This window comes from Enoplosus armatus, chromosome 1 (assembly GCF_043641665.1).
Source record: "Enoplosus armatus isolate fEnoArm2 chromosome 1, fEnoArm2.hap1, whole genome shotgun sequence".
Classification (NCBI taxonomy): domain Eukaryota; kingdom Metazoa; phylum Chordata; class Actinopteri; order Centrarchiformes; family Enoplosidae; genus Enoplosus; species Enoplosus armatus.
Window position 1 is genome coordinate 7,254,513 of NC_092180.1, and position 72,089 is coordinate 7,326,601.

At 39.2% G+C, this 72,089-nt stretch overlaps 2 protein-coding genes across 3 annotated transcripts; both read left to right on the plus strand.

Annotated features, from left to right (window-relative positions):
- Positions 1 to 3,853: 3,853 nt before the first annotated feature.
- On the plus strand, positions 3,854 to 13,500 carry paqr5b (progestin and adipoQ receptor family member Vb). 2 transcript variants are annotated; one of them, XM_070902184.1, is made up of 8 exons: positions 3,854 to 3,944; positions 4,353 to 4,480; positions 8,414 to 8,619; positions 9,101 to 9,227; positions 10,144 to 10,188; positions 11,027 to 11,123; positions 11,373 to 11,517; positions 12,428 to 13,500. In XM_070902184.1, exons 1-8 carry the CDS (start codon positions 3,891 to 3,893, stop codon positions 12,727 to 12,729), a joined length of 1,104 nt encoding a protein of 367 aa, XP_070758285.1. In that variant the 5' UTR covers positions 3,854 to 3,890; the 3' UTR covers positions 12,730 to 13,500. The 2 variants fall into 2 exon arrangements, with proteins under 2 accessions (XP_070758285.1, XP_070758293.1); XM_070902192.1 differs by lacking the exon at positions 10,144 to 10,188.
- Positions 13,501 to 14,221: 721 nt separating this feature from the next.
- On the plus strand, positions 14,222 to 25,725 carry LOC139283260 (kinesin-like protein KIF23). Its single transcript, XM_070903248.1, has 22 exons — positions 14,222 to 14,241; positions 15,195 to 15,261; positions 15,517 to 15,645; positions 16,100 to 16,205; positions 16,522 to 16,658; positions 16,755 to 16,867; positions 16,996 to 17,166; positions 17,962 to 18,074; positions 18,538 to 18,659; positions 18,878 to 18,980; positions 19,117 to 19,196; positions 19,346 to 19,465; positions 19,811 to 19,934; positions 20,084 to 20,245; positions 20,508 to 20,674; positions 20,819 to 20,992; positions 21,267 to 21,486; positions 24,316 to 24,563; positions 24,788 to 24,876; positions 25,114 to 25,174; positions 25,382 to 25,422; positions 25,554 to 25,725. Exons 1-22 carry the CDS (start codon positions 14,228 to 14,230, stop codon positions 25,567 to 25,569), a joined length of 2,577 nt encoding a protein of 858 aa, XP_070759349.1. The 5' UTR covers positions 14,222 to 14,227; the 3' UTR covers positions 25,570 to 25,725.
- Positions 25,726 to 72,089: the final 46,364 nt, after the last annotated feature.

Sequence of the window (72,089 nt, forward strand, 5' to 3'; positions counted from 1 at the left end):
GGAATCTGCATTACATTTATTAACTGTAATAGCTGTTAAATAAATGTAAGTAATAATTACAATATTTCCCTGTGAAATGTAGCGGAGTAGGTATAAAGTACTATGAAGTGGAAACACTCCGCCACCGCTGCATAGACGTGAATTCAATCTTTGAATTTGTTGTCTTTTTTAATCAAAGTTAGAGGTCACGTTTTGACATTTTGACATTTTGTGCTGTAAGCCTTTGGACCATCTAATAGGCCGTTTCACATTGGCACCTTTTAGCCCCATGTTTTCAGGGGATAACCCCTCTAACTTGGGGCTAACCCTGCTCCGGGGCAGGCCCAGCGAGCCCTAGGCTAAAGTCGTGGTTAGCCCACATGTTCCGGGATTGTTCTAGTGTGAAAGCCATCTTGTCCTGGGGCTAACAGCTCCCTTACCCTGGGGCTAAGTACAGCGTGGAAAGCCTATTACAGTCATCTGAAGTAAACAAAAACAAAGTTCAACCTTAAAGAAAGCAACGTTTGCATCCGCAATAATGACTCAATGAATGCTTAATGGGAGAAGTTGTGCTGATGTTACACAAACATTCAGGGCTTGCCACAGGAGGCTCAGTTTGGGTTGCATGGAGGGGGGGGGGGGGGACGCTTTGGCCTGAAGCGAACTTGTTACTGTTTCTCATTAAGAGTCGATAAAAGCAGCAAGCAGCGCTCCAAGACCTTTCTGTCCCTGCAGTGATGCACTTTAATTTCCCTGTGATGTTTCCAAAAAGACGTAGCTTTGTAGTCTCAGGTCACTGAGTGATAAATTAATTAATAAGACAGAAAAATAAAGGCAAAACATAACATCTAATCAAATCTAATCGCCGAGCTTCTTTAAAGAAAATCCTCAATTCAGGCTAAAAAATAAACTGCATGAGCAGAAACCTTTCAGTGGTTTTGCTCCTCATACATCTTCATTATCAACCACAGTACCTGTTCACACCCAAACCTGTGCAGCTTCTGTTTGAGAGCACTGACACCTTGTGGTGAGATGTGGTAGTGCAAGTATCAGTGTAAATATCAGCAGGGACAGGATCAGAAACACTTCACTCGCTCAGACACTGTGGCAGAAATAGATTCAGTCTGTTTGTGTTTCATTTATACAGATGGGTGACCAATTAAAGGAAAAATCTATATAAAGTGTCTTCTTAAAGTGTTGGTCCACGATGACCCATTCTTTGTTAATGATCCTCCAAGTGTGTGAACTCTTCTGGAGGGATGAACACCATTCATCCAAAAGATATCCCCTTCATGTAGCATTTGAGTCACTCAATCTTTTTCATCAAACCTTTCAGTAACGCCATCGTGTCCCATACGGAAGCATCTGCATTCGTTATGTTTCTCCACTCATAAATTCAGAGTTTTCCTTTCATTTGACATCATCTTTATGGCTCATATAGACATTAGACTGATAAATCAAGATCAGTTCACGCCAGCAGTGGAATATAACGACAGTCCTAAAGTACAGTTTTTAGGCACTTCTTGTTTCTACTTCTACTCCACTACTATATATTTCACAGCTTTTATTTTTCTTTTTTACTACTTATGTTGTATATTATGCTTTTACATAAATACATCTACTTCACCTCAACTTAAACATAGAATATGGTGCATTTTTATAGATTTATTCAGTGAAGTTTTTAAGGTGTTCAGCGTATCATTTTTAGATTTTTAAAGAGTAAATTAACACAACTTGGGTTTTCTTGTTTCTGTTGACCTTCAGTGGTTTAACTTGTGCTACAGCTTGTAAGTTTTGGCAAAGACGCGACAGAAACGTTTCTATTTCTGATTCAGCCTCTATAAACCACATGAGATGTGTCTTTATTAGTCTGTGTTGTTTATGATGCTGTTGGTACTCCTGGTGCTTTGTTTATCTGCACAGAGCAGTTGATTCAGGTCGACACAAGCAGCATGTGCCACTGAAATGGAGTGGAAACCACACCCAACCAGGTCCTGGACTGCTCCCGCAGAGCACACTTCTGACCCCACCCAACCACGCCCGTCAGTAATGCTGGATGGGTGTGGTTGGGTGTGATCAGAAGTCCTGAAGCTTTCAACCAGAGAGGGCAGTGAAACCCTGTTTTTCAGCCTGGTGTGAAGTTACTTATTACAGGAAGTGTGGTTAATGTAAATGGTACTGCCAAAATATTAAAACCAAAGAAATGTTCAACTTTAACACAACTATAAAACTACAAAGGTTCTTCCACCACGTTCCCACATATAACTGTTTTCGTCTCTGGACCTTGTTTTCTATCCTCCGGCTCTCTGGGGGTACGACCCTCAGCACTTTGTGTATTCTGTTGCCTCTAAAGTCTTAATGACTTACATATTAACTCACAGATTAACTGCGCTAACTGACTCCGAGCCAAACCAGACTGACTTCCACTCAGACATGCAGCTCCTGTTTGTTTTGGGTTTTTTTGCTCTAAACTCTGGTGGTGTTGCTCTGACTGTGGCTGCAGCTCCTCGGAGAGAGAGGGAGAGGGTGGAATGAGATCCCAAGGTGCTCTGCTGTAGTGTGTTAGTTCATCACACTGAGCTGTTGTGATTGCAGTTTACAACACAACATGGTGGATTACTGAAAGTGCTTTTAATGAACGCAAAGCCTGATGGTTTGGAGATTGGACTTAAATTTAGAGCTGACGTCTTTGGCATAACAAAACGTTTAAAGGAACATCATGATAAAAATGTGTATGTTTTAAACATACTTGGCCTCGAATAATTTGAATGAATTTGCAAACAGACAATTGTTACTGAGGATTAGGCATTTAAAACCAGAATAGTTTTTCATCTGAGATTAACTTGATCTCTAAAGTTTTGTTATAGATTACTGAGCTCAAAACAAAAGACATATAATATATCACACCAACAAACATGTAATTGACTTCTTCCTTTCTTTGTGACACGGGCAAACTGACAAACAAACCACAAATAGCATCTCCCACTCTCCACTTCCTAATTCTGCGGAGGCAATGAGACGTGTTTGCTTTCATTGCTTCAGAGTTTAAACAAGATAACAGGCCCTGGGAGCTCTGACTGGGCTCGGCCCCCTCTGCTGGGTGTGACGGGCCGCCGTCGCTTTGAGGGCAGATCTCGGCCACAACCAGGAGACGAGCAAGAAAGTGGCATGAAAGGAACTCTGTTGACTTTTCAGCCAGACCGATTCACACCCTTCATTCACGATGTCAGCCTTATCTGGACCGGCTGAAACTCTGATAGCACTTGTTCAGTTCAGCGCTGAGCTGAGCTCCTCGTCTGCTGCACTTGCACTTGAGTTTCTGGCAGGAAAATGGCTGAAAATATTAGCTGTTGCAGACCATTTATGCCAGCTGGTTTTTATAACATTGAAGGGAGATTTTGTTTCCTGAAACCTGTCTTACTGGCTAGACTGTCATCTCTTTTGTGAGGGGATTACGCAATTACAAGAAGAAGAGCTTTGTTTTGGAAACAACAGTGTTTTTATGTGAATGTTAAGATGTTGTGATTGAGGATGAATGTAACAGTAGTGGCCATGACTTTGGTCTGATCTTGAAAAACTTGTCTTCCTTTACAAACAAAAAAAAAAAGTGACTTCTTGTGGCCAAGCAGCAGTTGTGTGTGTGTGTTTGTGTGTATACATGCCTTTGTGTGTGTGAGTACACACCTGTGTGCACATGCCCTCCACCTCCAGAGAGACAGCAGGAGGAGGAGGAGGAGTGGCACAGGTACACTGGATATTCTCGCTGGGTTTGAAGAGGGAGGAGATGAAGGCGAGAAACCTTGAGGACAGCATAGCAACACAAACCTTATAAAGAGGCACACCCTGCAGGCGGCCTCAGTTCAGATCCCAGACAGCAGCAGCAGCAGCAGCAGCAGCACCTTGAACTAGTCATGCTCAGCCTCATCAAGTTACCACGAGTCTTCACCATCAATCAAGTGCCCAAAGTAAGTTCATCTTCACTGTATCTTTACTGGACATTTCAGCTTCCACACAGTCAGACTGAGCTGGACTCAATCAGCAGGGTGAGTGCTGGGGAGGAAATTTAAAAAAGAACCCCCGTTATTTTAAAGAAACAAAGTCATACTTTAACTTATTTACACCTTTCATATTTTATTACATGAAACAAACGTTACTGATTAATCAGTCGTACTTGAGGGTGCAGAGACTGGAAAACCTTTTGTTTGTTTGGGAGGGATGCACTCTATTTTTGATTTTTAAGTTTGAGTTTGAAGTTGCTTTTTTTTTGCCAGTTTAATGTAATATAATGTAAAGAAGTCCTCTTAAATCTTAGTAGTCTCCAGAGAAATATAGGTTTCACTAAGTGTCAAACTGACTGAGTATTCCTTCTCAAGGTTTTTCATGAGGACAGCATCATCTCCGGGTACCGACACCCCCGCAGCTCAGCCACTGACTGCATCCTGAGCCTCTTCCAGCTGACCAATGAGACGCTCAACATCTGGACCCACTTTCTGCCCACCTGGTACAGCTGACGAATGTTATTTTTGCTGCAATGCATACACAATTTTAACATGCTGCGTGTTTGGTACATGCGACACACCTGAGGGCATTTACGTTCTGTTGTTTTGGAGGCAAGTGGTCTGATTTGTGCGAGAGGTCACAGCTCAACAACCAAGTTCAGTCTTGTTTCGCTCAGAGAGGAAAAGGACTCCCTCCAGCATAGTTAGTAACTTAAACTAACTCCTCAACTCCTACATCTTATGTGATTTTGGATTTTTTTTTTTCATACCAAATACAAATTTTTCAAATTCTCTGTGAAGCAAAGCAGAGTGCTTCTGCTTTCTTCTAATCAGGGAGCATTCTTTGGCCATCTTCAGGTCAAAAGGAATCTGGCACAGCTGGTTGAACCTGTAAGTCTGACAGTAATCCAGAATTTTCTTACATAATTTCATTGTGTGGTTTTATAGACTGACATTAAATGTTGACGGGGCGCTTCTATTTTAATCGGAGCAGTTTTTCTAGTCTTTGCGGCGCTGGTTTAGCGGCTCAAGAAACTCACAGACCAATTGCATACGAGTTATGCCAGCCAACGTGATGCTGCTCAGCCAATCAAATTTTTGCATTCCAGGCGATAAACATTGCGAATACAGACAGGCGAGAGAGGCGAGTGACAGATGATAAGACGAATGAGCTGGAGGGAGGGAAGACACATTATTTATTGTGAAATTGGTTGAGACTGTTAAGTCAAGATGTGAAACAGTTAACAAAGAAAAAGGGAAACTCAAGCTGCTGCCACACTTTATTTAGTTTTTCTAAAATTAAGCACTTTATTTTAAGATGCACAATTTTTCGAAGGCTATTTTAGTTATTTTCTCTATTTTATTTTTTAAATGCAGCCCTTCTTTTACTCAATGAGAGAAGAACATTATACATATCTACAGTATTATATATCTGTATAGTTCAATGTTAAGTGACAATAAATATTGTCAAAACGTTTTTGAATTGTACTTTCTTTATTTGATTTGACAGGCAGACGTTGATACAACTACGAGGCTACTTCAATATATATATATCACACTAAATTACAACGCAAGTTAGACATTATGATGTTCCGAACCTTTGCGTGAGGAAATTTTCTCTAACTGGACCTCTTTGAATTTTAGTTGAATACCCCCGCTCCAGTCTAAACCTGCTATCATGCAAAGACAGGATTTATTGTACCAATTCTGGGACTTTACTGGCTAAAGACTGTCATTAATTTTTAGATCCAGAGTTACAGTATCTGTCTGCTTAGTATTCGTATTATAAGTCACTGAATACATCCCAGTGTGTATTTACTACCATAGACGCACTCTTCAAGGAGTTAAATAGATGCCAGGAGAGCAGTGGACTTTACACTGTAATGTTTTGGTTACTGTGGACAGTTGGCAGAGGACGAGTGTGTGCCAAATCACTCACAGGACAGCCATCAGTCTCGACTGACTAATAATATGAGAAGGACTACACATACAAGCAGGTTTGTTTTGAAATCATACATCCCAGCAACCATGCGTGTCCCATAGACCTCCTGCTGTCTCACAGTGCCTCCATGTCAACGGCATATTACTTGCAGCTAGCCTCAACAGGACTCTTAGATGAGTCACCTGGTCTTTTCTGTCTTTTAAACTAAAACTAAAACCGCAATGAAGGTTAGGAATCCACTTCTCGCACTCTTTGTCACACATTTCAGCCTCTGATTTCAAGCCATGATCCGCTGATCCATGTTTGAATGTGGCCGTAGTGATTATTAGGCAGTGTTGTGCCTGGGAGAGTCGGACCTGGCGCTGCTAATCCGGTTTAACAACTATTGATAATATCATTCAAACATTTGTTGGCTCAACTGAATTTCTTAGTTTGTCTACTTTAAAACATTTGAGTTATCTAAACAAAAAAGTGATTTTGATGTGATGAAGTGATGTAGTTAGTAGCTTGAAGTTTGATGAAACAGCGTTGACACAATTTGCTGGCCCCAAAATTGAGTAAACACAAGAAGACGTTGCCTTATTTCTTTGCGTTTTCTCAGCTTCTACATTTTTCACAGTGTATATTGAAGAACTTCAGATGCAGCGCCTCTAGGTGCAGATAGAGAGGCTAAAAAGCTGAAAAGGGTTCAAAGATGGATAGGAAAGTGACAGACACACAGAAAGAATGGGGATTATTTCCGTATCTCAGTGCAGTCCGTTCATTCTAACTGGAGCTCCATAAAAGCAACATTTGGCTCCTCAGCTTCCTCCTCAAGTTTAGCGTCTCTTCTCTGTTTGACAAACACTGCAGCACAGCATGGAGGTTAAGGTCTAGTTTAGTGTGTGTGTGTGTGTGTGTGTGTGTGTGTGTGTGTGTTCATGTAAATGAGCCTCTGTATTTAAAGTTACTACAGAGGTTACTGCTCCCACTTGCCACGGTGTGCTTCCTCCCTGCTGAGATGCCAGTTGCTTTGACTGCATGGTCCAGGGAGAAAGAGTGTGTGTGTGTGTGTGTGTGCATGCATGCATGCGTGTGTGTTGAGGATATGCTCAGGGCACATGGGTGTTTGTGTCATGGGGCTCAGCGTAGACCTGCAGGGCAGCCGCTAATGAGCAGATCTCTGCTTATGGCTTTCATATGAGTTGCCACAATTAGTTAACTGCTCAGTGACGGGGAAAAGCACAAATAATGTGAATTTGTTAATGAGGTGCACTGAGACGTGGAAACAGTGGCCGCAAATACACAGATACACAAAGCAAACTATAGCCTCCTGATAAGATTCAGCTTTTTGTGTAGAACTGCTGGTTGTAATGTAACTGACAGTCGCTGACAAATGCGTGATTTATTTCAGTGAAAATGTGCATGATACTTTAATTTAATTTAATTATGAACATCTTGGTTTTGCCTACAGGTACTGATCGGTACAAGGATGACAACATGTGTCTTTTAAATGCCATGAAGACAGCTAATTAAATGTCGGTCTCGGTTATTATAATGTGGGGAATATATTCATATACAAATGTGTATATAAATATATGTATACACATATTTAATAAGATGTAAAAGTCTCTTTAAGTCTGCTAGAGAAGGTAATTGGACATTACACAGGAAGTTGATATATTTCTCTTATTTTGTAGTTTTGCACATTAATAAGCCTCTGAGCTGTTTAAAAGTTACAGTTTGTGTTGGTTAGATTGGCTTTCTTGCTAAGAGTCAGATATAAAGATGGATAGCACTCTCATGTCTGTGCATGAAATATGGAGCTAGAGCTGGGAGGCAGTTAACTTAGCTTAGCATAAAGACTGGAAACAGCTAGCATGGCTCTCTCCACAGGTCAGAAATACGCCTACCAACACCTCTAAAGCTTAGTTATTAACCTGTTGTACCTTGCTTGTTTAATCCTGAAACAAACAGAAGTGTGAAGATGACAAGTTGTCGTTTTATGGGACGTTACGTACTGTAACTTTTCCTCTATCAGCGTTTGGAAGTCTGGAAGGAAAAGTCTGTTTACACTGCACTTACGCTCACATTTGGTGTACAAATATCATACACCAGATTTTCAGCTACTCCTTTATTATCTCATACATGTGCAAATATTCCAGAGGTACTGAGCAGCCGACATTGAAGAGAGACAAACTGATCAGTTGAGGCTGTTCAGTTATGTGCTTGTTTTTACTTTTACTTCTTACAGATGGGTGACAAATTACAAGAAAAGACACACATTTGCTGCTCATTTTTTAATTATGTATGCTGTCAGTTGCTTGACTGTTAATATGATGATGATCAGGCTCCAAAACTAAGTGATTTCAAATTACGCAAGTGTGACTAAAGACTCTTTTTTCTTTTATTAGACGACTCAACTTCGTTCTGCTCTTGTTGTTCAGCTGTGAATGTTATCAAATGTATTGCTGCATCCAATCCAAACGAATCAAGTTGTTGTTTCTCCTGACAGGTACTTCCTATGGAAACTGGTGACAGTGGTGCTGATTCAGACAGCATGGCAGGACTCCTTCACCTGGCCTCTGGTGATCTTCCTGCTCTCATGTTGTATTTATCCGCTGGCGTCGAGCTGTGCTCACACCTTCAGCACCATGTCAGCACGGGCACGCCACATCTGCTTCTTCTTCGACTACGGTGCTCTCAGTTTCTACAGCCTGGGTAAGTGTATGAGGTTCACTGGGACTCAGTGTGAGGAACGGTAGTGAGTGGTTCTGTCTTGTGTGTCTTGTTATGGAAAACTGTGTACGCATCATGATAAATTGAAATAAAATCAAAATATGCTGATAAAATATTTGTTTGTAAACATTTTAGTGGGAACTCAGTTCAGCATCTAGAAATAATTCAAGTAAAAACACAGCAACAGAAATATTCTAACATTCTGCACATCACAACAAGAAGAAGACGTCCCTGAAATAAATTCTGTCTAGTTTTAATGTTCAGTTTTAGGTACTGATTAAATATTTGAATTGTTGTCATTTTTGAGGCGGTGGTGTTGCTTTGGATGGCATTATATTGACAGGTGTTGGGATTATCCTTGTGTATGTAAATAAGGTGGACAAAATACCAGCAATGAGTGCAGATATAAAACATACAGTGTTAAAAGTTTCCAATTTTGCACTGTTGATGTGTCCTGCTGCAGGATCAGCAGTCATCTATTCAGCGTATGTTTTCCCGGACAAGTGGGTGAACAGCTTCTTCCACCAGTGCTACATCCCCATCGCTGTCCTCAACACTGTCATCTGCACCGCCGTGGCCTGCTACTCCAGGTATGCTGACAAAGTTCATTTGGCGTGTTCACAAGCTTCCTGGCAGAATATTAAGTAATTAAAGTTAGCTCCACCTTTACCAGCTGCAACATTCACAGAGCCAAATTTTACTTTTTACTTACCACAGGTATTTCCACAAGTATCTTTGTTAGTTAAATCTGCTGATAATATATGAGAGGCACAAGCTTAACATTAACATGTTAGCATAATAACAAACTAATATGCTAAATGCTACATACTAAATGTTAGCATGTTCATATAGTAAATTTTACCTGCTAAGCATCAGAAATGTATTAAATAAACATGCATGGTAACATGGTAGCATATCAGCATTGAACTCATTTAACTTTATACTGTACTACTGCACAGTTTAAACCCTCTCGAAATGTTCTTTACACCAACTAACTGTCTTAAATAACTGCTCCCCAACTTTTCCCATTTGCCAATGTTAATCACATTGCAGTATAACTTGTAAATAAGGATAATATTATACCTCAAAAGTCTAGTCCTGGTTGTCAATAATGTATTTCTAATTCTGACGATAACATTTTAATGTGACTGATCTCAAATATTTATGATGTGAACTTCAGTAAATGTGTTACATGAGTCCTTCCACACAGCATGATCACTGTGGTTGGCAAGTAAAGCACAATGGGGAGCGTGTTTTCATCAAAATAAATCAGAATTATTAAATGACCCAATTAAATAAAATGAGACATCTCTGGAAATATAAAGTTAGGACCTTCGTCATTGAGAAGAATTGGCTTCAGTACTCTGTATCAGTACAGCACTGTTCCACCTCTTGCATTTTGACAATTATCACATTGTTAGCACTGTTGTCTCTTCATGCACTGGATTCATGTTGGCTTGGTTTAGCTAATTATTGTTCTTTCACTCATCTCTCCCCACTGTTAAGGCTTGGCTTACCATTTCTGCAATATAATCATGACATCGTAAAGAGGTAAACACAATGAACTTACTAAAAATCTGCTCCTCCTATCGCTTCACTATTATATATATATATAAGTTATGTTTATTGTGCCTCAAATGATGGTAGCTATAGAGAGATGCAACGTCATCCTTTCAAAATGTGTGATTGTTTAGTCTTTAAGTCTTCAGACAGACTTCATCCCACAGACATTGTTGACTTGGATTTCAAAATTAGAATTGAGCAACTCAAAGTTTAATGCAATGGGTGTTACCTAATGGTGACTATAGAGACCAACCCTAAACAGTGATTTAGTCTAACTGTAGTTTCAGCTGAACAGGTTAGAGGAGCGGACGAAAAGAAAAGCCGGCACAACGTGTTCTGTGACAACCTGACTCTCTGACTTTAACTCTAAGAAAAAAGGTGGTCGTTAATGGTCGATGGTGTTAAACAATATATAGGTAATAAATCTGTTACATAAATGTATTCATTCATTTCAAGTTCACTGAGTTAAATTTAAAAAGTAAATGCATTTTTTAACAGATTTCTTTACTTTACTACTCAGTCCTCAGCAGAGAAGTGTACCATGCTGGTTAAGGATTATATGACATTTAAAGTGTACCCACATGGATTAATATACACATATGGCTTTGTAATTTCATTTTAATGCCTTTATTATTTTTATATTATGGTATTAAATAAATGATACACTCTCATATAATTATGGCACTGCCAGTGGTGATGCTGTGCAAGAGGTTTCCACACAGCTTCCTCTACATTTATAACACGGTGTAACCATGAGGAATATTGAATGAATAAATCAATAAGTATTGTATGTCATTATTGAAAATAACTTCTTCTTTTATTTCAGATTCCCTGAGTACCAGAGCCCAAAGTTCAGCAAATATCTCCGTGTTGTTGCCTTTGCCTACCCCTACCTGTTTGACAACATTCCTCTTTTCTACAGGGTAGGGCTACGCCTGTGCATTTCACACATCTGTGTCTTGCTGTGTGTGTGTGTCTGTGTGTGTGTGTGTAACAACAACAAGTAAAGGGTTGTTTCATAGAGTACTGAGTTTGGAGCATACTTGACCTTAGAAGTGGAAAAAAATCACTGTATGTTGTGTCACAAATAACATTCAATATATTGGACTCAGAGCCGTTTCTGAACATTTTGCACTATAATCTGTTAAATCTGCTGTGTGTTGTGTTCACAGGTGTTTCTGTGTGTAGGGGAGGGCTGTACAGACAATGATACCAACATCCTCCACTACAAACACATCGCCTTGGCTCTCCTCACAGGCTTCCTGTTTGCCACACATTTACCTGAGCGACTGGCACCTGGCAGCTTCGACTACATAGGTAAGACCAACAAGACCCTACAGAGAAAAATCATCCGAGTGTGCAGACAGGCAATGTTAGCAATTAGCTGGTGAACATTGTGGAACATTTAACAGCTGAGTAGCCAGATATTTCTTTCAAGAGCTGGTTAAGACCAAAACACAAATAAAAGGAGAGTGCTATATAAATGAATGCTGCTTCATATCTGCTGGATGTGTAAATAACCAACTATTTGCTAACAAGTCATATCAACTTAAGAGGTGATGATGTGTCAGTGTTGTTAACAGCTTTTTCCTACTGCCCCCAAAGTGGCCACAATATTAGTCAAAGCAGGATTAAATTACAAATGTATAGTATGTCCACTTCTGTATTATGCTTTGGTTTGCAGTTCACTTTTAATCTTGCATTGTCTCCAGTGTTTTTATTCACTATTCATTGGACCATTTTCTCAATTTTTGCATTTGTAAATACCAGTAACTTTTGTAAAGCACTTAAAGTCAGTTATGTAGCTATAATGGTGAATGACTTTACAGAGAACAAAGTACTTAAATCTAACAAATCAATGGTCAATTATTGAACAAAATGATGTAATACAATATGGAATGTAAGTGCAGAGCAATGCACAAAATTCAGAGCATGTTAGAGAGAGACTCAAAATATCATAGGCTACTGAGCACCAACCTCAGACTTCACAAATAAATTCTCAAACTTTATGAAATACTGGATTCACATTAACACATTAAACGTATTCTCATTTGTGTTAAACATTGTGAAATAATACTAATGCATAATCAGCTTCAAATGTTTTCATTCTGTTGAAATCAGTTGGCAATGTGAATCATTTGCTCAGTGGTGGGGTTTTGAATTTACTCCTCCGCCCTCTACTGTGACATGTCTGAGTTCAAACACGACTCAACTGCTCCCTCTGCAGGTCACAGCCATCAACTCTTCCATGTGTGCGGCATCCTCGGCACCCACTTCCAGATGAAGGCCATCGAACAGGACATGGTGACGCGGCGCCCCTGGCTCCTCGAACACTCCATACCCATCACCTTTGCCAACTCAGTGGGTGCAGCGCTGTTTTGTGTGGTGCTGAATTTGATCATCATCATCCTGTACAGTCTACCTCTCTTCTCTGCCCCAGTCAGCAAAGAGAAGTATCATGTTCCAGAGAAAGCCTCAGCCATGAGTCACCAGACATACAGACATATGAAAAGAGTGCATTATGGGTGATATAAAAACTCTCTGTAAACAGCTACGAGGAGCTGGCATAATGTTTAAGTGAATCATAACTTGCAGTCTGCACTAAACTCATGGTGGTATTTGATATTAGACATCACTGTGATGATGTGTGGGTAAACTGAAAATAAGGGCATAAGCTGCAGAAACATACAATGGAAATTGAACCAAATGTTTGTTACCATAAAATGTAATGAATCTAAATGTTTCTGAGGAAACTTGTTCCTGCAAAAAGCTACAAATGTAGCAGCTTAGCTACATTATGAGGCAGTGCTTTATATGTTTATAGAACTATTTTTGCTCAATTCTCAGGATTCCTTTCATGTGGGGTGTGAAGAGACAGCTGCAAGGAACAAAAACTATGTAAAATTCAAAATGCTAATTTCACTTTCTGTAGTGTTGCATTTAGACCTCCTTCAATCCTTCATATTTATAGTGCTTGTGCTTGTACACGGCCTATTGGATTGTGCTGTCATGTTGAGTAAAAGCAACGCGACTGTACATCGCTGACATAAACATGTCAGGACAATAGAGATGGTTATGTCAAGGGAAGAAAATTGTTTTGCTCTTGAGTTTGAGCTGTTCATGTAAGATATGTAATACAGAGTAAATGTTTTCAGACTTGTTTATTTTCCTCAGATGATTGCTGTTTCGGTCCCTGTAGACTTGTGTGACATGTCACATTGTTCCGTTGATGCAAAACTGAAAGTATTTATGCACAATGTTATTTATTTATTATTATTTCCAAATAAACTATTAACCAAACCTGCTTGCGTGTCATTCTAACTAACTAATTTAAATTCATACAGGATGATACAAGGAACTGCTTATAAATTAATATATGGGACAAGAGAAGAGATTATTTTTAGGCCTTCGCTGCCTTTTTATTTTGCAATTTACCTACAATGTTAGCTAAAAGTATAGGTGAATATCATTAAGAAAATGATTATAGATATATGGTTTGTTTCTGACCAGTTCATTTTTATTTAGAATTTGCTAAAAAATAAAAATTGTAATGTTCTTGAAATCAGCGTAACCGATTTTTCTAAATAATATTTTTATACATAAATTAAATAAAAATTTAAATATCTGAGTAGTAGTGAACACTAGTAAAACTATATTAGTGGACCATGTGTTATTTTATCATAGGTCAGGAATGAATTTTCACTCTCAAATTAAATACAGTTTCTTTGTTCAGACCACATCATGAGGACTACTAATCAGCCTGTGAATCACACAAGTTGTTAATATTTAGTTCAAACATTTCCAAAACATGCTCCACAGGATATATTCAAGGTTAAATTTACATTATTTGCCATAACATGGGGGTTAGGTTCTGGAGGCGGGACTTCCGCTGCTGAACGTCGTGTCTGCACTGTGATTGGTTGAAATATCAGACACTCGGAAAAACGTCTCACAGTGGGAATTTTTCAAATCGAGAAGAGGCGCTCTTGTGTGCAGGCAGTGGAGAGGAGTTGAACAGCACAAAACAATGCAGAGACCAGGGTGAGTATTACTATCTTTTACATTTAGTTTGATAAACGGCTAACACTGTGTTAGCAGTGTGTTAAAACGTAGCAAAATCGTCCAGTTAACTACCGTAACCTGCTAGCTTGTTCGCTAGAAAAAGAATAGTCGGGATAAAAAGGAGGGTTAGCTTCGTAAGTTAGCATAGCTCGCTGTGTAGCCAGCTAACGCAAGTTGACTGGCAACTTGTCAATATTGGTGTTTGAGTTCAGCATTCACTTTAACGAACGCTATCACCGATTCGTGTCATATCTCTGTGAAAACGGCAACAACCTAATCCAACTTCGGTTAGCTTAACATTAACGTGGCAAGGGCAATGTTAAGTTCATTTCTTTGTTGACCATCACCTGTGGATTGCCGTTAGCAAGTGACACCTGAGCTAGCTTAGCTAGTTAGCGTAACGTTAACTGTTAAGAATTTAGGGTTAAGCAACAGGGTAGATTAGGCATATATCACAAAATAACACACTATAAGACGCTGTATACTCTATACATACAAATACTTGTGTATACTCATGTACTTTTGGTCGGGTTTGGTAACGTTAGCTTCCATGGTTTGGCCATGGCCCCTTAGTTCCAATGAAAGGAAATCTAAATATAAAAGTTTGTATAAGACAATCGTGTGCCCCCAGCGTTGTGGAAAGCCCTTTCCTGTCTCTACATGACAGTCCACAAAAAGACATTTTTCTGAGTTTGGTGTGGAAGAGCTTGCACAGAGCCCTGACCTCAACCCCACCCAACACCTTGGGGATGAATTGGGCCTCAGTGTGAGAGCCAGGTAATCCCAGGTGTCCCCATACTTTAGACTATGTAGTGTAAGTTACTAAGTGAATTATCTGGGTTATTAACTAATCATGTGTCTAACAGTTAATGTAATGTAGCATATGCTTTTTTGTGTTTGACATTGATTCAGTATTGCTTTATCACTTGCAGCAAAGGGAAGACTCCTCGGAGGCTTGGCCCAAAAAAGGCATCCAACATAGAGAAAGATCCTGTTGGGGTAAGTGAACACTGCTTAATTTGTTATTCCTCAAACTGAAACAATATCACACCACAGCTGCAGTAAAAGGCCAACTTGTTTCTCTATTTGAGCCCTCAATAGAAAGGAAAGGAAAATTCACCCTAAAACTGAATTACATGATGTCTTTCTCTGCTGTTCAAATTATGGACATACTTCTAATCCAGATATCAAAACTGAGCTGTGCAGAATTGGCCTCGAGCTGATTTGAAAATGTACTTAATGTTCTGTATGTAGGTATACTGCCGTATACGTCCACTTGGAGCAGAAGATGAGGAATGTTGTGTTGAGATGATCAGCAGCTCCACTATTCAGCTACATGCTCCTGATGGCCTTAAAGCCAACCGCAATGGTGAATACAAGGAGGTAAGTGTGTTGCAGCCCTCTCTGCATGGCAAGTTATCTGAGATATACATTTACCATCTATACTTGTTTTTGTTCCCTCCTGACATCTCACTCATGAGCTATTGTCTAAACGAGCGGGTAAACAAAAAAATATCTGACACCACCAGACACTATTGATATATTTCAGTTGACCTCAACAAATGTCTGCTTTGTACTTAGTTAATCCTATCAAATTACCTTGGTTTTATTAAGTCAGTGATTTATTTGGATATCTTAAAAAAACACAAAGCAGTACTGACCAAAAATAGCTTAAATAGGGTTTAGTCATAGTTGTATTCAGTAAACACCTGAGACTTTTTAGACACAAACAGATTTAATACATGATGAAGATGATGATGATGGTAATGCCTCTTATTGTCCATTTTCTGTTGAATGCCATTCACATGTACTGTATGTTCTTTGTTTATTCGTTTAGACACAGTACTCCTTTAAAAAAGTATTTGGTATTAATACCACTCAAATGGAGCTGTTTGAGGATGTTGCCAAGCCACTGGTAGATGACCTTATTCATTGTAAAAATGGTAAGTGAGTTAAAGCTTTTTTGAGGCATGAAATGTATGTTGTGCACTGCGCAGAATCCCCGAGTGCTGAAAGGGTTAGTTGATCAACAGAGAATTGACAGAAATGTCAAACGCTTGCAAATTTCAGGTTGACAAATGTGATGATTGGTTGCTTTTTTACATAATTTTACATTTAAAACCTTTTTCCATTTTGAACTGTTTCATACAAACATATAATCACACATATCTGACCAAGATAATATAGACCATAACTGACATCAGCCTTAATCCTTTCTGTGAAAAGTGCTTATGTATTTGTCATATTCCATGTTCATAGGTCTGCTATTTACATATGGTGTTACTGGAAGTGGTAAGACCTTCACCATGACTGGCTCACCTGGGGAAGGTGGACTCCTCCCCCGCTCTCTAGACATCCTCTTCAACAGCATCAGCCCCTTTCAGGCCAAAAGATTTGTAAGACTATCGTTCATTAATGTTTTGCGTAGTTGTTCTCTTACATGTTTCGAGAGGAGTGGGACATTTACTTGCAATATTTTAATTCGTCATCAGGTGTTTAAGCCAGATGACAAAAATGGGATGGAGATCCAGGGTCAAGTTGATGCTCTCCTGGAGAGACAGAAGCGGGACAGTCAACAGTCAGTGCCCAAAACGCCATCCTCCAGGTAGCTATGTGTATATAATTTTACTTTGCTTTTTACCCTCTATACTATTTATGGTGTTCACAGGGAACTGACTTTAAAGTACATTTTGACTGCTGTAAAATTGCTTTTCTTTCGATTTATTTTTTTAGGCAGAAGGCTGACCCAGAGTTTGCAGATATGATCAGTTCAGAGGAGGCATGTAAATCTGACAACGTGGACGAAGACTGTTGTTACAGCGTTTTTGTGTCCTACATCGAGGTCTACAACAACTATATCTATGATCTCCTTGAAGATGCTCCGTTTGACCCAATCAGACCAAAGTAAGAGATGGGATTTGTATGCTTTTTGAAACACAACGTCATGTTGAAGGGTTGTTTGTACAGGGCTTATTTGTGTTCAGGGTATTTGTGGTGCTATTCATGTATGAGATGACTCCACCAGCTGCCAAACTGCACCCACACACGGCCTACTAATGTGCACTACAAATGTTTTTCTAGTAGTTGCGCAACCCTGCGTGTCTGCATTACAACCACTTTGACTGTGTTGTATTTACTGAATAAGTTAATTGAGACATAGAATTCTTTTGCTGATTGTAATTTTATGTTAACAAGATGCACTCTTAAAAATCCTGTTTTTGTTAGGTGGCTCGGTGGAGGAACGCCTGTACGGAACAATGAGTTCATGTATGTGGCCACTAAAAGTACTTTACACAGTACTCTGTTTCTTCGTAATTGTAACTTGGCTGTAGCTGATATGTTGCGTAGGTCATCAGTGCATTTCCATCCCATTAACCTAAAGCCCTGTAAATAGCATAGGTGTAGCTTACCAGCTTTGTGTCATTTTGGTGGCTGTTGACTTCAAAGATTGGCTCCCTGCTGTGTTACTGTTAGTGTGGAGTCACATAACGTCCCTGAATGGCTCAAGCTTGTGTGCAAACCCAGTTTGCATGTGTCTGTACCCCTGATTGTGTTTTGTATGTATCTCTAAATTGTATTTTATTTTAACGTTGAGACTAACGTAAAGTATTTTAGCTTTTGCTGCTTGTCTTACTAAAGCGACGCATCATTGTGTTACCTTGTTGGTGTATGTTGATTCTTTTCATCAACTCGTTTCAGACCACCTCAATCCAAGATTCTCCGGGAAGATCTGAATCACAACATGTATGTGGCTGGCTGCACAGAAGTTGAGGTCAAATCTACAGAGGAGGCTTTTGAAGTCTTTTGGAAGGGTGAGTGGAAATAATAACTTTCTCTCTTTATAGTTGAATTGTATTATATTTTATGTACTTATGTTTGAATTACAGAGTTTGGCACTGTATGGTTTTAAACATATTTTAAACTGTTTTTTCTTAATTCTTGTGTCTTCTCATGATCTTCTCAAACTATCAAAATAGTTAACAATGATTAGTTTTACTAAACGTCTGTGTTGCATATAAAGAGGCAGCCATGACTTTTCTTTGTAACAATGTCCATGCAGAGCTGATACTGCTGATATGTAGTAGGGCAGTTTGGAGATATAGCTTACAGAGGCCATTAGCAGCATTCATATTCACTTTACCAATTAAATCAGCTGTAAAAATTGGACAAAGCAACAAACCTGTTCTCTTTATAATGACATTTTTTTTTACCTCTATTGTTACTGCTGTTGTTCATGTCACACATTGTATTAATGATGCTCTGCCCTGTCACCAGGACAAAAGAAAAGGAGGATAGCCAACACTCAACTCAACCGTGAATCCAGTCGCTCCCACAGTGTGTTCACAGTGAAGCTGGCCCAGGCACCACTTGATGCTGATGGTGACCACATTCTACAGGTGACATGTAGCTCCAAAGTTGCATATTGGAAACATGTTTTTTGCATGTAAGAATTTGTAATCTGTTTGTTTTTATGATAAATGTTTATTCAAAGAAAGCCAATGAATCAGTTCTGATCAGGCTGTGACAAAAAGCAGGCCAAATAAGTACAGGTCATGTGTCGGAAAGGATTCCAGACAATGTTTGGTGATGCTAATAGTGTCTCATTAAATTGCAGGACAAAAACCAGGTGAATGTGAGCCAGCTGTGTCTGGTTGACTTGGCAGGAAGTGAGCGCACCAGCAGAACCAGAGCAGAGGGAAGCCGTCTCCGCGAAGCAGGTCAGTTCATTCTTTATGGTGGGCTTCTCTCTAAAGTCAACCAGATGCAGTTTCTGTAGATTTTCAATGTATTTAGTCATGATGTTGTCAGACACCAAAGGTCTCCGGTAATGTCTACGTTATATCTCATTTACAGGCAATATTAACCAGTCCTTGATGACACTGCGCACATGTATGGAAGTCCTGCGTGAAAACCAGATGTGTGGAACTAATAAGGTTGATATTTTATTATCTGTTCAACATTATATCACTTTTTTAAAAAATTGTTTCTCTGTTTTATTTCTATGTAGAGTAATATTATTAATCGTAATTCATTGGAAATCTTCCAGTAGGTGCAGTTTTACTAAGTCTTTATTTTCTTCCAGATGGTGCCATACAGGGACTCTAAAGTCACACATCTGTTTAAAAACTACTTTGATGGAGAAGGAAAAGTCAGGATGATTGTGTGTGTCAACCCAAAGGCTGATGATTATGATGAAACTATGGTAAGGCATTGTATTTGGCTTGAATGTGAACTCTTGTCTCTTTAATCTCACTTGCTTTCCCAGAAGAAAATCTAATCTTATCCTTTGCAAGTCTGAACTATCATTGCAACTACTGAGTGGTTTTTCAAACCACTATGAAAATTGGTGATATATACACTGGTTTTGTTCCTTTGCCCAATACTGTACCCCAAATATACAGATTTCCTCCAAGATCACTGTTGATGCTTTAAAACTCAACAAAGTTTTGTTTGGTTTGGAGCGCTGAACTCCGTCATTTCCTTAAAGCCCCCATTTTAGGAAATTAAGGAGTATATTTCTAATAGTATCCCATTGTATGTGCTGCAGCTGGTGATGCGCTTTGCAGAGATGACCCAGGAGGTGGAGGTGGCACGGCCGGTTGACCGGCCAATCTGTGGCCTTGCTGCTGGACGCAGAAACAGAAACCAGGCCTTCAGAGATGAGCTGTCACGTCGCCTAGAAGAGCGAGGAGGTCCCTGTAATGCTGGTAAATCACCCTCAAGTCTGTACTAAAAGCTCATTGTGCTCATGTCATGCTTTTATTCTGTGTTACTAAGTCTACACAAACCTTTCCACCCCTTATCCTTATTCACATGGTAGATGACCCAGGTCTGCTGAATCAGCTCATAGAAAGCTTTCCAGCCCTGCCGTCCTGTGAGCTGGTGGACCCAACTGATGATCAGACTTTACCTCGCCTGATTGAGGTCCTGGAAAGGCGGCATCGTATCCGTCAGATGATGACAGAGCAGTTCAACAAAACTGGTACCGGCTTGTTTTCTACAGCACAAATAAGTGTTTGCTGTATGGAGAGACTATTTTAATGACCTTGAATGAATCTGTAATTTATTCAAACTCTGGCTTATCTTGCTTCAGACAGTTGTTCTGTGGTGGCAGAACTTATTCTAGGTTGTCATTGAATTGTGATAGTGTTTGTTTTTTTTTGGTCACAGAGTGTATTTTAAAAAATAAAACCCTTTCAATCCAAATGGTTAACAGCTTACGTTAATGTGTTTTTCTCCTACAGCCTCTACACTGAAGTCAATGCTTCAGCAGTTTGACAGTCAGCTCAACGCAAAGGAGACATTCCTCCAAGATCAACGAAGCAAACTGAGCGAGAAAGACAAAGTCATCATCAATCAAAGGACGGAGATGGAGCGATTAGAGAAGAAATCCAAAACGCTGGAATACAAGGTGTTGTCTCCTTCATTTACAAAACTTTTTTCTCCTCGTTTCTACATTTTGTTTGCAACATTTTAAACATGCGTATAAAAGTAAGAATATGTTAATTCACTTTTTTTTTTTTTTTATTCTTTCACCACTGGTCCCCCTCTTCAGATCGATATCCTGCAGAAGGCAACGGACATGTACGAGCTAGACAAACGCTCACTTCAGCATGAGCTGGAGACACGGGAGCAAAGGCTGCAGAGGGAGCTGTCAGAGAGGAGGCGCATGGAGCAGCGCATGCAGGGCATGGTGACAGACACCAAACTCAAGTGGGAGAAGGAGTGTGTAAGTGGAATTATTGACAGTAGCCATACTATTTGGTAACATTTGGTTTGTGTATTGACAGCTTGCACATATTTTCAATAGATTACCAACATACATATTCCTGTGTATTATAACAATTATAATATGATAAATGCTGCTGTAAGGTTAATTTGCAAGAATGTTGTGGTTGGTAAAATTGAACTTGCATTTAATTTAGAAATTAGAAATGTGAGCCACAATACCTCAGATAATTTTGTGATATAGGATTAAATGATGAGACTTGTTTTCTGATTAGGAGAGGCGAGTGAACGCCAAGCAGCTGGAGATGCAGAACAAGTTGTGGGTGAAGGATGAAAAGTTGAAGCAGCTCAAGGCCATAGTGACAGAGAGCAACGGTGGTGGTGGCGGCAGCTGTCCCACTGAGCGTCCACAGAAGCCTGACAGACCCTCAAGGGAGCGAGATCGCAACATTGGCCAGAAGAGGTCTGCCTCACCATCACCGCTTCCTGTGAGTTATTTACTCTGTACTACGGCCTGTTCCATCACTGTGCACTTAATCACTGTTGTGACTCTTTATTTAATGTGGAAATTATGCATGCTACTAATTATTGTTGTCATAATCTTAAAGATGAATTCTAAGATTTCTATGCTTACTGTACACAGCAGCTTCTTTTCTATATTTCCCTGTTTGTTTATTTGTGTTAATCTGGAGCCTCTAACATCCACAATGCTTGGCCCCACTCCCTCGTCACTTTCCAGGAACTCAGCCAAACTCCTTCTCACCAAAATCGAGCCAATGTTAGGGCAGTTCAGGACCCTTACCCCACCTCCTCAGCCTATCCTTCAGTAGCCTCCTGCATCTCTGATTGGGAGCAGAGGCTCCCTGTAGACTCAAGCTGCCAGGCTAGGAACACTGGGACTCCCCAGAACAGGAGCCGGACTCCCGCCTCATACCTCAGCACCAGCAGCGTGGGTCGCAGGAGAGGCCAGCGCTGGGCCCCAGGCACTGAGGCCCCTGCTACAGCTCTTGTCTATGGGCTAGACCTAGAGGCAGGCAAAAGGGTTAGTGTATGTTAGAACCAAAAGTCCTTAAGGTTATGTTTAGTTTTTTCTCTGCCAGCCTGTAGTTTAAGCCTTGCCTTGGTCTAGAACTTCACCCGTAATGTTATCAGTAGATGTCTGCTTGTTTAGAAATGCATCAAGTAGAAGTGCTGCTTCATTGTAGGCTGGTGTTTCTCTTATCCAGACTACAAGGGCTTGTGTCCACCAAAGCGTTTTTTCCCAGCTGAAGACGCCAGGCACTCTTCTGAAAACGCCCAGCTGGGAGCGCTTGAGAGTGCTTTGGAGGCGCAGCGTTTTTTCAGCTGAGACTCTTGGGTTGCTATGATATGAAATGTACACAGAAGTATGTGTTGCAAGTAGTCTATCCAATTTCGCAGATAGTTTGTGTTAACAACAAATACTGAATGTAAAAATGTCAGCACAAGGTATAGTACTTGCTCTGGCCCTTACTCTAGATGAAGGGAAGCAACTGAAGCATGTAGGGAGAGGGGACGGACCCGCCGGTCTGTCTGATTTCATGTGACTTTGTGTGCGAGGAAACATCTCAATTGGTCTTTGAGGTATTTGTCCCACCCCTCCTCCACTGTGATTGGATGGCTGGGTAAAAAGTGACAGTGACAAGCGCAGCGTTTCAGCCAAAGTTTAACATTTTTCAACTCTATGAGACCACAAAAAATGCCCAACATTCAGCGCTCAGTGCCTCGTCATGCTCCTGGCGTTTGTAGCAGAGAGTAAATATACGGCGCTCCTATTGGAAACAATTCAAAAAATACGCTGGCCTCAGAAAAAGCTCTTTGGTGGACACAGGCCCTTAGGCAGACGGCTCTGTCATGCTTGTAAATCGTCTTGAATTGCATCTTAAGCCTTATGAGTAGTTATATCATGTTTGTAGTTCTGTCTGTTGCCAACTGCTCTCTAGATTTGCTTTTTCCTTGAACTGTATCATCACACATTGAAGTAGGACCACTTAGAATTACAAAAACTGACTATCACCACTAAAATAAACGCACACAAATACCTGTTTATCAAAAATGCTTTCATGTAGTACAAGCAGCAGGAGTATTGCACATTTAAAAAAAAAACAAAAAAAAAACTGCTGCATGTTTATCAATCAGGTATTCATAAAGGAAAAAGACACTGTCCAATCATGTTTTTGATTGGACAGTTTTAGGACTTGGTAAGTCTGTATGGAGTGATTTGATGTGGCACTCAACACTGATTTTGGGTGCACTCCGTTTGCACAAACATCTTGTGTCCCACTTTAAACAATTGCTATAGTCCATAATACCTGGCCATCTAGCTGTCTTGTTTTGCGGAGTCGTTGCTAGGCATATTTTGCAGTTTTAGAATTATTAAACAGCTGGGCTGGAAAGACATATTGAGTGTACAGATGAACTTCAACCTTTACTTGACTTAATGAACCTGAGTTAGAAATAGTGTGACTGTACACATGGAGACCAGACCATCAAATTAAAGGCTGTTGTTCCCGTCAGAGATACTTGGCTTCTTAAAAAAATGTGCACGTGTGCAACTGTTTGGTCTTTTGGTCAAGGTCTGAACCAGGCCTGTGATTTTGTTGAATTGTAAAATCATAGTGTTACCTAGCCTGGTTCCAGACATCTGAATTGCTGCTAGCATCTCTGATTTTTCTTTCAGCGACGCAAATAATGAATGATTGATGAAGTGAAATTCAGTCTGATTATCAGGCCAACTTCAACCACAATCATGTAGAAACTAAATCTTCCATCCACAGTGGGCCATAGTCTTATGTCTATCTACTTCACTGTATCAGTTGTTAATTTAAAATGAGATGTTAAAAACCCTCCCCTCTCAGATCAGTCACCCCTGCTTTAGAACACATCTGTAACGTGATCTACACACCACATCTGTATTCTGTTTGCATGTAGTCTTAATTGCTTGACCTATTTACCACACTGCCTTTCCGCTGCTTTGCATGTTAATTCTTATTCACTCTACTGGGCTGTTTGCTATGCAGTGTGTGTTTTTAGATACTTGTGAAAATATGTATTGCTGGAAGGCCAGAATGATGTTTGTTTGGGATGTTATTTCAGTCTACATGTGGCCACAATACTTGGAAGTACTTTTCCCCCTGAAATGTAAAAATGAATATAAAAAAAAAAAAATCCTATCCAGTTGGGCACGCCCTGTCCCTCTTGGACTTCCAGTAGTACATTTATTTTCAACAAAGGCGAACACCCTCTAATAATCAACCTTCACTACTGGTGTCACATGTGAATAACCTCCTTATTTATCTTTCTCACACTGGGACGACCAGACGGCCCCTCCAGTTCATCCAACGCACAGGCGCTCACACTCTGCGGGTGGGGAGAAATGGGTAGACCACAAACCACCCTGTAATTTGGACCTAGGCACTGTCATGCAGCCAATCATACCCAATGCAATCAAGGTGTCGACCCCGAACGAGAAAGCTCTGTCTAAATGCCACAAGTATGTGCTTAGACACCAGGAGCTTGCCTCAGACGGGGAGATCGAAACCAAATTGATCAAGGTAAAATTACGTAACTGCTTAATTTGAGACTTTTGATTATTTTATGTTTTGCATGAATTTGTCTAACCACATTCGGTTTGATTTCACATTGGGCTCATGTTTTGAATATTTATGGGACAGTACTATCTTTTTTGCTGCTGATTGTGAGTATGTGTGTCTTCCTGTATTCTCCTTTGGTCATTTGTGGGAGGTGTTTTTTTTTGTTTGTTTTTTTACTTCCTCAGGGCAATGTTTTTAAGACGAGAGGTGGAGGACAAGCTGTGCAGTTTACTGACATTGAGACACTAACACAAGAGTACCCAACAGCACCCAGGTACAGTACTTGCCCAAATATTACAGGTTGTGATGTTTGTATGTGTACAGAGCAATATTTGTTATCAAACCAACCTTGTTAAAAACTCAGTCATATGGTTAAAACTCATCACTAATTCATCTAGCATTCATCTCTTTTATGGCATCTTTCTTGCATTACATCTATTATGAGTCACATTTATAAAATGAAGTTCAAGTTGGGTGAATCCAGTGAACTGACAAAAACCTTTGTTTTCAGTCGCAAGAGGCGGTCAGGGTCTGCAGAAGGACCAGCTCAAATGGAGGACATAGAAAACAGGGTAAGCTCATAATTAAACTAAAGGTGCAACAGAAATAAAAAATACTGTTGATCACTGCTTGATGCTTTCTGGTCATTTTAGTATGCATTAACATTTAATTTATAATATTTTTCTGTCGTCGGGTATCAATAATTTTTTTTAAAGACAATTCTTAATTGCAGTTACCCTAATTTATGTGTCCCTTTTCAACCTTTTCTCTCCCATTAGGCTCCAGTGGCAAGCATAAGTACAAGCCATGTGTATCAAAAGTAAGCAAATGAAAGGGTGTGGGTGTGGTGTGGTGTGTATGTGTGTGTGTACTGTTTGCCATGTTATATATTGCCTTGGATTTAAAATTAGGGTTATTAAGGTTGGTACTTTTTTGTTTTCTTCCTTCCAGACGCAGAAAGCCTTAAGTTGCTGTACATATAAAGGAACTTTTTTTTCTTCTTGAAAACATGAAAGATTTTGCCTGACTAATCGGAACAGTGAAGGAACCGCCACGTGAAACTATGCAGCTTTTTGAGAGTCAGAGCATTTTTCTATTATATCTGAGCTTATTTCAAACTATTAGGGTGCAGTTATAATTTAATCTTATCCAAAATGACATTGATTAAACAATGTAGAATATTGCAATTGTAATCTGCTGGGTTAGTGTGCTTTTTTCCTTTTCTGAATGCTGGAATTATTACTTCTTAAAGATATGGACATATTAAATAGCCCAATATGATACTCTGTGATAAATGTAATGCTTTATTACTTAATCCTTTTACTGCTACCCAAAGATCAGAATATTTTAGCTTTAGAACAATAGAAAATGTGTGTTTTTTTTACTTTAGAGTGTCATTGCTGGCTTTTTTCAGGGGTTAACATATGGCTGATTACAAAAAAATAGAGCACAGAACACGTTTGTTTTAGAATTACAATGTGTTGAACTTCAACTGTAAATATAGAGCTGTTTAGTAGGTTTTGCAGAACTCAGTCTCTGACTAACTGTAAATAGGTATTTTGATGCTTTTTACCTCTGTTTATTGAAACAACTCCTAAGATGTGTAGCACACTACTCTTTTTGGTGGCATTAAATTTATTGGAACACAAAGTCTCGTCATATTGATTTTTTTGATACAGACTCCAAGTCTCCATCTTTAAGGCCTTAAACATATCCAAAGACATTCTTTTTTTCTTTTGCCAAGGTCTGAGGGTTTGTTTCAGTTAATCTTACCTTTGAAGCAGCTGTAATTTAAGTATTGGTATTAGATAGTTCTCCACATATTTGATCATAAAACAAAACAAGTGAAATAAAGTGTGTGCTGTGTCTTTAGTTTATTGAATTATATTTAATGTTTTACTTTGACTAAATGAAAAAGAAATTATTTTTAGAAGCGATTGCATTATAGAATCCCAATTCTGAGGATATTGGACAGCGTGTAGAAATTATTGCATACATGTTATTGTGCTGGAAGTGAATTTAAATTTTTTAACTTAATGGCAAGGGTACTTCCTGTAAATAAGTTGTATAAAGAGAGACTGACCTCCCCAAGCTAGAGGTCAAAAACACATTTCCTCTGACATTTTGTCAAAGCCACAATGACCCACTCAGCCTAAAGTCAAAGGCTCACTTTAGGGCTAAGCACACAGTTTGCCTTGCTGACAAGTCGACACTTTATGCCAGTTTGTGCAACATTTTCTGACCTGTCAACAGGTGAGAAATGTAAAACCAAACTACACACACCAGGTAGAAGCATACACTAGCAAGTCTGTTTTGGGTTTTTTCTCACCACTGAGGATCTCTCTGCTTGCGTTCTGCTTATGTAAAATTCCACCAACATGTTTCAAATGCTTTGACGATGTCAGTGTTGAGGACACATTTTGGAAGACGCTCCTCTGGGAGCAGTGTGACGTCCTCCATCCACTACAAAGCGCTAATTCTGAACAATAAAAGACTATGGTGCAGAGCCAATTCTTTCATCCTTTTCTCCTCTTTGACGGTACTCCGGTGTTTTGTCCGCAAGAAGTAACAGGTGAATGAAATAAACCATGGTACCAATGGATCACTAGGCAGAAACATCACATTCTACAGTTAATTTGTTGTGCTGAAATGAGCAGTACAGTTATTCATGCAGTGAGTTTAACATTAATATTTGAAATCCTCTGTCTGACCATGCACCCATTCAGCAGAGGGGACAGAAAACTTGTAGTTTACAATGTGAACAGCAGGTGGAACTAAATACCTTTTAGAAAGCACATCTTTCTTGAGGAATATGTGCTTCAGATCTGCTTCAAATGCCTAATTTTTGGGCTTGTATCTTCTTGAGGCTAAATCTGATGTTCTATTTATTATTACTTTAAAAAGCTGATCTGCCTTTATAATCCACTTTTCTTTCCACAAATGACTTTCGAGACCTGAAAAGACCCAATGATGCAATGAGTTTGACAGTCGTCCATTTATGGAGGTGGTATGCTGCCTACTCAGTCACTGCTACTGACTTTAGACAGCTCGTGCTTCCCAGAATGCCCCTCTGCCTCATTGGTATCATTTCACAGTGAACGCCTGGACAGCCAGGATGATAAGAACACTGATTTGCTGAACTACTTTTCTGCCTGGATGATGAGCTGTCATTAATGTCTCCCTAAGGTTGAAATTGCTGCATTTTCACTTCACAGCAAATGAAGCTGAAAAGTATGCGTGGTAATGGGCAATGTGCACTTGGCTAATTGACTATGGAGGGCAATTGGGTTACCAGAACTGGTTGATCTAATATGATCTGTTTTTTATGTTTTATTTTTCTATTTAGAGGCCACTGAACATGAAGTCATACACGCTGCCTGCTCACTTAAACATGTGTTTTGAAAGGTGAGAATTTCACGTGGGCTTAAAAAAAAGAAGTATATTTCCTATCTGCACCTGTCATGAGACTTTTAAAGGTTATGAGATTTTACAAGGTGTTCCAGCGATACTGGGTTTTTCTATTTGGTTACATATTGGGGAGGATGTGATATTTCTTAGGTTAAGTAACCAAATGTTTTCAAAATCAGAATCAGCTTTACTGGCCAAGTGTGTTCACGAACCGGTTTCTAGTAACTCTCAATGTCTGCAAACAACCAGGTGAAGTATACCAATATTGTAACAAACAAATTATAACAAAGAGAGCTGGAATAAATATTCAATGGATGATACAGCACAGTAATCAAAAAAACAAAGATATTTTTGGGGCTTTGATATTGACATGATTCATTGTTGGCTCAATTTTTTAACAAACATACCAAATAAAACCAATTAATTCATAAGAATAAAACACTATATTCCAATACCTTCAATACCCAGTAGCTAATAAGCTATAGACAGGTGTCTAATAGATAGACCTATTAATCCTTGGCTCACAATATATGTTAACAGGGCTTTTGACATACCACTGTAAAAACTGCAATTCAAGGAACATTTGTGACAAGGCTAATGTATTACTTCTCGCCAAAAATAGCAAAATATTAGTTGGTCATTTCATTGTGTGGTGATTTCTGTTGTCCACAGGATGTTCATCCTGTCTTGAGGCCATACCAGTTTGAGCACCGGTTGGAAGTGGTAAGAATGTGGGAAACGGCTATCAGCCAATCTCAACCCTGTTGTCTCCAGGCTTGCCTGTGAAAATATTGACCCTTCCTTCCCTGCCTGTTTAACTAGCCAGCCTTTAAGCAGTGTTGGAGCAAATACCACATGACAGCACTGCTTTACTAAATGGCTTCTTTAACTCAAACACTCGCTAATGGCTGCTTAAACACGGCTCCTCTTATCCGCTGTGGACTTTGTGTTTGCCTTTGTACATTATGTTAGATCAGTCACCCCTTTGTGTACTGCTGAGTGTGAAAGTGAGAGATTACAAACGGTGTATTTGATGTTTGAGGCTTTTACTTTCAGGGTAATTTTCTTTCCGGTGTGGCACAAATATGATGTATATACACTTTGCTGGGGGGTGGGTTTTGTTGGCCTGTGTACACACACACACACACACACACACAAAGACATGTTGACGTACAAGTAAACAAAAAAGGTGGAAAAACAAGCATGCTCTTCAGTAAAGGTTGTGGCTAAATATGCATTATGTCATGACAAACAAGATCAAACTTGGTTTATATGGGTGATACTTGGTACGCCTTTTTGGCACATGTAGACTTTCTCACACCAGTGGAAACAACCGTTACCAGTTGACTTTAATAATAGGGTGGAATATCTGCTTGTGGGCCTAACTGTAGGACAGAAAGTCATCAGTTGTGATTTGATAGGACACATTTTTACATTATTGTGCTTGTGATTGAGTAGATGGTGTGACTGGGTTTGTTTTGTGGCTCTGGGAAGTAATTTTCCCCACTGTAAATTCCCATTTCAAGGATTTCTGTCAACAATGTTGTCAATTTTTCTCAACACAGTAACACTGAAATCTCTTGAAGGATAATGTTATGGCCATCAGTTTGTATTATTTTAACTTTTATTTGACCAAAAAAAAAAAAATCTTATCTTAAGGTCTACTCTCTAACTTTGAATGAATTTGACAACTATAGCGAGGAGTTTTGTTTCCAGTTGCAACAATATAATATTGTGAAATTGGCTTTGAATTTGAAATAAGCACCCCTCACTTAGCAGCCCTAAAATTGGACAAAATTAACTTTGTGTAGTAAGCGAAGCATTAATTTGATAAATGTGGAGGTTCCATAACGACGGTAACCATGGTGAGGTAGCCTAGGACTCCCTTCTACCCCCCCCCCTCATTATGACGCAAATGGTTTAGTCCGCACCTGCACTATTTTGATTACGGTCAAGATCACAGTTAACGCGACTAATTTCTTTAAAATGTAATTAAAAAGTAATGCTAGGTTATTAGAAGAAAATACGTTAGGAAGAGTTGTCGTACAAGAGAACTAATGACACATTTCTCTCAGAGAAAAGGTGGGCTTGTTAATGTAACGGTAACGGTAACGTTAACGGTTGACTGCTTCAAAGTAACGTTAGCTACTTTAACGTTGATGCTGATTTCTGTTTGGTGTACAGCTAACGTAAGGTCACTTATTGGTTATATAGCTAGCTAGCTACGTTTCTTGCAGAGTAACGTTACAGTGATTTGATTACATTTAGTTTACACTCTTTTTATTTTAAGAATAAAATGCAACCTAGCAGTCTAACTGGCTGTTCGGATAGTAGTGGAGGGCTCGAGATCTCATCAATTTGTACCCACGTTAACGTGATGAACTGCTGAGGCCATACATGTGAATATAACATTTCATATGTTTATATGAGATTGTTATCTGTTAACGTTGCTTTTAGGCCAAGTGAGCAATGTTTTGCAACACCCGGCTCTCAGAAACAACCACCATCGCCCCCGTCCCTCCACCTGATGATGATGCTCAACAGTCAACAGACAAAGTGAGTAGAGAAATTACTCAGTGTGCTCTTCAAAACTGGGCTATTTTTAACCTATTTTTAATCTTAAAAAGCCAGTCACCTGCAGTTTACTGAAATTACCTTATGAGCTGATTTAGAACTGTGGTATCAGAAGTACTAACTTCATGTTATAGAAGCTTAATGGACACAGACAATCAGAAACCCCTTTTTTTTTCGTGGCCCTAGTGTATGTACCATTTAAGACTAGTAGTTCAATCGTCTTTGGATGTGCCTGCAGTAAATCTAAATCCTTCTCAGGTATAACTGAATTATTTTTAAGATTTTTAAGTATTATGAAAGCTCAAAGACTGCATTTGCAGAGGGCCCAGAAATCAGTCGTCCACCTCTTAAAAAAACTATTCAAAAATAGTTGTCACACTGTATAATTACCAAACAGACTACAGTTGAAGATGGTTTGAGGTTTAAAGATGAATGAAACAATGGCCTTCCTATTTTGATTTTTTATATACAACCATAATGGCATGTTGTTGTATAATGTTATAGCATTTGGCAAATCTTACTACATCTTTAGAGACTGAAGTTCAAATTGTTAAATGTGCACGTAAATTCTACCAGCTTTGAGGCAAGAGCCAATGCCATTGGGGCAAGAAACTTGATCACTAGGTTGTTGTGTGAGTCATTTACACACAGTGTGTCAAACAGCCTGGAGGCATGTGGACAAGGAACACAAATGTCTCTGGTCTCCCGGTGAGTCACATTCAGATTTGTTTAGTTGCTGGGCATGCTTGGTGTGATTGGTGTACTGTATGGATGTATTTAGACCCATAATAGTACTTTACAAATACATGGCCTGCTCATTCATTTCATTGAGAACAGTGCTTTGGCACAGTGGGGGGTGCCGGCACAGAGGGCTCGGGCACAGAATTTGAACCTGGCTCAATTTTCTTGCGATGTTGGCCAATAAAGTATGTGCAAGAGCACATTCCTGGGAGATTACTTTGTAACGTGTACAGCATAATTCTGCTGTTTACTTTGCAATCATAGCAACACAGGATAAAACTGTTGTTGCTGTGATAACTTTCCTTTGTAAAGTGTTTCCTCATGATATTATATTTATGGGTTGTATTTCATCTCCCCACTAGTATCTGTGCAACTTGCTCTCACCAATGCACCAATGTGTTGTTTAATTCAGGGTTATTTTTTATCTGAAATGCTCGCTCAGGGAGTGAAAGATTTTCTTTTGAATCCTGGCATGTCAGTCATTCTGTATTGTGTTTTTGCTTTCTCTCACATGAACACAATGGTGAGGTTAGATTAGGTAGCTGTGGCTGATAGGTACTCTATTGTTTTTTTTGTACTGATAAAGGATATTCAGACCAGGGCATTTTTCTTTTATCTTTGACTTTATAGCTTTATACAGTAGTGTATGTAGATATGATCATCTATAGATGTGGCCAGGGTGTTAGATACCGGTATCAGTTTCCATTGCGTGTGTGTTTAACGAAGGCCATTTTTTTTGCACCATAAATATATTGATTCAACCCCCTAGTCTTTGTAAATTACACTCTCTGCCACCATTGTCTTAGACAATATATGACAGCCCTCTTCCACATCAACACCCCTTCTTTCCCCCTACCTCCTGTGTCTTTTCCCTGGTCAACAAACAGTGTTTGTACAGCCGTTTGTGTATATGTGCGTGCGTGTGTGTATGTATGAGCGTTCAGAGTAAACAATGGTGGTTTGAAGCTGTACTGGGTTCCCCTTTTCCCCATTTTTCAAGTCTCACCTCAGTTGTCCATACCTATTACCTTAGACCTTCCCTTGTTGAGTGAATGTCAACACATTTGTGATAGGAAAGCAAATGTGTAGCAACTGTAAATAATGTAGAGCTTTGCAGAGATGGAATTTAACCAATGGGAGGCATTCGTTGTGGAAGGAAGAAAGGTATTATTTAGGAATGACAGCAAAATGCAGGATTTTTTCCAATTTTCCGATGGTTTAACTGATAGTGTTTATGAGTCGAAAGCAGCAGTACACAATAATTTATGTCTATAAATGCATATACTATGTACACTTGTAACAGTTGTCAGTGTTATCAAAGTAAAACTATTTTAGACAGCTTGATACCTAACAATATATAATACAATACATATAATATGATATATATATATATATATATATTATTCATATTGGAGGTTTCTGTGTGAACAGAGGTTTTTAGTTTCATATCTGTCCCATATGCATGCATGTCCCATACATTAAAAAATGTGTACACTCCTGCTTGTGGCCGAGAATATTTTTGCGTGTGTGGTTGTGACTGTAGCTGAGATGAGGTTTTGTGTGGCCTGTGAAACCCTCCTAATATCTTGCTTTCACAGTTTGAAAGTTAAAGGCAGGGCTTGTCTGCTAGGTAAAGCTTTAACATCCTCCACAGGTGATAGCCACTGTTGAGCCTGTTTACTGGCTTTGCCTGTTGATCTTGCTAAAAGCCTCTCACACCCCCTTAATACACACAGTTTAAACACACACATTAATAACAACTGTAATGCCATTCTTTGTCGAGTGCTTTTACAGGTTCAACATTGACCTTAGTGTTTAATCTTCCTGCACAAACAACCGTCACTAGACATACAAACAAATCTTTTGTCACTGTCAGGGAACTCCCATGTTCTTTTGAGAAGGCGAACACAAGGACAAAGCTGAGACTCTTCTGTGTCCTGATATAATTAAAATATTAGACTCTAAAGCCAATATATGTCATTTTGTGATGGCAATATATATCAACTAAAAACAGATTAAAGTCTTCTCTTTTTAGTCTTTGCTTTCCCTTTTCATTTTAAATTAGTTGTGAGATTGAGGTTGGAAGCTTTGCTGTGAGAAAAGCTGTCTCCCACTTTCTGCCTGAAGACAAGGAGTGACCACGTACATGAGAGATATGAGCAAATAAGAAAGACAAAGGAGAGGTTGTGAGGCAAAGAAAAGCAACGTTGTTTGTTGGAATATGTTGTCAACACCTTTTAATCTCTTCGTGGTGTGTTTTCTAGAGAAACAAGGAAAGCTGACGTCTCTTTGTCACATAGATATATATCTATCCACACCACTTCCACTTCAAAATACCTGCAGATTCTATCCAAGTGTTAGGATCTCAGGGACGCATTCCACTTGAATTGGCCTTTTAAAGTTGCACACACAAAGCTGAAACTAAATTCAAATTAATGAATTAATCATTTCCTGTATCACTAATTAATTGGTCTGTACATACATACATACATCCACACCCTCCCCTGTGTTATCAGCTGCTACCACAAGATGTCACTGTGGTCCGTTCATTCCTGCATTTCCCTTTTCATCCTTCTCCCTCCAAACTGTTGACTCCCTTTCCAATAAGAAACAGATGGGAGACCTTTGCTGCGGGCTACTGCCAAATGGAGCAAATTCTCATTACAACGTCTGCAAGCTCTGTTTATTCTCTCCAAGCTTCACCTCCACCCCTTGCACCACTTTGCCATCTGATGTGTTCAACACTTGCTTCCGATGCAGACGTGTCATTTTGATATGCCTTGTTTTGATGATTACAGGATATTTATCATCTTTAGCACAAAATGGGAAACAGACATCAGACATGATTTTTCTGTTGGGCTGCTTACTGTGACCTGCAACCTTGCCACGCAAACTATGTTGTATCTCCAAAACGCCAGCTTTTCATGAGCCAAGAAAACAACCTTCTTTTCATCTTTATGACAATACATTTCTCAGATAATCCATTGTGTTATTAACTGGTTTGTTTATCTTAAGCTGTGGTTGGGACTGCTACAAGGGGTCGTGAGATGAATGTAGTGGTTTGTAAGATGATTGCCCAGGTAGGAAATAAGAAAAGATTAAATTCTTCTGCACAAAGTTGTTTATTTTTCAGACTTTTCTCTCATCTTTGCTTCTTTCGTTTGAAATACTATAGTTTTACCCTTTCAGACCATAAAAATGATTCGAATGAAACAATCCGAGAGCGGAAAATCTTTCTTCGATTGAACTGCTCACATAAACATGGCAACAAGGGGTCGCAGCATATTGCTTCATATTAATGTGTCAAGAACAAAAAAGGTTGGGAACCACTACTAATTCTTTGGTTAATGTGAAAATCTTTAAATCAGCAGGTTTGGAGATCCATGGTTTTTACTGAACAGTGATGCTACATAGTTGTATGACTCTTAGAGTGGGTTGGGAGCTAATAAGGTAATATATAGTAATAACTACTGGAGCAAACTAATTGTATACATTGCCTTATTTGAAGTAGTAAACCATTTGCTCACAACACTATTTTATCTTTGTGAATGTTGTATGTAGGCCTGCTGTATTGAGGTATGATCTTACAATGGTAGGTTGCTGGTGATACAGTATATGTATACTGTCTGTCATTCCTAACTAAGCTTTTACATCTCGAGTCACATTCAGATATAGTGAGAGAAACAATCTTTGCACTGTAACACTCTCCGCTCACCTTCGTCCTTATTCATGCCGTCTATACCCACAAACTTCTTCTCTCCTGATTACTCTCTATCACAGACAAATCCCCAGCTCTGTTTGAGTCCCCAGTCTGGGAAGCTAGCACTTCGAATGGAATATAAATGACATCATTATGTAATATTCAATCTGTTGCTGCAGCAATATTCTATTCCACAGATAGCCCCCTTCACCACCCACCCCATATGCTCCGGACTCCCTGGTCTCCTGTTCTTTTTCATGGAGAATATTAAAGAGTTATTAAATTAATCTGTGCTCGCTGGCGCATGTTATTGCAGTGCAGAGATTTGTGGGGCGAATGAAGCCGTTAGGCCGCACCCTAAGCTGATTTATTAAGGGTGCCAGGGAATCACCAAATAGACGTGATAACCTGTTTTATTTTGCATAAGTGAACACTTTCCCTCAAATCCGCTTATGCCCCCCCTCCCTTTTTTTATACAAGGTTAGATATTTCTTGTATTTTTCTGTGACCCGAGGCCGTGCAGCATTGTCGTCATAGTCTCTTTGTTAATACTATTATGAGAGCTAATAATTTACAAAGGAGTGAATGGCACTAGTCATGCTTGTGGAAAGTATTTCATATGATGTAATTTTGCTCATGATAGAATTGTACTTTATCTAGTCTATACTTTGACTTTGCTCTCTGACAGAAAATTGTTCTTTTCACTTGTAAAGTCTGTATAGGCAGGGTTGAAAAACAAGGTATCTGAAGCTCTTCTCCTTCTGTCACGGTACATTTCCATGTCAATGTCTCACGGCTCACATCACCAGTACCGCTGGGTGTTTTTAGTAGCAAGATAGGAAGTGTACGCTAGCTATAATAAAATATAAAATAATAGCACAAAAGGCAGCATGTGTTTAGTCACCTTTTAATGAACCTTACACAAGACAATTTGAATTTCACGCAGGTGATTTTGCATTCCCAGTCTTTTTCCTTTTCTAGCTGGAGTATACTAACAGTTACATTGTAAAATAGTCTAAGTGTTATAAAGACAGCTGGGGGATGTGTGATGGAGCTGCCCAACAAGTGCATGTGTTTTGTGCACAGCCAGGCTTCTGTGTGTTCTTTCGCCCTGACAGAATCAGCAGATTTAACACCCGTTGATTCCACCCCAGATTCCTAACCTCATTTATCAGAGTGTATGCCAGCAGTGTAAACATTTAATCCAGCGTGAGATTTTTGGGCTCCTTTGGGTCAACAGTTTAGCTGTTGCTTTTTTTTCCAAGCCTCGAGACAAAGTCTGCTTTCAATTATTTCTGCAAAATTGCTTTACAGGGTCCATGCATGATTAAATATTCATTATGTTAAACTAAGCACTTTCTTTGTATATAAATCCATATTAGATTTGGCTGGCAGGCTGCCTGAAGCCACATGAGAAGGATTTCTGGTGCAAAAAAGCCTTGGACCTCCTTAGCAGCTCCTTTCTCCTGGGTTTGTTTGTTTTTGTTCTGATGTAAATGACGACTTGTTGATATTTTCCTACCATTTTTGTCCTCCTGGCCAGGCACACACAGGCCTTTTCAGTTGGGAGGGGGGATGTTGGAATTTAAAGTGGGCATGGGAAAAATAAACAAGCGTGTCAGTTGGTCTGGCGGCACTGATCAGTCCAAAAAAACTGGACTGCTTCTGAAGAAATGCCGTTTGTGTATGTATCTGTGTCTCCAGCGCAACTTTGTGTGTGTGTGTTTAGAACGAAGGTGTGTGTTTGCGTGTGTGAGGGAAGCCATTCCATTTCAAATATGACTGGTTTCCCTGAAAATATTTACCTAATATTTTTCTCTTTCCAAGCAAAATTGACCTCTTTGATTGCAAAGATTGCTCCAAAGACCTCATGGAAAATAAATTCAGGAGTATTTGAAATTCCTGAGTGGATTCGCCAGGGCTGCCTAGCGTGAGCCCATGTTTATTTGTTTTCCAACTGCAGGAGGGATCAGGGTTGTGTTGACTCAGAAGGTATTTGGTTTGTCTTCTGTTACAGACATCATGAAGGGGCTCTTACTGCAGATGGTCAGAAATAGGACAAACCTGAAGCAGCTGTGTACTCTTGTTTCCTCAGAAAGAAAAAAATATATACTTGTCTCTCTGCCAAGTAATATGTTTTATAATTTGCTACTGTGGTATTGTGTCTTATATGGCTTTTTTATCATTATTTTCACTCAACCAGAGTCCAATAAGTGCAGCCACTTTACTAGCCGTCTTGCCTTTGGCAGTGCAACCTGTCCCGCTTGGCCCTGAGCTGTTGGAGTGCGGCTACTTGTAAGCGGCTGAGGAATGCATATCATTCTTGAATGAATTGGACAGACACTGACCGCAGAAAAGAGAGCCTGGTGTTTTGTAGAATAACATCTGAAGAAATGGAAAATTTAATAGCAGAAGCTTCAGTCCTAACCTCCATGCCTGTGTGCTGGGCCTTGAGAGGCAGTGGTATAGAAAGGTGTAGGACTGTAGCACTACCATGCAGATATTCTGGGTGGCCTAACACACAGAGACCCATAGAGGGTGTGTGTGTGTGTGTGTGTGTGTATGTAGTGCTTGTAATTTAACACTTTCCCTCAGTCTCACACTGAACGAAAAGAAAGCTATAGGAACTAGCATGACAGAATTAGTTCCCCTCCCAGTAAAACACACAAAAAACACACACAGTTTATATTACTAAGATAATGACCAAGGCCATGACTGACTCTTTGTAACATGAGAGAAACACAGGATACACATATAAGACATGAAGTGAGTCAGACTCACCACAGAAACCACATCGTTTCATCCTTGCATTATTTACGTGATGCTTGTGTAGGGCGGTGCTGTAAATGTGTTGCACACTGTTATTACAATACAACCATTCTACTTAAAGTTAAACTGGGGCAATTCAGATTCCATTTTATATTATTACATTACTGTTTAATCATTCTTTTAACTCATACTGAATCCTATTATGAATAAAAGCCTGCATACATTACAATGTGACATTTTAAGTTAATACAGGTGTACTTTATGTAAATAATTCTAGGTGATACAATACAGAGATAAGCAGTCTATATATATTATCAGCTAAGAAATACTGTATCATAAGAGTCAGTAGAAAGGCAGGAAATTTAGTTTTTGTCATAGCTGGTGAATCAACCACTAGTTAATTAACTTTGCACAGTCTGACTTAAATATTATCACCATTATATCAAGTCATTGAGCCTTTAAGTCAGCACAGATCAAGCTCCTCAAAAGTGCTGTGTACATTTTTATAATTTTTTTAAATTTTATTTTAAAGATTTTGGCAGGAAACCTTAAACTAAATAGAACTTTAGTTAAATGAGTCTCGCGTCCAACCCAGAATGTCTCTGTCAATTAGGGGTGTAAGAATACACAAAATTAACGATTTTGAAACAGTGTTCATTAGCCATAATTTTTACTGTAACAATGAAAGCTCTCAAATACTGTCATTTTGTCAGAATTTCTGTTCAGGGCGTGGATACTATTTTGACATTAGGTACGTGACACGGATGACAGAACTGGGATTTGTTGACTGTGGACGTTTGTATCACAGTTTCAGAACCGTTACGCCCCTAATGTCAATGAGACAGCAGAAGAGACACCTTTTTTTAAGAGTGTTGGTGTTGTTACATGTAGAAAGCCTTCTTTTTGACTACTTGATAGAACTTTTTATAGTATTTTCATAGAGTCACACAGTAAAAAAAGTAATTTGTTTAGCCAAAACATGTCAGATTTGACAATGAACATCTTCTCTGCCTCTCCCTGTCACCTTGACATTATCTCTGCTGTCCTTCACTCTTCATGTCCAATAAAACATTGTGATCCCAGTCCAACATGAAACCCCACTCACAGGATATGACTGGCACCTGGACTGAAGAGGGCAAATGGAGAACAATGGAGGAACAAGGGCTTCTCCATTATGAGAATTAATCTAATCGCAGCTCCGAGCTGAAAGCAGGCTTTGTTAATGGGGCCTGTACAGTCAATTATCTTAATTGTTCCATTTACAGAACCTGCTGCATGTTTCAGGAGCAGGCAGTGGAACTTGAGGGATGAGCTCAGACACTCTCCATAATTGTAATTGTCAATAGATTCACTTATGAACGTCAGGGTGGCCATAAGGACGATGAGGGTAATCGCAGGTCGTTGAGGGTGGGGGGGGTTGGTTACTGTGATGATGAGAAGCGGATGGAGGCTCAGTTTTAATGGTTCCGAACTTATGATGAGATGACATGGTTAAAAGCATTTTGCTTAGATTTTACCAATATCATTAGGCCTCACACACTATGTACTATTTTCTTTTCAGCGTTGTGCTAAAGATAGAGCTGGGCGATATGTTGAATATCAGTGATATCATATTGTCATATTCAGGGTTTCAGTGTTTCCGCTGGTCACAGGCTGACACGGCTGCTTTATTAATTGTCTGAGGAAGCAAACACAACACACAGCCTTTCAGTAACTATTGTGCTGCAACCTGAACTTATTTACACACTTTATGGCTGACTTAAGTAACGTACTACCCCTCACACACCGGGAAAGACTCACTTGCATAACAAACCCACTAGACTCCGTCACACATACAGGTTACCCACAAGGCCACCTTCTTTAAAGTGGAAGGCTCGGGCCTCTAAAACACAGGTGCAGGTAGGCTGTGGGTGTGCTAACCAGAGGTGGAAGAAGGATCAGGTCCAAGGAGTAATACTCCACTTTGAAAATACTCCACTACAAGTAAAGTTCTGCGTTCTAAACCTTACTAAGGAAAAGTAAGTATTATAGCAAAATGTACTTCATTTACTTCGTCATTACACTGTAAAATGGACCCTGTCAGTGTTTTGCTGTTGTATAGGATGTTTGTGGATTAATAATACTGATGCATTAATGTGTATTTTGCATATTACCGCAGTAGATTTTAAGGTTGTGCTAATTTTAACTACTTTATATGCTGTTGGGTAGTTTAATCTACAGCAATGTATCATATTCTATAAGATCATCATATTTTTGCACTATTTAGGGTATGTTTGTTTAGAGAAAATGTGGACATCGAGATATATATCGTATATCGTGGCATAGCCTAAAAATATTGAGATATTATTTATTAGCCATATTGCACAGTCCTACCTAAAGGTTCATGCTAAACTGCTAAAACCATGAGGTATACACTTTTTGTTCGTCCTCCTCCTCCAAAGTCCATTGTCCCTCACAGCTCCAAGGATGCTACTGCAACTGGTGTCGAACCAGAGGAATTACATTCATAAATCACAGAGGGGAAGATAGATTATTTTCACCTGCTGCTTTGCTCTGATGCGCTGTCACTTTGAACATCAAAGCCCAATCTCCAGCAACACCCCTGTCCCTGATATCGAAAAGCCTCAGCACTGGGGCTCGCTACGGTTGATGGAGCTTTCAGACAAACCCTGAGTGGGGTGGTCTGTAGTCCCTCCTTGTACTCACAAACGCTGCACTGTGAAATACTCAGAGAGACACTGTCACACTATCACCCCATTGGGACACCCAGTCCCAAGTCAGTCAACTATACCAGGGATAGACTGAAGGAAGACACCCTAAGGGAGGGGATGAAATCTCTTCAGTCAAAGTGTTTCCCCTCTCTCATATGTGCTGTCTCTTTTTCCTCTCTCTGCACATATTCGGTAGTTGCTATGGCTCTGTTTCAATTTAGAATTGCTGGAGAGTGACTAACATGGAGGCCCTGCGGAGAAGGTCAAGCACTGGCAGCCATTAAACTCACTTGTCTGCGATATCAAGTGCTCTGCTTTTTGACCATGTAGTGTTTGATGAGCTGCACCATAATATAATCACTTGTTCTCTGCACCACTTTCTGAGCAGTGCTTCACCATGTTAGAGGTGTCCAAGATTTAAAAAAGCCTGTCACAGCAAGAGAGAAATGGAGCACTGTTTGGTTGAAAGAGAAGATGTTGGTAAAAGGGATGGAGAGGATGAGAGGGGAGATTGAAATCTGATTTTAGACGAGCTGTTGCACAAAAGAGTGAAAGCATTGGGGCTTTTGTTTCATGTATAGGTCTTGTTGGTACATACTTTGCTAATTTAGTTTATTTGGTTATTTTTACAAAGCCTGCCCCCTTAGTTATTATTGCTATGCCTGTCAAACTTTATGTTCCTGCATAGTACATATGCAGTTTAAAACGATAATAGTGACAGTGTCATTTTAATGTTTATAGCTGATTAAGTTGAAAAAGAGAACCCTGTTAAATATGTATTTGATGTCTGTGACATTTTGCACATGTAAAGATTAAAGTTTATAATGTAGTGGTAAGACCAAAAGTTTTGCCTGGTGTACATGCATTGTTTGTTACAGCATAGCAGGACGTTCATTTTCAGTGACCCTTCAAACTCATCAACAAGCTTAAGCACACAACACGATTTGGCTGGAATTCAGTCCAATCCAATAATCACATTACCTCCAAGCAGAACTGAAGACATTTTTATAAATAAGCAATCGCACAGTGGCAAATTTAATTCAGTGCTTCATAATTAACCTTGGGAGGAAAACTCATTTAAGTCTATTAAATCATCAAATGAGCTCAGGTAAAGCTAAACTTGATTATGCTACAAAAAAAAAAAAAAATCCTGTTACAGTCTTTGAGGTGAGGAAATACCATCATTTATGGGAGCCAAAGCAGCTCTCTATTTGAGCCGTTAAATTGTGGCTCACACATCAATGCAATTAAACTCGTCAGAGGAATACTGACTTTCTGGTTGAATTCACAATGTTAATTAGCCGGTTGGGATTTTTTGAAATAAGTTATTGCTCTGCTTTATCTTGTGCTCTGGGTGAGTGATTCTCATAAAGACTAGAGCCTTTCTCTATGCCTTCCTATCATAGGCAACGTGTGGGGTGAACTTGCAAAATAATTGCAAGGAAGTGTGTAACTAATGATTTCCACAAAGCTGCTGCGCATAATGTGTTGCTGTTTAAAATGCAAATTTCTCCTTGTTTATTCAGGGAGCATATTCAAATTCCAACTTATAAACCGTGTGCTATTTCTCAACTTAGATTCAGTTCAACTTGCAAACATTTACCATTTTCCTCTTAGCCCTGCAGATGTGTTATAGATGTTTTTGCCATTTTAGTTTAATTCTGGTAGTGACATTATATCATCATTTCTTTTTGTGAGCTTTTCATCTTTTCCATATATATGCCTTGAGTGATTGCAGTAGCACTTTTAGGTGGTTTGCATTTATGTGGATTGTCTTATTTGAAGTGTTTGCTGAGTTAAATAGTTATAAAGAGGCACAGTTAAAGCTGTTTTCATACACCACACTTTTACTAAGTGGAGAGCTTGCTTAATAATGTCTGCATTTTAAAACACAAGTAAAATGTTCATAGGTATGAATAAAGCAGGCAGGTTTCCTTTAAAAACAGCTGAGGTTGTGGTGGTTGCACCAGCATTGCCCATGACCTTTGGAGCTGCCACCAGTGGCCAGCTGTAATCTATCAACATCTAAACTTCCCCCTGTGCTCGCTCAAACACATGTGGGAGAGCGGCCACTGACATTAAAACTCAATTAGCAAGGCCACTTTCTAAATAATACATTAGCAAAGTGCATTAGCTGCACATCGTCTGGTGCCCAGAGCACAGTTCTTGCACTACATCTCAATATGTCAGGGCTACAACTGTCTGGGAGCTAATGTGTTGAAATGGGGGGACATTGGGATGCAGATGAGCTACAGCAGTTAGAGCATTGCCATTTAATATGGAGGAGGAAATTCTTGCTGGCTGAATATTCAGAATTTTGCTTGTCTATTAGTGGACTTGATACCTGATCTCACCTGCTACAATCTCATTAATATGAGAAAGTGCACATTACATCAATAAAAGATACATTTATTTTTTAAGTGGCTAGTCTTGGATAAACACTGTCTCATGGTGCACAATGCCTCCTTTCAATTCAACTTTTTAGCCATGCTAGCGGTGTGCCTCTACGGATGGCGATGTCGGTCAATCAGCACGATCCAGTCAAAGTTTTCACTTACCCAGGGAAAAAACATGTGAAATGTCTCAGCAACTATTGGATGGATTGACACAAAATTTGGTACAGATATTCATGCCCCCCTCAGGATGTAGTAATGATTGATGATCCCCTGACTTTTCATCTAGCACCATCATCAGGTCACAATTTTAGTTTGTGCAACACTTCATCAGCATGTTAGCTTTGTCATTGTGAGCACGTTAGCATGCTGATTTGAGCATTCAACTCAAAGCACCTCTGTGCTTTAGTACAGCCTCACAGAGCAGCTAGCATGGCTGTAGACTCTTAACTAGTGGATTGTGGCAGGCTAATCTTGGGATAAGACTAGACTGTCTAAAAAGGCTGCATCACAATAACCTCTTTTAACCCATAAGAACCCAGACCCATTTCCCCTCAAAGGAAAATTATGGGGAATACACCACAGACCAAGTGGACCACATTGAAGACATTTCTGATGTGTTTTTTTTATACTACCCCTTAATGTCAAAGATATGTGATGGTACATATACTTTACATTGGGCGTTTATGGTAAATTTTCTTGTTTTATTGTTTTATATTAATTTGTTCGAGAAATATGGTCAAAACAGGTTGACTGTATACAGGACACACTATTAAAGCATTAGAATTGTTAAATGGGTTTTAACTTACCTTTTAGTATCAAAATACAGGCTTTTTGAAATTAGTTGCTTCCTTCACTTGCGTTTACATGTCACACCAACATTTTGAAAAGGTCCCGACCAGTCACAGTCACATGACTGTGACATGACCACCACACCAGGATGTTTCGTATATGTCGCTTAGGGACTTAATGAGTTAAGATCAAGCACAAAGCTGTATAAGGAAGATTCTGGGGCCTTTGAAGTGTGTGTTACACTGGTGTCACCATGGGTTCTTATGGGTTAATGCAGCTTTTTAGTTTTCACTTAAAATAGTTTTTGAATTCTTTAGTATTTCCTCTTTCATCTTTTCTACTGTCAGTGAGACAGGCAGCTGAAGCTAAGAGCAAAACATGGGGAAGGTAAGCTGAGACAATATTTTCCTTGGATTTATGCACAACTCTTCTGTAGCCATAATCCCCACATTACTGAATGTGCTGTGGTTTATTCACTACCATATTGGTAACATTATGAAATAGAAGCTGCTCTAAAATGCATCCGCTTGTGGCGCAGTCATAATACCATTTCCATAACTTTGAATTTGACTGTACAAAATCCCATTCAGGAATGCTACCGCCGAGCAGGGCTACACCATCTGCCACAGCACAAACATAATACAAACAAATACTATAAATAGATTACAGGAGGCCTTATCCTTTATCCACACAAAGGATGCTCTCCGTATTTTTTCAGAGGAGAGAAATGTGCTAATCTGGCTTTGTTTCACTTAGAGGCCTCATTTGTCATCCCATTGCTCTGTCTTTGGGTAATGACTCCCTGGCTCAAAAGCCCACCAACTGTTAAAATAGCTCATTGCAATGCACTGGGTCGCCTGGGTTGTTGTTGTCACCCTTTTCCAACCATATTAAAGCATAAACAGATAAGATGGAAGTAACATTAATTGTCCTTTAGAAATCCCAAATAAAGGCCTTAACTCACACTCCATGGCTTCAGCCCTGGTGGAAAACAGTTGCAATCATGAGCTATAAAAGATAAATACATTTGCAAGTGATTACCGTTAAGCTGGTTCCTCGTCAACACCAACCAGGACATGAAGGTCCCTGCCAAGAACAATGAAAGCTCTGGGTTTTTGCATCCACAAAAAATATTGGAAGGCATTGTTGAGGGATAAACACTCTCAGCCAAAGTGGGTTGGATGTTTTCCTTGTGTTGCTGGCACAGCCTTCAGTTTCTGCAGCTGTCAGTGGTGTGGTTTTGCTAAGGCGCTGTGAATCCCAGGCTGACTTTTTACTGGCTGTGGTTGTCTTTGTGATGACAATGTTGAGACTGATCTCCATCCACCCACACTCATTAAGGTCTAGTATGCATGGTTTTCTATCGCTCTCTCACTCTCTCTATCATCCTTGTTTTAAACTCCCAGTCTCCTTTTACTTTTAGGTTGTGAGGTTTAGGCTATGCTGTTGTGGAGTCCATACACCCCTACAAAATAATTTAGAAGTCATGTCCTGATTTTTACATCTACTGACATTATTAATGCAAATTATCCATCTGCATCACCGCACACAGCAGTAGCTTCTACCGCTTCTGCTTTTATGTCACTCAGAACTCGTAACCATGGCTCCACTAAGGACCCAGAATCATGGGAAAGATTAACACTCTTCAGTCTTGTCCTCTGTTATTTTACAACAGGATTGAGACACATATCCAGGAAAGGGTGCTCTGTGGAAAGAGGCAATACAGTGAGATTACTTACCGTGTTTCTGTTTTTTCCTGATATTGAGAAAATGGCTAAAGGCTTTGTGCTAAATGTTCCAGGGCCTAAAAGTAGCTTTTAGAAATGGGTGCCAGGCTGGCAGCCAGCCACCAGCTTTTGGTTGCAAGGTTGACAGAATGGTTGTTCTTTTATAATCGTTTTTAATTACAGTGATAATGATGTTGTGTAATTATACCACATATTTGATTTAATGAAAAAGTAAACTAATAATGGTTAAACATACAAGACTCAGGCAGACACACACACAGACACACACGCAGTCAAAGGCAACAGTAACAGCTACAAGTGTCTCAGCTTCACTAATTTGTAAAAATAAAACAATGAACGGACAAAATTTGGAATTGCAACATAACATATTAAAAGGGTCCATTAAAAAAAAGCAGCCTGTAGTTTGTCATGTCGGGTAAGAGGATTATGGTAAACAGTGTTGCTGTCGTAGTGTTAACTGTTTTTTTATTTTTTTATCGCATCTGTATGTGTGTGAGTGGGGTGTCGACTGTCTGTTTGGCAGGATTATCTTGAACCCTCCCACTGGTCATTACATTCTACATTATGCCAAAAAGAAGTTGATGTAGCCAACAAGCTACATGCCAATGATCTGCTGCATTGTTACCATAAAAAGCAAATATCAAAGCAAATGACTATTTTATGCTCACAAAAATGCAGGTTAATGACACCTGTATTGTGAGATAGAAGGACACTGAATTGAGTTGGAAGCAACAAAGTTGTCCTGTTAACATGAGCTGCTACACAAGCATAAGTCATCATTTTAGAAAGGCTTTTTTCCCCCCGCCACTCGTGACCAGCATTTTCAGATTCAATCTCTCAGGACTGTGATTGTAACAAGCTCAGTAATGCAATGAGGAAATAAACATTTTTGTTTTCAAGTTAAGCTGGCTTATTGTAGACATGGCCTTAGTCTTCAAGATTTGGTTAACCTGGGTAGGTCTTGCTGAAGGTTAAAAAGTTGAACGATATTAGAAATGCAAATATAAGGCAAATTGTCAGACTCTCTTTTCTTTTACTGCAGGGATGAATATAGACACCACTGCAGCACACTGAATAAAGCAGACACCGCACTGACATTTCAACCATTTTCTTATCCTCAATAAGCATAGCTGTAGCCACTCAAAACAGCTCAACCTAATGTACTCTGTGTTTACATTTCGGAGGTTTTGATGTGGCTATGTCTGTGAAAAAGGCTAATAAATTGTGCCAGCATCTGTGTAATCACAGAATAAGTTACTTATTTATCATTTCAAAAAGGAAAATCATGTTCCCCATTGTTGTTTAGCTAATAAAAGCTAAGCTGATATCTACAAGGTCAGAATACTGGTAAGGCTTTGATCTAACAGTCAGAAGTAATGAGTCAAGTGTTGGTGTGGCATAAACATAAATACAGCAGGGACAGTATCAATAGTTTTTGTTTGCTTTGCCTCTGTGCTGCAGCTTCTGCTTTGATAGGATTTGTTACCAAATGAGCTATGTACAGAAAATATGACCAGCTCAGGGCTAGTTCCCCAATTGCTTCCCCAAACTATGTCATTTTTTTAGTTTTTAGGTAATTCTCCTCTTTTCAAAAAAACAGAGCAGACAAAAGACTTGTGTACTTAGATATTTCATATACCACTGTTTGCTTTCCTCTCCAGTATATTGTTTTGACATCCTATGAAATACCGTCATGTAGCTTATCCTTTGAGGCCGGCCTATCTTACAGCGTGGGGCAGGATCATAAGTCATTTCACCAAGATAACACTGCCACAGCTGATATTAATGTTTAACTCACCTCTTGGAAACCGCTGCAAATAAAGGCCCTCTGCACCTTTGCCCTTATTAACGGTCAGTGTCATTTACTGTAGGATAAGGAGAAAGAGACACAGTAGGTGTATGAACGTGCACATTGCATTTCCTCAAAAAATATGTTTGTGTTTGACCACCCAACCAAACTATAGCTGTGCAAGTACTTATATTGACAAATCTATATAATCTGCTGTTCTAAACTTCTCTTTCCAGGACAAACTTTTACTTTGCAGTATCAAGAGTAGCCTTACTTAATATCACTACTTATTGTGTAAAACATCAAGGTGATTCATTGTTGCTATCTCACAAATGTTGATGAAAAGGACCACACTGAAAATGGCCATTTTAATACATAGTCCAGACAGTATAAGTGAACGTGACTTGACATGTAAGTTGACAGTATTAAAGATTGTTGTTTTGGGTTAAATATTTCTCACTGTGCTTGATTGGGTTTGTGGGGCTTCCACATTGCTAATGGCTCAAGAACAAATGCACTCAATCCTGTTAAAGTTTTTTTTTTCTTTCTGTGGGCTAGGCAGAAGTATAACATCAAGATCTAGCTTATGTTACAACCTAATATAAATAACATAATAAACCAAATATAAGCTATTTTTGCATGTTTCTAGTTGTGCATGGTGCAAATGGACAGGTATGGCATGCATCTATGATCTAAATACGATCCTTTGACCAGACAGGGATCTTAATTTTACATGCTGAAATTGTGACCCCAGCTAAGAGCACTGTTATTTATTTCTATTGAAATGCACTAGACTGTTTCAAGACGCTGGATTCTAAAACATGTGGTTATTAGCGCCTGAGTTGACCTCAGATGGGGAAGATAAGTGTGTGGAGGAGCCCGAGTATAATTGCACCAAAAGCTGGCAGGAGCAGTAGAGTGTGGTGCATTTTCAGTCGCTGGATGAAAATGAGTAGAAATGAGTCATGTATGAGTGGGGCTACTCACAGGCTGCCACAAGAGCTGTCCAAGTGGCTTTTCAAAAGAGACATAATTGCTTTCCTTTTCAACTGAGCTCACACTGGTTACAAGAAAATAGCATACCGATTTTTATTTTTTTGTGTGAGCGTGTTTCAGAGAAGCTCTTTTTGACGAAGCCGCCATTGTCACATTGAATGCGATTTAGTAGAGTTCACACAATAACCCCTATTATTAGCTATTGACAATGACATGATTTTGATGTCAGATGCTATTTTTTATAATACAACATTTACAATTGAAGTAAAAATATATATATTACAAGAGATGATGATGGTGCTTAGCCCAGCAAAAGCTACAGAAATAACTTCCATTGTATTCCAGATACAGAGACTCTTTCAAACATATTTTCTAGTTTAGAACACAAACACTGCAGCTCCTAAGACAGATGTAAGATCTCTTTGACGAGGAGCCATGTTGGACCTTTAGTACTGAGTCATGTAAGGTGCTTTGTTTCAAAGCACTTATCAAACATCTGTTTGTCCCGAAATGAAAGGAACCATTTTCACCTTTGCTACATTAGCTTGGGAGCTACATTAGTCAAACATCACAGGCTTTATGTGAATGCACACATAATTGTGTTTTCTTGCTTGTAGAAGTTCATGTCTGCTGCAGTCATGTTTTCAGATGGGAATGGAAGAGAGGACCGCAACTCTGAGCATAAGCTGCTATCATGATATTGGAATTATGGTCCTCTCATTAATGCCTCCTTTAAGGACAACTATGTCGTATAACAGCTTGTGAAGCTCAATCAGCTCTTATTTACCAAAGACAATCACTGAGAAGAAACAATGTGGTCAGAAGATCAGACAAATGGTAAAGTAGCCAACAGTTTGGCCAGACTAGCTACCACTTTGTTCGGTAAAACTGAAAGTGAGCGCACCTGTGATGTAGAAAATACTCACTTTATTGCACAGGAAAACCGTGAGTGCACACAAAAATGTCTTATGAAATGAATGAAGTACTGTCCTAACTACAGGAAGTACAGTAGGTCAAAGTTGAACCCAGACGTAGGTCTGTAAATTGTGTTGAATGCTTACAAAGTAACTGCAAAACAACGTTGCTGTTTGACTTTGTTTTCTCTTCAAAGCAAGTTTGGTTAACCTGAAAGTTTGTTTTCAATTTGAATGTCTGACTGCTTGTGTTTCTTGCCTCATCGGACCTATTCTTAGCGATGTTGTCGTGTTTTAAGATGTCAGCAATTAACTTGAGGACAACGGTGTCAGAACATCGTATCAGATAGCCAGAGCTATGAAAATTAAACTCAGGTTGCAAAACATATTCAGCAGGTCCTACTAGTACTGTGTACTTACTGGTAACTTTGTGATTTGTTTTTTGAAAGAAATCTACTATCCAGCCTGTTTTACTGATGCAACGTATGCCAACGTAGCGTCTCCACTGTCCATGTTTTCCCTGCATTACCTTTATTTGCTGAAACACTTAACATGTTCTAACAGTGAACAGTGTACTCCGCCCTCCCTAGCACCTCCTAACCCTTCTGTGCCCTTTGTCTTTGTCTTTAGTTTAGTTGCTAAATCTATAAACCATTTAATATGGCCAATGACTTTCACTGTTCTGATAGGCTGTCATGTCCTGCCAAAGCTAATATTTGTGTAACATTTTATTGGTTGAAAATGGTAAGGTGGTGCAGTGGCATTGTCTTGACTCCGCCAACAATGAAATGGTAACTGTCATGCTGTGTGCCAAACTAGAGATAATTGCCTCAGCTAATATGAGGGAGTGATATGGAACAGTGACATTGTTGTGCCGGACCAGGTTGTGTTGTGGCAGAGGTAGTCACAAACAACTTTAAGTTGAGAGAAATGTAATATCTGGAGCAAGTACATACTTGATGACAGTTCCCAAAACATGTCTCCTGTGCAGATAGTTCTCATAGCCTCAATTACCTCACACTTGTTCTACCACTTTTGAATACAGAAAACAGCTAAATCCCTACTGTGTACAACCATGAACATAGAAAACAAATTAAGTGTGGCCTGACGAGGAAAGGTACAAAATTATCAATTACCAATCAGGGACATTATCAAGGCTTCACCTCCAGAGAACTCAGTGGTCATGTTTCCATAAAAACAAATGTTATTTGTTGTAATGTTTATGGCCCGTTGCACTGTAGCTGAGTTCTCAGAATGTGACTGCAAGAAAGAAAAAGATTTTGGTCAGGGATCAAATGTTGCTCAAATACCAGAGATAACACCTTAGTCACCTGCCAAGCAGATTCAAACTGACCTTCAGGCACAAGGTAAATCTGTTTTAACCCAGACCAGCTGTTGCCAACTCAGTGAAAGAGGGCTTTATAATAAAAGGTCCAGGAGAATCTCACTGCCAAAGAGTCAGAAGAAAGCAAGACTGAACTTTGCAAGAGCACACATGAACAAGCCAAAATCCAAGGACAATAAATGGAAAGTTAAGGTTCAGTAATCGTTGCAGTGAAACAATTGCATTGGTTGCTGGCATTACAGACATCAGTGTCTGTTAATCAAATATGTATCATTTTGGAATGAAACTCTTATTATATTTATAATATATGTATATTCAGCAACACATATCCTTACCTAAGTGAAATCCTATACATATTTGTTTGATAAAACCCCTCAAATGTCAGTTTAAATATTCCACTTCAGTAAATGTATTAGTATTTATTGACATACTGTGCTAAACTCTCATGAATAATGAATATCTGTCACCAGGAGATGGCAGTACTAACCATGAAAGATGCTCACTTTGTAGCTGATGTTGTGTACCTGTCCTGCCCCACCCCCACCGCTGTTACGCTCACATCTATATTAAAAACACACAGTGCCATATTCCTTTGATCTGTCTGTATATAAGATACATTTCTCAGTCACTCTTTCTTTATCCATCTCAGCTTTCATTATATAGTGTGTGGAGGATATTGAAAGGTTTCTTTGTTATAGAGCATGCAGGCTGCAGGAACACACCGTGTTGGCTGTCCACTTAAGCACTAGACACTGATTAACCTGTTTGTAAACTTTTATGACCTGCTCTAGTGATGATGATGACAGACCCATGGCCAGTGAACTCCACCTGCTGGCTATCAAAGACTGTAAACACTTAACTTGAACTAACACAAATTCAGGCTAATGTTTCACAAAGTCAAAGGAATTGCTCTTAGATCAGGTTGTTCCACAAAACCTCATATTCCCGTGAGAAGGAGTGCTCAACTCGATTATTGATTTTCTTTTGAATTGAACTGCTTTCCTCACAGACAATGGCATTTGCAGTCGTCTTTACATTTGTAGACTAGCTCTGTGAAAAAACTTGTATATCTGATAGTTACTAATTATTTCGTCTTTGTTTTTAAGCCTTCACAACATTTGTTTTGCTCATGACGAACAAGAAACAAAACAAATGTCAGATACTATATCCACACATAACATTAGTCAATCCACACACCTCCACATACACAAAAGGCTGGAAAACAAAGGAAAACCACCAACACAAAAAACACTGACTCACTAAATGTTTAACTAGTGTGAAAAGATGACATCAGTCCACACCCTCAGTCTTCCCCTTTCTATCTGGGCTGCAACCTGAGGGGTACTGGCCTTATTGCCCAGACATTGTTCCCTCACTGTTGTTCTAATGCTAGTCAAACATTATTTTGAATGGCCAAACTCAATAGTGGCAGTGTTCAGCCTGGCAGTGTAAATATTAGCAGAGCACACAGAGAAGCAGGAGTTGCTATGTGTGTATCTGTGTGCTAAGTGTCGTCTCTCTGTCAGCTATGTCTACACAGTACACAGCAGCAACAATAAAGTTGGTGGAGACAAAAAGAAAGGGGAAGAAAAAACAAAGAGAAAGGAATTCAGGCTCATTCTGGCCTCATGCGCTTCCTTGTTTGACAAAGAAAGACATACCATTTTTCTATTATTAGGGTTTTTTTCTGCTGCAAGTCAGTGTTAGGCACAAATTCTTGCCATTATCTCTGTTATGTCTATTTTGCCTTACACTTCTGGTGACAAATCAATGCAGCTGTTGAGCATTTTAATCTTCCCAGTGCACCCTATGCTAATAAGCTTAACACAAGAAAAGCTAAGGTCTTTGCTTTGTTGAGAAAAGTCAACTTATTCTGCCAACACTCTGTTCCTAGAAGTCACATGGTAACCTACATAAACAAGACCAGGGCTGTCGCTTTGTAGACAAAAGCTCTCATGGCAGCTTCTGCTTAACTGTTGAAGATTTTGTGCAACAAGTTCACTGACCATCAGTTCATCAGCAAAGTCAAGGACTCTCCGATGAAAGATTCTGCATACGGTACTGTATGTTCTCTGGTGATTTGCCATGACAAACTTAGGAATGGCTTTGTTTACTCATCCCTGAGGAGATGTTTGTTTAGTGGCAAGTCAAACATCAGGTGTTAAAGGAAATGGTCTACTTTGAATCATGATTGTCAGTATCCACCGTCATTGCCCCTTCATACAGATAATGCTTTAGAAATCAGTTAATACAGATTTGGTGATTGAGCTCATTTATACAGTATAGTGGCAACTTGTTATAGTGTAATTATTACTTAGCTTATGTTTGAAACTGCTAATGATTATAAAAAAGTAACCAGAAACCTTGCACACTGTTAGTCACTTGCACTTACTTTATTTAGTTACAGCGTTTTGGCCCGTAGAACTTCATATTTTGATACAGACAAGTTGGATCCATAAACCTTAATTAAGACTGTATCAATATAAAAGGCAATATTGGCTTATCACAGTATTGGTATCGGCATTCATGTCAACTGATAAATAAGAAATTCCAGTACAGAAATTACAAATACATATTTGAGGTAGTTTCGAAAGAGCGTCGCCATTACATAGTTTGTCCACTGCAAAGCTCTGGTTCAACTTTGAAATATCCCCCTCGAAACATATCTTGGTAACAATTCTTTAAAAACTCATTTGCGGGATCCTTATGAAAACGTTTGATTATGATATGTGTTTATAGGAAAAAAAAATTATATTGACCGATGTAATGTTAATTTTTAAACTCTCAAATATCAGTATTGGCATTGGCCTCACAAATCCAGTATCAATTGAGCTTTTGCAAGACCTGTCTAATTTATGAAAAAGTAAAATGAGTCATGGTTATGATTGTTGGCATAACTTAATTTTTAAAATTCCTTAGTCAGGGTTCATTTTCTATTTGCCAATGCTTACTCATACTCAGTAGGTGGATCATTAAAGATTGGATTGGCACAAAAAGCAATAATTAGTTTTTCTCCATGCTCTCTGTGGTGAGGACTAAGATGAATATGTTTCCTGAAGAGATATGAGTCAAATGGACACCGGTTACCTTGCCATAATAACCTACAACTCTTATACACCTGCTTCCATCCATATTACAGGAAGAATCACAGCGTCGCAGAACTTTGCTGTTCACTGTCAGCTGGAAGAAATAGAAAGAGCAGCTGTGAAAATGTTTGCAGTTTTATCTCAGGAGACATGGGCGTGAAGTACAAGCGTCTTCAGCTGGTTGAGAAGCATTCTCTTGAAATACTGTTTGTTCTGGGCACAGACACAAAACACCAATGTAAGTGATGGGCTAGGCAAGCAAATAAACAAACAGGCTAATATTGACTATAGTTTTATATTTGTTGATATGTGCCATATGTGCCTACTGTTCATGCCAAACAAGATTTAGACTTAGTTTTTGTGCATATAGTTTTTTCAATCCAAAATTTTATTACTTACCAAAGCCTGAATTGTGCCAATGTTATTGGTGATTAATTTAATAAATGATCCTGAAATGTTCTCCTCAAGAATGTTTTTTTAGTGTTTTACTGAGCAAGTAGGAGTAGGTAAGTAGGAGTTAATGCTGCTTTTTATATTCATATACAGGCATCAGGTAGTCAGCTTGTGGAGCTGCTACAGCCAATAAGAGTTTAACAACCAATGTTTGTTGGGCCACTCTAAGTCAAACCTTACCTGACACAGGTATTTTGCATTTATTTTACCCTCAGGCTGCTGCAGAAATGCCTATCTGGTCTTGCTCTTGGCCATAGGTCTTCACCTGTCAATGTCCCATTGCTTCAATTCTAGCCTCAGGCTTCCTACTGTAAACCTGTGCTGACACGCTGTATTTCTCATACATTTAGCAATTCCAGCAGGTCCGTTTCAAGAAACTGAAACATTGGAAGATTGTACCAGTGGTCTGTATAGTAGTCTGTCTGCCTCCCTCCTTTTGTATGTGTGAGCTGGGGTGTGCATCCGTCACTCTGCGTGTTGTATGTGTATGTGTATGTGGTCTGCATCTCCAAAGAGAGAATGCCAGACATTGAGGCATGGCCCTGGGCTCATTCTCATGCAGGCCCATGGTGTGGGGCTGAGGCTAGGAGATAATTGCTTCTCTGAGGAGTGGATGGCCTTGGAGCTTTCTTCATCTACCGGTGCCAGCCACCAAGCTGTCCATCATATGGGCCTGATGACTAACATTCTGTGAGGAGAAACAAAGGCTATTAGCCATGTATGTGCACAGCTGCTGCACAAGCATACAGGATTAACTTAAACATAACTTGCTTGCATACAAAGTGAGACACCGGCACCGACGCCATCAACATTATCCTTGTGTTTTTCTTCACTTCCCTTCCTATTATCAACCTCCCTTCCCTCCTCCTCTTCCTGTGCTTTCTAATCTCACTTCACACCTGCTGTCTCTGACATACATGTTTCCCCTGAGAGAAGAGAGTGAAGCTTGAGTGAAGGGCTAAGGCTTGGTGTGGGAGGTGGAGAGGGGGAGACAGATTGAGCCTATTTTATACCAGACCTCCCTGTGGCTCTGGTTTGGGCTTCAAAGATTGGGTGTATCCACCCACAGGGCAACATTGTGCAGGATAAAGCCAAAAGGGGGTGTGATAATCAAAGTGGACATCACACTGCTGTGAATTATTCACAATCCTAAATGTGTTTAAATGAATAGAGACAAATGCCAGAAGAAAGGCATTGGGAAGCAGTTGGATGCATAGTTGGTTGTTCATTATTGAATGATTTTCAGAAAACGGCTTTTTACTCAATCAAACATAGTTACTACTGTCGTCATGTTTTAACCTGAGATCACTTTGAATCTTCAGTTGTAAAATAGCTTTGTATTCAAATTACATATTCAACGAAGGGTAAACATCTGTAAAGTGTCAAAGCCTCCTACTCCTGGTTGATTGGCATGACTTCAACACTGGTGTGTATTTCAGGTCCCTTCACAGGGTGTGGAGCTCTAATGAGGGGGAAATTTGTGCTTACTAAGCATGGCCAGATTTATGAGCCAGCAAGGCTCTCCAGCTCTGCACTGACAACAGATATAAATATAAGGACTCTTCAGGGGGACTGTATCACATGGGGAACTGGGACCCTCCCAACATGGTTGTGTGTGAGGGGGCGGTTTCACAGGGAGTGAGCACAAATGATGCATTTTACAAATCATGGTCGGTTCATTTCGATATAATTTTATTGTTGGTTTATATGGACTACGTGTTGACATGGGAACTGTTATTGTCACGTTTCAGCTTGTTCTTGCTCCTCAGCAGTAAGGACCGTGCTCTAAAGTCATGCTGTTAAACAGCAACATGAGGACAGTGACTGAGAAATAGTATTTATTTGGCATGTTAGGGTTAGGGCTGATATCCAAGCCATTTATTAAGGTTGTTATTAGTGCTAATACCCATCCAGTACTTTGAATCAGTACATCCAGTTGCAAAGAGACTGTAATTTAGGGAATTGTTAATGTCTGCTTAAATAAAGCAAATAACACACAATCTTCACTTAGCTAATTAGTACCAAAAAGCAATTTATCAGTGCGGCAGATATTGTGGTGCACAGATACACAGTAACATAAGGTTTTTTGAGAAAAAGTGGCTAGCAAATAATTTGCTTATTTAGTCAAACCTGAAACTCCTTGAGCACATTAGAGATTAATTCTTCCCAGTTATTCGTAGTCTGCCCAGTATCCTGTCTTTTGATGGAAATTACTTGTTGTTTTGCATTTATATTTTCTTTGCTTCTTTTTTTAACACACTGCATGTAAACGTTGGATAGAATTTAGGGAATTTTGTTTGTGGTGCATAAAGTATTGCTAAATTGCTTTTGTTGAAATCAAGCAGCAGAAACCGTGTCACAGTTACTTCACAGACATCACTGTGGACAGTTGTCACTGGAATTACCATGTTTTGCTCTGGGAAAAATTGTCCCAATGGTCCCAATTAAAAAAAAAAGACAAGAAAAATACATATAAAGTGGTACTTTGTATGATTGGGCTGTGATGCTTCATGCTACTTCATGATTATGGTCCTTGTCCCAGATGACTTCCATAAAATTGCTAAGTATTCACATTCTCATGAGAATTTAAGTGTGCTAATGGAAAGTGCATTGCTGCTTATGATACATACATAAATGACTAAGCAACCCCAGTTAGGCTGTCACGTGTCCTTCCTTCTTTGTGGAGAGTTGGGTGGGTTTCATACTGGGTGAGTATCTTAGATGTCATTAGTAATTTCAACAGGAAGAGGGTGATTAAGTGTGCCTGTATTTGTATTTTTTTCCCACATGTTTTCACTTTTTCCTTGTTCTGGCTTTCAATGAACGTATTCTTTCCTTTGCAGACATGGTGTTACTCTGCCTGGGGCTCCACTCTTATCCTTTTGTTTTCTTTGGATAGTTACTCTGAAATTTAAGGTGAAATGGCATAAGACCATATTTCCTTTGCAAATTAGGGACCATCATGAAAATGTCAGTGGTTTCTGTTGATTAAGTGTATGTCTTTCCTTTTCAGCTGTTCTCTTGTTTTGATACTTTAACCCAGCCATTTAAAAACCATTTTGTTTTCCACTCACTTTGAATTTGCAGTTTTGTCTGGATTTAAACCAATCCTGACTTTTTCTCAACCTTCTGCCTCACTATTCTTTAGGTGGTAATGAAAACAAGGTGTGGTGGAAAGTCATCTTGGATATTTGAAAAGACAAAATTTGACATTTTCACTGCTCTTGCAGCTTTATGAAAAAAATTAGGTATTTTTTGGGATTGATGTGTGTGAGTGGGGTTAAAGCTCTTATTATTAGATTCAAGTGATCATCAATCATGCACAAATTTGAAGCGGAAGTTAGCAAAATAGTTTCCCTTGAGCTTTTAGTCCAGAGGTGTTTTCAGCTAAAACATAAAAAACTCTTTAAATGTTTCCTGTTCTTGTAATTCATTTTAGCTGTTGGTTTTGCTGTGGCAAACCATTAAAACTGAATGTTTTGATAAAAAAAAAATGTGCACATGTTTACTGAGAAAGAGTTGATTCATTTTGGATACACAATACAATACATCAAGATATATTTTTATAAATTCAGCATGTCAATGTAATTCAAATCAGCCCTGAGCTGATGTTCAATAATGAGGTTTAATATGATGTGACGCAACAATTCCAATGTAATTCTACCACATGTATAATTTCGCGTCTGCTTGCAAGAAGGAATCCCAATATCTATATATTGTATTGGAGAGAAGGATGGTGTTAACATCCTATTTAGAATCCAACTTCTTGGTAGGAAAACACTAAAATTAGTAAACTGTAATGCTTTTTACAACATGGGATCTTCATCAGGAGCTGCCTTTCAGTGATCAACCTATCAAAGATCATTTATGTTTTCAATAAATAGGATGCAACACTTCCAGATCCAGATGAGAAGAAAATTGTTATTTAGGTCTGTGGGCACAGGTGCACATTGGAGGCTCGCAGACACTCAAGTCAAGTGCCTGAGCAGGAAGCTTGAACAATAGAACAGCCCTTGTATTTTTATTCTGCCCTCTTCAGCCAGGACAGAGCCATTAAGGAGCACTCCGGCTGTCAGCTGGATGAAGTTTTCTTCCCTACATCTCTCTGACAGGTGAAGATTTGTTCTCTCTCACTGAGAGAATTGGTTTGAGTCTTATAGTTCTATTGTCCCCAAGATGACAGTTCTCCTAACAGCTCTGCTTTAGCCCACACCTCGAACACCCACTGTCATCAAAACCACAACACTGCGGGCAAAGTGCAGCCTGATGTTAGCTGTACACCGTACTGTATCCTAAATCTACCACACTACAGTGTTAGTCACAAAGTGTACTCATTATGACAAAGTGTAATTATATTATTTCATGCTTGCTAATCTCTCAATTCTGATCAGCACTATGAATACAGTTCGATTACTAATAAATCTTCCATTTTCCAACGCTGTATAGATACTGTGAATTTAAATGGCAGATGGTAATGGTAATATAAGTGAGAAGTGAGTTTTACATGGATTACCATTTGTTAGTTTAGCTCGTCATCATTAGGCAACTAGGAGGGAGTGGAAGTGTCTTTTGGTCACAATTCAGCACCATGGAAGCTTGGAGGACTGAGTGGAATATGAGGATAGCAGGAATCCAGATATCTGTGGATTATAGGAAATCCCTCTTATAAAACCAGCGCATGTTTGGGAGAGAGAGCTGACAGGGAGTGGAAGAAATTGATTTGTCACTGTAAAATGATCCCTTCCCTAGGTGAAGCAGTGCATATTGCTGTTAGTGGGGGGCAGGCCAATTTAATATGGGGACCAAAGTGCATGGTTTAAGGATTGTGTGTTGTATGCTGTACAGGTTGTAAAGCCCCCTGAGGCAAATTTGTGATATTGGACTATATAAATAAAATCGACTTGACTTGACATCTAAGCATTAATTTGAGGGTGTGAAAACATCAGTGGAGGAATACTGAATTGAGAGTCAGAGAGAATATATTTTAGTCTGATTTGCATGGCTTAGGTAGTATACATACAGTGTGTGTGTGTGTCTTGTGAATTGGGTAGTTGTGCACGTATATGTATATGTTAATTTTGGTACATCATGGAATTCAGATTTGCCTCCAGTCGCCTTCATGAGACCTCCCAGACTGTAGTTGGTGATTCATTTTGTCCCAATCATTCAGGTGCCTTAGTACTTATTCTTTTCCTGGTCAAGATCAAGGTAGGATTTTAGTATATTTTGGAAAATAAGAGATCACCACAAACTGAAATTGAATCAGGACTGCATAATTCATCACCAATCCCACTTTAAACATACTGCAATGAAGACATCTCTTAATGTAACTTAATGTTCCAAATTGCCATTTTGTTATTGGGCAACATCCGTATTTTTATCTTAACAATGGATCAACTGACTATGTGTGATATGAAAGGTGGTGCTCGTAGTGTCTTGCAACTTCTCTGTATGGTTTACCATTTACGCTTTCAGCGTTTTCGGCCACTGCAGGCAGTGTTTTCAGCAAAAAAAGCCTTGCATTTGCTATAGCTTGTTGCACTGCCCCTAAGTTGCCTGAAATGAAATAAAGTAATGCAGGTTTAATTTAAAGTCAAGTTTTTTTATTGTTAGTATGTTTACACTGTGTTTAAATATAGGGCTAAAATAAGAGTAAATGTTGAACAACTTGATAAGCCGATGGTATGTTAGTGTCAGCGTTTAAGTTTTTTAAGTTAGTGTTCGAGTCTTTCTGCCCCCTAGAGGTTAAAAATGGCTTAATGCAGCTTTAATGAAATGGGGCCTATATGTGTTGGTCTGTGTTTTATGTTTAATAAAGAAAAAGTGAATGCATTGTGGAATTCTTAATGTTTGATAAAAAAAACGCATGAACAAAGGCACTCCAACCACAGACAACTTGATAAAAGGAAAGCCTACAAATTACACCAACTTAACTATAGTTTCCATACGTATTGTGTAAGTCCAGGCAGCAGCACTTGTAACTTTTAGATAACATTTTCTTGCAGGTGTAAGAGAAAGAGAGAGACAAACATATAAGCAATAAAGCCAGGTAGAGTTAGTCTGGTGAAATGCGATGGTTCTTACCTACTTAATTATGTAGTTTGCTCCAGCTCTATGTCAGTCCTGTCATGTCAGAACAGCTGTAACCACAGGTTACACAAAGCTGGGAAGGACCCTCTCCTCGCTGTCACAACCCACCTCTTCCTACCCTCTTGATCCTCCTTTTCTCCGCCCAGGAGGAACAAATCACAGGGGCTTTCTCATTCTTTGGTACTTATATCGTCTGAGCTGTGCAACAACAGCACACTTCATATTTCCATATAGTGGAGACTTTGCTACTCTGTATGTGATACCTTTGTATTCACAATGCTGCAAAGAAAAAAATGAAAATCACATTTTAAAAGAGTGCCAGTCCTTTGATATTTAGAGAACACTTTATAATGTAGTTTGCACTGGCCATCCTCATTTAAACTTAAGTTTTGTGTTGTGGCTTTTTGCATATCACTTCAGAGTTGCAGTGACTGAATGTACACTGTATATCCAAGTAAATGCTGTATGCCAGCTCGGTTAACTCTTATGGTAGGACTATTGATCGTAGGACACAATAGCAGGACAAAAACAATTTTAAAGTACAAACCATAAAAACCATTATGTTTTTCAAGGTTTTTCTAAATAATTGACTAAACTACCTTTAAACTTAGTTAACTGATGCACAGTAGTACTGAATAGGTTGTTTAAATATTCCATTAGTTGTTCTAGTGTAAGATTCACAAAGGTAACTTAACAGAACAGAAAATGAGCTAGATAAACTTAATTCTGTCATCTCATAATATTTTTAACAAACGATAAAACATTGAGTTTAATGAATGTCAGAGTGACCATTCGCTAAACTAAAGTAACACAACTCAAGTTCTTAATGTGGTTAAATTTTAGGTAGATGTGATTATACAACGTTAGTTTCTTCTATATTTTTTTTAAGTAGTCATGGTGATAACTGTGATGAAAGACATATTTTACAATGCTTAAACAAACCTCTCATTTTGGTCTGTAAATTCTTCTCACCTTCTTCACCACCCAGATTACATTGCCTTCAGGAACTCAAGCCTAGACTTGCTACCAGGGTTGGGTATCGAGAACCAGTTCTGAGTTGGAACCGGTTCTAAATTTATAAGTGATTCGTTGAAAAGCATACTTTACAATTCTGTTTATTGATTCCTGAAGTTTGGACCTACTGGGTACGTATGCATAGACCTAGTGTTCAAAACTCTGGCTAAACTTCACCAAAATAGCAGTGTGTGGAAAATAACTTAAAGAAGAGGATAAAAATCCAAGTTTGTAAAGTTAATGCAAGTCATAAACAGTATGTAACTGCCAAAACAAGAATTTCATCAGGACATTATAAAATCGATTAATCTCTGCTTTATAAAATGCTTTTGATTACCAAGCTGCCAAAACTTTTAATATTACTGGAAGCTAAATTAATCTCAGAGGACTTTAAAGTTCCTAACAAACATCGGTTTGTTGAACAAACTGCAAGAACAATCTCAGCATTTTCGCTGAAAAAGTATTCATTCAAGTGATTCACCAACCTATTTCCTTGGAGTAATGACTAATGAGATCTTTTTGTATTCTGAAACTCCAGTACACCTGGCATTAACATGCATCCTTGGTGATCATATGGTGTTTAAATAGAGCATAAACGCATAGAAAGTGGGTCCAAGTACTCCCATGATATTCAATGTAATATCCTTTTTAATAGGGCAAAATATTTTACAAGCATTACTTTAGGAAAAAAATCTTTTAAGTGTTGTTTGGACAATGTCATTTTGAGCATGTTAGCATGGTGACGTTAGCATTTAGCTCAAAGCACTGCTGTGCCCAAGTACAGCCTCACAGAGCTGCTAGCATGACTGTAGACTCTTAGTCTTGTTGATCATCATCTTTATAATGCATTTTCTAGAGCTGCAACTATTGGTCAGTTAATCAGTAAGTCAGTTGACAGAAAATTAATTGCCAACTATTTTGATAAACGATTAATCCGTTAAGTAATTTTTCAAGCTAAAATTTCAAAACACTTGATAGTTACAGCTTTTCAAATGTGAGAATTTGCTGCTTGTGTTAACATTATAGTAAATTAATATTTCGGACTGTTGTGTTGGGAATTTCTCACTGTTTCCTGAAGTTTTATAGGCAAAACGATTAACTGATTAATCAGTTATGAAAAGAATAGTTAGTTGCAGCCTTAGTGTTTTCTGTTATTCTCTGGGCTTGTGAAATCTGAAAAGGTAGAACATTACCTGCTTCCAAATGTCAAGGATCCACCCAATATGTACCAACTGCTGACTAATAGGCTGATAGCGTAAATGGTAAACCATACAGAGAAGTTGCAAGACACTACGAGCACCACCTTTCATATCACACATAGTCAGTTGATCCATTGTTAAGATAAAAATACTGATGTTGCCCAATAACAAAATGGCAATTTGGAACATTAAGTTACATTAAGAGATGTCTTCATTGCAGTATGTTTAAAGTGGGATTGGTGATGAATAATAGACTCTAGTTAACCAGTGTAAGAAAGAAATGTTGACATAATATGCCTTGAAACCTGGTTTTGTGTCTTGTTAAAAATAAAAATGTTGCACCAAATATCTCTTTCAAAACGGCATGCCCCTACTCTCCCAATTAGCTAGCTTTTCCAAAGGATCACACATACCTTCACACTTTGAGTCAGATGAGGCTGCTACTCTTTATGAACATCGTTCACATCTGACAGACACACGCTGGCACACAAGCATCATTTCATTGCTGCCCACCTCCTAAACCAGCACTAAACAAAAATGGTACAAAGACGCCTGGAATGTGTCTTATTGTTGTCAAATGCCAGGCTGAGATGTAAATGAATGGTTGCTCTTGGGTATGTGCCTCATGCACAGAGATAATCAAAAGTAGCCATTCCCTTCCCTTCATGTTTTGTTTTCTATGATTAAAAAAGGGTTGTTTTGCCACTTGTAGGCGCATGATACAAAAATAGTGGCTGCCTTTATCAGATGGCTGATTACTTGAATCTGAAAGAAGCAGACCACACACTCTCCCACATGATTGTCACTACAGGTAAACACACACATATGAATATGCTGTGCTGATGGCGTAAACACATGATGATGGATAACTTTGTCCTTCCTTCCTGTTTGAGTGGTTAGATCACCAAGAGGTATGCAGCAAAAATGTCCATCTTATCAAGCCATCAATGTTGTAGGCATTTAGCAGATGCTCTTTTCTAAAGTGGCTCACAGTTGAGTGAACCTGTTCAGTGCTCTGTTCAAGGACATTGACAGTACATGTGGCTGCTGCTGGTCTCATCCACTTTTATTATTTGTCTTAAAGTCAGTGATATAACAGCATTGTTATATACTTGTGTTGTGTAAGCTAATTTCACCACGAAGATGAAATATTTAAGCGTAAGAAATTATCTTTCAGTAGCAGAAAAGCTGTGTTTTTAGTTATTTTCTGCACTTTGGCATTTGTGTCTCTTGGTTGTTTTTAAGATTTCTCACTGTTTTTTTCAAATGTGTAACAGAATTTACGCTTACGTTTACCTCACAAAATGTTTAACATGTCCACAATCTTTGCCTAACCTTAACCAAGTAGTTTTTGTGACTGGACCTAACCAAATCTTAACCATAATGGTAACAGATTGGCAAACAGTCACATTAATAATTTGTGTAACAGTCAGATATAACGGTTTGGGAAGGCATTGCCTGAGGAAAATGTGTCATTGAGACGGCAATGAAAAATTGCATGTTTTATTGTTTAATTGGAAGACTAGTTGGTATACACACTGAAGCTGTGTGACTTTCCTCCCATTCTCATGCTTCTGCAGCAAATGATACTGTTATAACATGATAGGGGCTTCAATATACTGTACACAGCAAAATGCTGTCCCTATGAAATAATGCAGGTTGTTGTAAAGAACAAAGGAGCAGTATAGCATTTATAATGCTGGCAAGATCCTTAAATCTCATTGGAATTGTTTACACTCATCCCTTGGGTTGTTCATATTGTCAGTTCATTACATCCTGACGGTGTTTGTCTGTGTGGGACTCCACAGCCACTCATTGTGCTGCTTTCTGCATGCTTGAGAGCCTGCTACCAATACAGACATGTTTGTGTGCACTTTCCTTAACCCCCCATAGATAAGAGCACCCTTATTGATGTTTTGAGGGCATGCACTAATGTGGGCGCACTCAGACAACAACCTGAAAATCTTTAGAGAACATGAGTTCAGGGGAACAAAGAACAAAGAGGCTACAATGGAATTTTGCTTGAAAAAGCAACCATTTATTATGAAATGGAAAAGGATGGGCAATATGGATCTCTGAAAAATCAAAAATCCTACATATTGCACCTATACAACATAATGCGTGTATTTCGACCAAATCGCTGACAGTTCTGACTTTCAGCAGTGTGGGAAGAATTCTGGCTAGTTTTATTGCATTGTTTACCCCAAACTAAGATTTGGATTAGTTAGAATGGTTAAATCACAATAGAAATTCAGCAAACATGCTTTTTGTTATGTTTAATTGTTTAAAAGAAAATAATTCACTTAGGAGAATTCAAGTGAATGACAACGGCCACAATGGAGGAGGGCAGGAGCAGAGGACTTAAGTATACACTATCAAGGGAGCCATTTCTTTCTCTGCTCTCTCCTCTGAAAATCAAAGTAATTAAAAGACTCATTCACCCAAAAATTATTGTTGGCAGTTAGTCATTGGCCCTACTAACATTTCAAGCCTCCCCTATTTCTGCAGGCTTTAGCTGCCTAGACCTATAGGGCAGACTTATTGGACCGTTAGTGGCCAGTCAGTAGTCATTAATTACAAGGCAAACTGAGCTGACACTTGCTGATTGGAATGAGAAGCCCTTGTAAAGGAGACGGCTACAAATTTCCCTGATAGCTCAGGCATCCATTACTTAGCTGAATATACCGCCAAAAATGCAGTGATCAGAGCAGTGGATGTGGGAGGGTGGAGTAAAGAGGTATTCTTTTACACCTTTTGAAATAAGAATACTGTATATACACATAAATATATCTGTTATCATGAACTTACTGTAAAAAATATATGATTTTTATTGTTTGTCATCTCTCATATTGCAAGATCTTGTGGTTCACCATCTCCATTATTGGATTTTATAGTAAAAGATTCAATGGGATTAACAGAGGTTTAACTTTTTAACAATGTGATTTGAACCATGGTTTTCTGTGGTGATATGCTCGTGGTATTTATATAGATTTTTATAATGTGCATTTCACACTGTTGGGATACCTGCGGCCTAGCCTCTGTGATCAGAGCCAGAGAAGTGGGCTTAGAAGTTTGATATTCACCCAAATTGTCTTCATCTTATCAGCGCACTGTCTGTTTATTCTTTTGCCATTCCTCACTGCAATATTTTAGTTAGATCTGATCTGAAGAAGGAAGTGTCTAAATGTCCATATCTTTACAAATGTCTTTGACTAAGCCTACAGAAAAAAAGCCTGACAGTGGTGTGTTGGTAATAGGTTTTACTTGCAAAGCAGTGACAGGTGTTATGTTTGATTTAGAATGAGAAAACTGAGTTTGCTACCAATAATGTTGCCTGATTGTTCATTGAGAGTAGAGAAAACAACGCTTTGATGAGCTCAACATCATAAGCACCATATTACCACAGTATTGCGGTAATGCGGTAACCATTCCAGCCTTGTTAGTACCTGCATCTAGCGCTTTTGTGTCCGGAACAGTAACGTTCACTGAGACCTTTTGTAAACACTGTTTACACAGTGGCTGAGCACAGCTTTTACTATATTTGGTACAGTAGAGACAGGCATGTTGTCACCCATGACTCGTTTGTGTGAGAAAGTGAACTCCCCAAAATAAATTTAAATCTGCACTATAGTATCTAGCTGTGTTGAGGGTTAGTGTAAAGTGCTTTTTTACTATGGAAATCCATAGTTGTTTATTCTGTTCATGTGGAACATCACTGTAGTTTTTTGAGTCAGATTGAGGGAAACATGCTGAAGATTGGGCATAATAAGAACATGCACATCCCATTTATTAATGCTTATACGTCTACGTATATATATGTCTGGGGAACAACTTGCGGTGTGTCGTCTCTGCTGTCTTTTGAACATCTGAAAACGTCAATAATACTTGCAAATGGCAACCATTAATAACCGCACATGAACTCTGACTAACAATGTAAAACAACTTTGTGTATAAACGCTTTGGAGTCAATTGAAACTCCAAATATTGTTAAGAGACAGCTTTTTTACTCTCTTATATTTTGTCTAACAAACAGCTGATCTACTCAACCACATTTCCAGTATTGCATATTGGCCATATAAGCATGACCACTGTAATCCCTAATTTAGATTTATTTAAATGCTTTAATGGTGAGAGAAAGACGAGATAAGAAATAAGACACATAGGACTATATATGAGTCAACATAAAATTCACATTCAGCTGTGACCAGGTTTTTTTGTTTTCAGTGGTGAAGCTGACGTTACATAACTATCAATCTACAGTATCTAATTCCCTAACAAAAGCAAGTAAGCTAAGTTTATTAAAAGACACATACATTGTCACTCATGATTATTCACCAATAAAATCTAAATCATAGTGCATGCTTCCTTAGATTTTGTGATTTTGATGTAATCCCTTCACTTTTTCACCCTGTATCTAATCCTTTCCTCTACTCCTCTGGCCTAAAGCTCCCCTCCCCAAGCTCATCACAGCTTGTCACATCATTTTGGGGTCACTTCATTCAGAGGCCAGCAGCAGGAGACCTCCGCAGGTTCTAAAAACAGATGTGACAGGCCTATTAAAATGAGTGATCTCTACTGCCCTGCTCTCCTCTGCCGCTGTAGCTAGAATGGGTACTAAGCTGTCTTCCCCAGGGCACGGACAGGAGCAGCAGGGCGCAAAAGGCCTGGAAGATAAGGTGACAGTGGCACATAGCTGGCATTGTGGCAGCTCCCAGAATTATCTCCTGATGAGCTTTTCAATTTTGGGGAGGGCAGTGGAACCTGAGCTCTCATGCCTGAAGGCTGTGAGGGACACAGTGAGAGATAAACATAGTCTGGAAAGAGTGGATGCACATATACATACAAACACAAGGACTAGATGACATAGTTTGATTTCAGCAACATCTTAGACAAACTTAAACAGGAACCATTTTGAACATGAACAAATTTTATAAAGACTCAGACAGATACAAACACACAACCACCAAATGGTACAAAAGCATTTATTTGCAGTAGCTGTGTGGAAAGGCAATCTGCTTGTCCCTTTATGTATCTACAGCAGCCTATAAGGTGCCATTGTCTTTTCTGCCAATCTCCCTGGGACAGTAGTAAAACACTTCAGGTTTAAGTCCCAGCACTAACTCATCCCCAGCCACTGATAGATAATCCTATACGAAAACCCTACGGATGAAGGGCATCTGATTAAAAAAAGTTATATAAGTTATATATGTTATATATTATGCTCCAGTGTCTTATTATGTAGGTTTAAGTTGACAGTGAATCTATCTTATTCCAATGTTTTTCAGCCTTAAGCTATGTTATTGTTTAAAAAATACACTTGTGCAACTCAAAAGTCAGGCTTTAATAATGATTACCAGGGTTGGAAGAGGCACTCCGATGCTGTACTGTACAATTTATAGACAAGGTAAAACATCTACATGCGCAGTTAAACAAGTGCTTGGTAGAAAAAGCTGCTTTATTAATCTTTTAATGCTTAACTAACTTCTATTGTTAGTGGTTTAATTAAAAGTAATAAAGTAATATGACTGTTAAATAATTTCTGATACATAACCACATTTTCATTGTGATGTATTCACTTTTAGACTTGGCATATAGTATATCCAACAAAACAAAAGTCAAACAACTTCTATTCCTTTCAAGAGCGACACTGTAGGGGCTGTGTATCTGACCTCTGTCAAATCTCTTATAAAAACAAATCAAAGTGTTTCTAACATTCCTCTTCAACACCTTGGTCCATGTTTGAATTGTAAATTTGTTGGCACGAGGTGAAGTGGGAGCTGCTGCTCCAGAATTATTTATTCTGTTGGAAGGGCTGCCAGAATGTGTGAGAGGGTCTTCCTCTGAGGGCCGCAGCTCTGAGCTGCTGTCTCCTGCAATCCACCCTGATCAATGGCTCGCTCTGTGATGAGCCAACTCCTGCACTGACTGAGGGGCAAAGAAAGCGAGGTTAAAAGAGGAGCATTTTTCCTCAACAATATTAATATGAGATCAAAGGGATTACGTTCACGTGTCACAGTTTCTCTTTTGTCAGCTTTGTGGGGCCCTTGTGCATGTGATCGAGTGTAAGTTTATGCTCACGGGCAGCTGCATTGGACTTTCTTTAATACGATGCGTGCATGAGCAACCAAACCATAAAATCGTGTTCATTTAGCTTTACAAACCATATTTTATAGCTCATTTTAATCAAAGTGCACGATTGGAGTCATAATTCTGAAAAAAGTAATTAATTTACCTTTTATATTTATTATGGTATATAACTTCAAAGCTCTGAAAGATCACCAGAATCATTAGAAAGTGTTGGACAGGTGGACAGACCAACAAACTGTCCCATCCTTAGGCCACTAGCAAAGACAAATAAAATAAAAGCAAAGTATACACATGTAATATGCATAAATGGTCCTGCCGATAGATGACCCGTGCAGTTTCTCGGCAAAGGGACAAAGAGGAGGAGATGAGGGGGGACAAGTATACTGGAGACAAGGGCTTGTCTCAGTGGGGTGGTGGAAGGAGCAAGGGAGGTGATGGAAGCTAAACTAGCATGAAACTGCCTTCCGTCACGGATTACTAAGGCAGCGCTTTTCATTACCTGCCTTTCATAACAAGATATTTATGGCAACAGGAGGTGTTGGAGAAGCATGAGAAACGTGCTACCCATTTGCCTTGGAGATCCAATACCAGTGTTAGTGTGTGTGTGTGTGAGAGAGAGAGAGAGAGAGATAGAGAGAGAGAGAGAGAGAGAGAGATAGAAAGTAAATGATGCAGAAAGAAAGTGAATTGTGTAGGGAAATGGCTGCTGCGATATGCTATATTATTGTCTATTTCACAGCTGTATGAGTTTGCTGACTGGATTGTTTGAGGGTGTTTTTACCAGGGGCATGTCAAAGTTGAAGAATGCAGGTAAGATCATTCAAAGGTGTGGCTTGTGACTGGTTTTAAAGCTCATACGACTTGCAGATAATCTTGATCATCTACACCTGCATGTATTTTATGTTAGGAGGTATGTGATTGGGGAACGTCGCGAGCTAACACGAGAAGGACGGGCTGCACACACCGACACACAAGCACAGGAATAATCAGACTCAGTTGCATAAATTTTACCACACTCATGTCCTCTGTCCCTCCATGTACTCAGCCTGATTGTCTGATTGTGAGGAATGGATGTGACCCAGATTGGATATGTTTATTTTGGAGTTGTCCAGTCATCGTCTACAGGAACAGCAACAGTCAAGATGCCTGACACCTAAGATCAAAACAACCATGTCCTCCATTCTCCCTCTCAATTTTCGTAGGCCACCAGTCTGTGCATGTGGGCGTGTGGAGTGTTGTGTGTGCATGGACTTCCAATCAGTGGAAGCCGCGGACGGCCCGGTGCCCTACGCTTGGAGGCAGCCATCTGTCAGCTGACGCTTGGTCGCCACGGCAATCAGAACGCTCTGCGGCGGGTCCAATCTGTTCCACCACAGGTAGAGCTGTGGGAGGGTGGCCGTCACTCGACACACTCTCTCTTTTTATTCCTTCTCTCCAATCCATCCTTTTGTAACATTGTTGCTCACTCCTCGCCATCATTTCTTTTTAACCCCTACATCATTATCCCTTTGACTCCTGTTTTATCCCTCTTCTGTCCCTTTTCAACCACTTTTTGAGCTTGTTGACATTCTTTTACTAATATTGAATCGCTTTTTGTACCCACAAACACTCACATGAAGCTTTCACTTTTAAAGAAATTTACTTTTCGTGTGACATATGGTCAGCTACTCCAAAGCCCTCAGATTATAGAAACTCCACAAAATATCTCAGTACAAATTTTGTGTTACGTTGCAGGTTAAGGATAAGTCAGACCACAGTCCAAAAAATCCAAATAATACCACAGTGTGACTTTGAATGTAGTAAGCAGTACTGATGTCCTGTGCCTCCTGCACTGCTTCCCTTTCCTGGCAGGGGCATCACACCACTTGTGTCAAAATGATGGCAGTGTGCTAAATGTGGTGCATCAATGGTCACTCCAGCCTGCTAAATGCGCCATGCTATACCCAAGCCATGCCAGGCAGGACTCTCCCTCCTCGTGCCTCTCTGTTGGCAAAAGGCCCAACCGTTAATCTGATCAGAGCCATGCTAATGGCAGAAGGCAGCCCTCCTAACCAGCCTGCTAGCCAGGCCAAGAAGCCTGTAGCAGTGGAGGTGACATCCTGAGCTCTGCACTCCAGATGAATTATTGAACAGGACCCAGAACATAGCTTTAGGAGGCTGATTTGGCTTGGCTGTCTCGTTAAGCCGCTGAAACAGATGTGAAAATCTGTGTTCTGTCACAATGAGATTGTTGCGAGTTCGAGAAAGAGGAATAAATGTTTTGATGTGGAAGTATTGTGAGACATCGATTGCCTGGCTAATTTAATTTATCAAAGATGATTATAGTTTCACTATCCTCCAAGTGTCCACAGTTCACACTTACTTCACAGCGGCTTAATTTTCTGTTTTCTGTACTATTGTGGTGTAACCGCAAAACACAGTGGTGCATTTCTCTCAAGGGTCTTTGCCCTGACCTGTCATTGTTCAATTATCAGGCGCTGTTTTGTTTTTGCTTAGTTGCCAGATTTGGTCGTCAAACTACAGTAGATTCAATGGTGCAAGCCAGGGCGTGCCCCATTGTAATATCAGTGCTGACTTCCCCTGCTCGGGTGAGTTTCAGCATTCACAGATTGGAATTGAGCGCACCCTAGGATTTTGGATTGATTTTCTTTTCTTTTTTGGCAAAGAATGTGCACAACTGCCAAACTGTTTGTGGACAAAATTTGTCATGGCATATTTTACTGAAAGTTGCACTTGTTTAGAGCTTCTCATTCTGTGAGTGTGTTTGTGTTATACTTAGTGTTTAACAAACTGTATGTTGCAGTTAAAGAAGAGGCTTTTGCGCCTTTCTTTCCATTTTTCATTCTAAAAACTTGTATCTGGAAGAGTCACTGCCTGTTGTAATACATTTATTGTATTTCTTTACTAAATAATAATAATAAAAGAGCTTCAGGTCCTGTGGGAAGAAGAATGTCCTGCTGTCTCCTTCAACTGTTATGGCAAGAATATTTGGAGAGCCTTCAGACAGCCACTCTTCACCCCAATCATGGACAAAATACTGAAGATTAAAGTCAGTTTTCAACCAATAGTGACACTTGAAATACTTGGCAGACCTGAAAGTGGCTTCTCTGTATTGTTTCATGCCACTCTGCGGTTGGCTGGCAACTTTTTACATTTGTACATTTGTCATTCAACACCTTATTAATTTCCAGTAAACATCAGAATATCTATTAATAACATTTCATTTCACCACTGTAAAATGAAAATAATGTTCGTTAAATGTCATTTTAGCTCCTCGCCAATCTGTGAACATCAACCTGCAAAGAGCAAGGACACTGTAAGAAACAAGAGATTTAAAAGGTCTGTTGTATGTAGTTGTTGTGACATTCAAAGACAATTTACAGCTGATTCACAATTTCTGAAGTTTTTAAGTTTAGTCTTCATAGATTCGTTGTTTTCTTTAACAAGCCAGGTCATATCAATGCATTCAAATGGCCAAAGTTTGAACTTTGCTGATTTATTAATTGATTATTTCTACTCTTTATTGTGCGTGGTTCACTTCAGTAGCAGATATTAAGGCACTAAGGGCTTTTTAAGCGACCCCATTAAATGTTTACATGGTCTGACCACCTCAGAATAGACACACATGCACAGACTCCCATGCTGTTCAGAATGCATTGGCTTATTCCTCTTTGAAGC

Excerpts from the sequence above, each read along its gene's own strand:
- paqr5b (XM_070902184.1), top strand. The coding sequence starts at position 3,891 with ATGCTCAGCCTCATCAAGTTACCACGAGTCTTCACCATCAATCAAGTG. Across the intron at positions 3,945-4,352 it reads CCATCAATCAAGTGCCCAAA|GTTTTTCATGAGGACAGCAT; the intron begins GTAAGTTCATCT and ends TTCCTTCTCAAG. Across the intron at positions 4,481-8,413 it reads ACCCACTTTCTGCCCACCTG|GTACTTCCTATGGAAACTGG; the intron begins GTACAGCTGACG and ends TTCTCCTGACAG.
- LOC139283260 (XM_070903248.1), top strand. Across the intron at positions 15,262-15,516 it reads TAGAGAAAGATCCTGTTGGG|GTATACTGCCGTATACGTCC; the intron begins GTAAGTGAACAC and ends TTCTGTATGTAG. Across the intron at positions 15,646-16,099 it reads GCAATGGTGAATACAAGGAG|ACACAGTACTCCTTTAAAAA; the intron begins GTAAGTGTGTTG and ends TTATTCGTTTAG.